A 72,089-nucleotide genomic window follows, 5' to 3' on the forward strand; every position below is an offset into this window, starting at 1 on the left:
GATAAGTAATCCCTCTCACCCCCCTTTAAGATTTAGATGCACTATTGTAAAGTGACTGTTCCACTGGATGTCATAAGGTGAATGCACCAATTTGTAAGTCGCTCTGGATAAAAGCGTCTGCTAAATGACTTAAATGTAATGTAAATGTATAACAAGCAAAGACAATGCACATCATCATGACACTTACACACAGATCATGTAGAGCAGTCCCCTGGGCAAATCAGCATCAACTTTAAAAAAAACAGATATAACATGATTGGTTCTTATGATAATGATGATGATGATGATGTCAGCTCATTACAGATTACATGACAGATGCTGCAGTTTTGGAAAATAAAGATTTGAAAATCATGCATTGAACCACTGTTACAGGCTAAAAAAAAATAGGATATATGTGTTGTCTTAATGTCACACCATGGAAAGCTGTTTCTTCTCCGTGTTGGTTTGGGGCATGATAGTGATGAGGGTGGGTCATCTAGGTGTATTGTATTTCTATGATTGGGGATCATATTTAGGTAGCCATTTTCCCCATTGTTAGTTGTGGGATTTTGTCTACAGTTAGTTGCGTATTGTGCACACCAGTAGCGTCACGTTTCCTTTGTGCTTTTTTGTGTTTGTTTTGATGAGTTTCAATTTATTAAAAATATGTGGAACTCTACACACACTTTGCCTTGGTCCAATCATTACGACGAACGTAGAGCTTGTTAGCACGTAGGACACACCGATTGGTGTCACCTCATTAGTCAGCTTGTCTTACACCTGTGCTGGTTGCCTTCTCGTTAGTTGGAAGGTGTTTCACCTGTGTTGGCCCAGGTGCTATTTTAGAGTGTCTGGCCCAGTGCTCCAGTTGTCTGGACAGACGTGGAGGGTCGACACCTTTAGTTGTATTGATAGATGTGGAGGGTCAACACCTTTAGTTGTATTGATAGATGTGGAGGGTCAACACCTTTAGTTGTATTGATAGATGTGGAGGGTCAACTCCTTTAGTTGTATTGATAGATGTGGAGGGTCAACTCCTTTAGTTGTATTGATAGATGTGGAGGGTCAACTCCTTTAGTTGTATTGATAGATGTGGAGGGTCAATGCCTTTAGTTGTATTGATAGATGTGGAGGGTCAACTCCTTTAGTTGTATTGATAGATGTGGAGGGTCAACTCCTTTAGTTGTATTGATAGATGTGGAGGGTCAACTCCTTTAGTTGTATTGATAGATGTGGAGGGTCAACTCCTTTAGTTGTATTGATAGATGTGGAGGGTCGACACCTTTAATTGTATTGATAGATGTGGAGGGTCGACACCTTTAGTTGTATTAATAGATGTGGAGGGTCAACTCCTTTAGTTGTATTGATAGATGTGGAGGGTCAACTCCTTTAGTTGTATTGATAGATGTGGAGGGTCGACACCTTTAATTGTATTGATAGATGTCAACTCCTTTAGTTGTCTTGATAGATGTGGAGGGTCAACTCCTTTAGTTGTATTGATAGATGTGGAGGGTCGACACCTTTAATTGTATTGATAGATGTCAACTCCTTTAGTTGTCTTGATAGATGTGGAGGGTCAACTCCTTTAGTTGTATTGATAGATGTGGAGGGTCAACTCCTTTAGTTGTATTGATAGATGTGGAGGGTCGACACCTTTAATTGTATTGATAGATGTCAACTCCTTTAGTTGTCTTGATAGATGTGGAGGGTCAACTCCTGTAGTTGTATTGATAGATGTGGAGGGTCAACTCCTTTAGTTGGCTCTCCTTATTTTGATTTCTAGACAAACCATCCTTTATCTAATTTTGTTTTGCTCCGCCTTTTTGGTTTGCTTCCTGTCTTTAAGATTGATGTGGGTTTTTCTTTTTGTTTGCCTCTACTTAGGCATATTTAGTGGCCACTCATGGTGGGTGTCTTAGGTCCCGGTTGTTGTTGCTATGCAACTTTCAGTGGACACACCCATCAGTATCTTTCAGAACCTCTCCTAAAAACCCCACCTGTTTTGCTGGTTGTCAATGACTCTTTGTTAGTTCCCCTTTCTGTTTGACTGACATTTTTGGTGGGTTTTCTTGTTGGGGAACTTAACACCACACAAACACACGGTAGAAGTTACGTACTTACCTTCTATAAAGGTTATCTACTTACTCACCTGTTGTCATGGATACTTTTGATTCTACTGTCAACACCTGTGGGGGGGCAGGTAGATTGTTCAGGACAGCCTTCTATTCTGTCTATAGTTTAAAAAAGGGAAAGCTTTTTCCAATACTGTCTATTCAATTTCTAATTAGTCTGGATACTGATGAAAAGAGAATGTTCTGCCGTCAAGGTGAGCTGGAGGGGGGGGGGCGTGTTCCTTAGCTTTAGGTATTTTTTATAGTTCTGAAGGTGCCGTTACTTCCTGAGTGGACCAGAGGATGAAAATAAGAGCTTTTTCTACCAGATGAAACATAAACTACAGACATTTTTTTCTTAATTGATTAAAAAATGTTAAAAAAACAAGTTTCCATGACAACAAAAACTGTATGTGGAGAAACAATGAATATCCAAATCCGTGCATGCACACATTTTACTGTGTTTATTAATGTCTGAGGCTATACAGCCACATTTTACTGTTCACTCTGCTATTGAAGCAGAAATATTGGATCCCAAAATGTACCTTGACATGCCACATCTCACACCTGTGCATTCCCTTATAAACCTCTCTGTGCCTCTTAACTCCAGTGTGAAAGCAGTGCTGTGCAGAAAATATTGCAATCAGTTAAATGGTTGTTTTTTTTGGGGGGGGGGGGGTCCCTGTTACACGTTCGTGGAAAGGCTCTAGCTAATGGATTTTAGATCTAAAGAGACCTCCCTTCATTAATATAGGATAGGCCTATTATACTGTACTGTAGTGGGGGAAATTGATGTGATTCATGGCTCAGTACAGAGTACCGTAGGAGGAAAGTGTATCACATTGACTTTCTCCCAAATTGCACCCTATTCCCTACATGGGGCCCTGGTCAAAAGCAGTGCACCAGACAATGAATAGGGTACCATTTGGGACATATCCATGGTTCAGTACAGAGAAGAAGGAAAACATAATTTAATTATTCATAGCTATGTTCATAGATAATAACATTTCACTAGAACAAACAGGAGAGAAAGACATTGCCAGGAACGATCAGCACTTCAGGGTTATAATCATGTTTGATTTGCAACAGTCTACACCCCTAGCAGCATGCTGTGACAACACACAAGGCCTTCACATCTATCCAGGGAAAGAAATTAAATGGAGGCAATACAGTCTCTTCTGCAAACTGTGTTTATTAATGTCTGAGGCTATACAGTCTCTTCTGCAAACTGTGTTTATTAATGTCTGAGGCTATACAGTCTCTTGTGGACACTGTGTTTATTAATGTCTGAGGCTATACAGTCTCTTCTGCAAACTGTGTTTACTAATGTCTGAGGCTATACAGCCTCTTCTACAAACTGTGTTTATTAATGTCTGAGGCTATACAGTCTCTTCTGCAAACTGTGTTTATTAATGTCTGAGGCTATACAGTCTCTTGTGGAAACTGTGTTTATTAATGTCTGAGGCTATACAGCCTCTTGTGGACACTGTGTTTATTAATGTCTGAGGCTATACAGCCTCTTGTGGACACTGTGTTTATTAATGTCTGAGGCTATACAGTCTCTTCTGCAAACTGTGTTTATTAATGTCTGAGGCTATACAGTCTCTTCTGGACATTGGTTTATTAGAGTCTGCTCTCTTTTTTCTTTCCCCTTCTCCTATCATCACAATAATCCACGTACCAAATGTCACCCTATTCCCTATGTAGTGCACTACTTTAGACCAGAGCCCTATGGAACCCTATTCCCCATGCAGTGCACTATATAGGGAATACAGTGTCATTTACATATATATTTGCTCTTATCCAGGGAATTGGTGCATTCACCTTATGACATCCAGTGGAACAGCCACTTTACAATAGTGCATTTAAATATTTTAAGGGGGGGAGGGGGGGTGAGAAGGATTACTTTATCCTATCCTAAGTATTCCTTAAAGAGGTGGGGTTTCAGGTATGAATATGACAGGGAAGCATCGTGCCTACAGGGAAGAGTCATGTCTACAGGGAAGCATCATGCTCGGAAGAATGCCCTGCACTGACAGTGCCTGAAGATCTACCCGTCTGATCCGTTTGCAACTTAGTTATAGGATTTAATCATTCTATTCGGGACAATTGATCAGTTTGAGAAACATCAAGATCGGTCCATTTTCATGTATTTATAACATGTTATCTACCTCCTGTACATTAGAAATGAGCTCCATATTTAGTTACTGCAGCGACAGGTCAGTGCACGGTAGTCCATTACTATAATACATATTACAGTCCGATGTTTGCAGTGAATGTGCCCTCTAGTGGAGCCCGCGTGGACGCGGAAATGTCCTTCCTGCCACGTGACGTCACACGAATTCGATCACATGACAACCTCGGAGAAAAAGAAAAACAGGAAATATTTCAGCCTGCGTTTTCACTTTGGTAAGTTTTACACTATAAATTCAGTGTTAATACATTTTGGATTTCACTATTACCAAGATAGTTACTTATGAAATAGTAAAATACACTAACCGCTCATCGTATTTTTGTTGTTTTTTGTCGAAAAATCGCCACTCTTCTAACCAAAGTAGCACCTCTTGTTTAGCTAGAAATGGGCTCCTGCAAGCATCCTGTCGAGGCAGAACAGCAACGCCCTCTTCTAGCTATGCAATTTGAAGAAGTAAACGATTGTAATGATGATTTATGTGTACATTAATAATTAGCGTGCAGTTATATTTTCTCTGTTTTCTTTCGTGTTTACTTCTTGACTTACACGTGAATGGTCCTCTGTAGCTCTGTTGGTAGAGCATTGCCATTGCAACGCGAGGATGGTGGGTTCGGTCCCCGTGATCACTCATACGTTACATGTGCATGCTTGCTAAAAATGCCTATGTCTCACCGATAGCGTGAAGCATTTCGGTACACCATTCATTTCCAATGGCACGCGGCGTTTGTTGGTGGTGCATATCTTGGATTTATCAAACTGTGTGCGTGAACGGCTTGACAGAAATGGTAGCGGAAGGTTAATGTAAAACTGTCGGTGTGATCTAGGTGTACACGCGCAAAACGGTACGCAGCGTCGGCTGGATATGTTTACAACAACAGTTCAACGTTCACCTTCTGCTACCGTTTCTGTCGAGCCGTCTACAGCACACAGTTTGGACGTATTACGTGAGATAAATCCAACGTCCTCACCACACGGAACGCACTGCTGCAAGGAAAACGCAGCGTTTCATTGGAAAGGGATGTACTTCTGGTGGACCAAAAACGCAATGTCTGTGTGATCGAGGAGTAAGGGGCTTTATACATTATTAACCCGATCACACCGTTGTGTGTCATTGTTGCTCTGACAGGGAGAGAAAGATGGGGTCAGCTGTCGAGAGGACGGATGAACATGTCCGAGAATACTTGATATATCGCGGTTTCACCGGCACACTGAAGCACCTCGACTCTGATATGAAAGCAGACAAGGAGAAAGGATTCAGAGTATGTACAAAACAGTGTATTTGAAGTCATTAACCATCCAGGTCTTGCAAAACGCACAACAGCAGTAGCTTGTTCTCAGCGTTGTCAAGACAGCACAAACAGATGTGTGACCAGGCTATAAGCAGTTGCTTATAGCCTTGTTACTCTGACCGATATAGACAGGTGAGAAGTTTGATCTTTGTATGTACACTATATATACAAAAGTATGTGGGACCCCCCCCCCCCCCCATTCAAATTAGTGGATTCGGCTGTTTCAGCCACACCTGTTGCTGACAGGTGTATAAAATCGAGCACACGGCCATGCAATCTCCATAGACAAACATTGACAGTAGAACGGCCTGACTGAAGAGCTCAGTGACTTTCAATGCGGACCGTCTTAGGATGCCACTTTTCCAACAAGTCAGTTCGTCAAATGTCTACCCTGCTAGAGCTGCCCCCCGGTCAATTGTAAGTGCAGTTATTGTGAAGTGGAAACGTCTAGGAGCAACAGCGGCTCAGACGCGAAGTGGTAGGCCACACAAGCTCACAGAACAGGACCGCTGAAAAGTGTTTCAAAATGGTCAGACCTCAGTTGCAACACTCACTACCGAGTTCCAAACTGCCTCTGGAAGCAATGTCAGCACAATAACTGTTCATCTGGAGCTTAATGAAATGGGTTTTCATGGCCGAGCAGCTGCACACAAGCATAAGATCACCATGCGCAATGCCAAGCGTCGGGTGGAGTGGTGTAACGCTCACTGCCATTGGTCTCTGGAGCAGTGGAAACACGTTCTCTGGAGTGTTGAATCACACTTCACCATCTGGCAGTCTGACGGATGAATCTGGGTTTGGCAGATGACAGGAGAACACTACCTGCCCGGATGCTTAGTGCCAACTGTAAAGTTTGGTGGAGGAGGAATAATGGTCTGGGGTTGTTTTTAGTGGTTCGGGCTCCTTAGTTCCAATGAAAGAAAATCTTAACAGTACAGCATAAAATGACATTCTAGGTGATTCTGTACTTCCATTTTTGTGGAAACAGTTTGGGGGAATTCCCTTTCCTGTTTCAGCATGACAATGCCCCCGTGCACAAAGCGAGGTCCATATAGAAATGGTTTTTCAAGATCAGTGTGGAAGATCTTGACTGGCCTGCACAGAGCTCTGACCTCAACCCCATCGAACACCTTTGGGATGAATTGGAACGCAGACTGCGAGCCAGACCTAATCGCCCAACCTCAATGACAGACCTCACTAATTCTTGTGGCTGAATGGAAGCAAGTCCAACATCTAGTGGAAAGTCTTCCCAGAAGAGTGGAGGCTGTTATAGCAGCAATGTTCCTACATCTAGTGGAAAGCCTTCCCAGAAGAATGGAGGCTTTTATAGCAGCAATGTTCCAACATCTAGTGGAAAGCCTTCCCAGAAGAATGGAGGCTTTTATAGCAGCAATGGGAGGACCAACTCCATATTAATGTCCATGATTTTGGAATGAGATGTTTGAAGAGCAAGTATCCACACACTTTTGGCCATGTGGTGTTTATGTAGATACCAGAGGAGGCATCTGAGGGGAGGACGGCCCATTATAATGCCTGGAATGGAGTCAATGGACTGGAGTCTACCACATGGAAACCATGGTAACCATGTGTTTGATGTCTTTGACTCCAGTCCAGCCATTATAATGAGCCGTTCTCAGATGCCTCCTCTGGTAGATACAGTACCAGTCAAAAGTTTGGACACACCTACTCATTCAAGGGTTTTTATTTAGAGTAGAATAATAATGAAGACATCAAAACTATGAAATAACACCTATGGAATCATGTAGTAACCAAAAAAAGTGTTAAACAAATCAAAATATATTTTATATTTGAGATCCTTCAAAGTAGCCATTCTTTGCCTTGATGACAGCTTTGCACACTCTTGGCATTTTCACAACCAGCTTCATGAGGTAGTCACCTGGAATACTTTTCCAACAGTCTTGAAGAAGTTCCCACATATGCTGAGCACTTGTTTGCTGCTTTTCCTTCACTCTGCGGTCCAACTCATCCCAAACCATCTCAATTGGGTTGAGGTCAGGTGACTGTGGAGGACAGGTCATCTGATGCATCACTCTCCTTGGTCAAATATCTCTTACACAGCCTGGAGGTGTGTTTTGGGTCATTGTCCTGTTGACAAACAAAGATAGTCCCACTAAGCGCAAACCAGATGGGATGGCGTATCGCTGCAGAATGCTGTGGTAGCCATGCTGGTTAAGAGTGCCTTGAATTCTAAATAAATCACAGACAGTGTCACCAGCAAAGCACCATCACACCTCCTCCTCCATGCTTCACGGTGGGAAATACACATGTGGAGATCATCTGATGATCATCGCCTACTTTGCGTCTCACACTTCTTTGGTTACTACATGATTCCGTGTGTTATTACATAGTGTTGATGTCTTCACTATTATTCTACAATGTAGACAATAGTCAAACTAAAGAAAAACCCTGGAATGAGTAGGTGTGTCAACTTTTGACTGGTACTGTATATATATATATATATATATACACACACACACACACACACACACACACACACACACACACACACACACACACACACACACACACACACACACACACACACACACACACACACACACACACACACACACACACACACACACGAGGTACTTGTCAAAAACCTTTTTTGTGTGTTTTTATCCCAGGTCAAACTTTAAATTATATCTAATTATATTTCACTTCATAATATTTAAGCTAGAATGCCTGAGGGGGTGTGGTATATGGCCAAGGACTGGTCTTAGGCACGACGCAACGTGGAGTGTCTGGACACAGCCCTTAGCCGTGGTATATTGGCCATATACCACAAACCCCCGAGGTGCCTTATTGCTATTATAATCTGGTTACCAACGTAATTAGAACAGTAAAAAATAAATGTTATGTCATACCCGTGTTCTACTGGCTGATATACCACTGCTTTCAGCCAATCAGCATTCAGGGCTCGAACCACCCGGTTTATAAATAAGGTTTATTGGACTATATATATTTTTGTTCAGGTGGATAAGATCATTGATCAGCTTCAGCTGTTCATCCAGACCTTTGACCTGAATGGCCTGAAGGACTACTGGGGTTACCTGGACCGTAGGCTGTTCTGTAGACTGGAAGACATCTACAGACCCACAGTCTCCAAACTACGGACCAGTCTCTTCAGATACTACGTTGTTTACACTGTACAGGTGCATATAGCCTTCTGTTGTTGTTGTGTTCTTCTCTTGTTACTCAGACATTATGTGTGGATCGCCCAATGGTGTTGACTGATTATTGATATGCATGTGGATCGTCCAATGGTTATTGATAAACAGTATGGCCTCTCCCTACCTAACTCCTTCTCTACCTCTCTCCCTCTCTTCATCCCTCCTCCCTCTCTCCCTCTATCTTCATCCCTCTCTCCCTCTATCCTCATCCCTCCTCCTTCTCTCCTTCTCTCCTCCTTCTCTCACCTCATCCGTCCTCCTTCTCTCTTCATCCCACCCACCCCCCTCCTCTCCCCCCTTCTCTACCTCCCTCCCTCCTCCCTCTCTCCTAATCCTTCCTCCATCGATCCCTCCCTCCCTCCTCTCTCGCCCCACTCCTTCTCTACCTACCTCCCCCTTCCCTCCTTTCTCGCCCCACTCCTTCTCTACCTCCCCCTCCCTCCCTCCCTCCCTCCTCCCTCCTCTCTCGCCCCACTCCTCTACCTCCCTCTCCCCTCTCTCCCTCCTCTCTCCCTCCCTTTCTCTTTCTCCCTCCAGTTAAAGAACATAGAGAAGACACAGGAGTTTTTCCAGCGTCAGGCTCAGGAGCTGCAGGGCCAGCCAGAGTGGCGTGATTGGTTCATCCTGCCGTTTATGCCCGCCCCCGAGCAGAACCCTTTATTCTCGCCGTACTTCTCTCGGCAGTGGTCTGACACCTTCCTGGTCTCACTGCACAACTTCCTCTCTGTGCTGTTCCAGTGCATGCATATCCTTTTGTTCTACTACAGTACTGACACTCTAGACTATAGACATGCATATCCTTTTGTTCTGTGGGCAAGACTACAGACACTCTAGGCTACAGACACTCTAGGCTACAGACACTCTAGGCTACAGACACTCTAGGCTACAGACACTCTAGGCTACAGACACTCTAGGCTACAGACACTCTAGGCTACAGACACTCTAGGCTACAGACACTCTAGGCTACAGACACTCTAGGCTACAGACACTCTAGACTACAGACACTCTAGACTACAGACACTCTAGACTACAGACACTCTAGACTACAGACACTCAAGACTACAGACACACAATGACTACAGTACTGACACTCTAGACTATAGACACTCTAGACTACAGTACTGACTCTAGACTATAGACACTCTAGACTACAGTATAGACACTCTAGACACAGTACAGACACTCTAGACTACAGTACAGACACGCTAGACTACACTACAGACACTCTAGACTGCAGACACTCTAGACTACAGTGCAGACACTCTAGACTACAGTACAGACACTCTAGACTACAGTACAGACACTCTAGACTACAGTACAGACACTCTAGACTACAGTACAGACACTCTAGACTACAGACACTCTAGACTACAGTACAGACACTCTAGACTACAGTACAGACACTCTAGACTACAGACACTCTAGACTACAGTACAGACACTCTAGATTACAGTACAGACACTCTAGATTACAGTACAGACACTCTAGACTACAGTGCAGACTCTCTAGACTACAGTGCAGACACTCTAGACTACAGTACAGACACTCTAGACTACAGTGCAGACACTAGACTACAGTGCAGACACTCTAGACTACAGTGCAGACACTCTAGACTACAGTGCAGACACTCTAGACTACAGTGCAGACACTCTAGACTACAGTGCAGACACTCTAGATTACAGTACAGACACTAGACTACAGCACAGACACTCTAGACTACAGCACAGACACTCTAGATTACAGTACAGACACTCTAGATTACAGTACAGACACTCTAGAGCACAGACACTCTAGATTACAGTACAGACACTCTAGATTACACTACAGACACTCTAGACTACAGACATTCTAGACTACAGTACAGACACTCTAGACTACAGCACAGACACTCTAGATTACAGTACAGACACTCTAGATTACAGTACAGACACTCTAGATTACAGTACAGACACTCTAGATTACAGTACAGACACTCTAGACTACAGTATAGACACTCTAGATTACAGTACAGACACTCTAGATTACAGTACAGACACTCTAGATTACAGTACAGACACTCTAGATTACAGTACCGACACTCTAGACTACAGACACTCTAGGCTACAGACACTCTAGGCTACAGACACTCTAGATTACAGTACAGACACTCTAGATTACAGTACAGACACTCTAGACTACAGACACTCTAGATTACAGTACAGACACTCTAGACTACAGTACAGACACTCTAGATTACAGTACAGACACTCTAGACTACAGTGCAGACACTCTACACTACGGACACTCTACACTACGGACACTCTACACTACGGACACTCTACACTACGGACACTCTACACTACAGACACTCTACACTACAGACACTCTATACCACAGACACTCTATACCACAGACACTCTAGACTACAGACACTCTAGACTACAGTGCAGACACTCTAGACTACAGTGCAGACACTCTAGACTACAGTGCAGACACTCTAGACTACAGTGCAGACACTCTAGACTACAGTGCAGACACTCTAGACTACAGTGCAGACACTCTAGACTACAGTGCAGACACTCTAGATTACAGTACAGACACTCTAGATTACAGTACAGACACTCTAGACTACAGTGCAGACACTCTAGACTACAGTGCAGACACTCTAGACTACAGTGCAGACACTCTACACTACAGACACTCTAGACTACAGACACTCTAGACTACAGTGCAGACACTCTAGACTACAGTGCAGACACTCTAGACTACAGTGCAGACACTCTAGACTACAGTGCAGACACTCTAGACTACAGACACTCTAGACTACAGACACTCTAGACTACAGTGCAGACACTAGACTACAGTACAGACACTCTAGACTACAGACACTCTAGACTACAGTGCAGACACTAGACTACAGTACAGACACTCTAGACTACAGACACACTAGACTACAGTACAGACACTCTAGACCACAGACACTCTAGACTACAGTACAGACACTCTAGACTACAGTACAGACACTCTAGACTACAGTGCAGACACTCTAGACTACAGTGCAGACACTCTAGACTACAGTGCAGACACTCTAGACTACAGTGCAGACACTCTAGACTACAGTGCAGACACTCTAGACTACAGTGCAGACACTCTAGACTACAGTGCAGACACTCTAGACTACAGTGCAGACACTCTAGACTACAGTGCAGACACTCTAGACTACAGTGCAGACACTCTAGAGTACAGTGCAGACACTCTAGACCACAGACACTCTAGACTACAGTGCAGACACTCTAGACTACAGTGCAGACACTCTAGACTACAGTGCAGACACTCTAGACTACAGTGCAGACACTCTAGACCACAGACACTCTAGACTACAGTACAGACACTCTAGACTGCAGTACAGACACTCTAGACTACAGTGCAGACACTCTAGACTACAGTGCAGACACTCTAGACTACAGTGCAGACACTCTAGACTACAGTGCAGACACTCTAGACTACAGCACAGACACTCTAGACTACAGCGCAGACACTCTAGACTACAGTACAGACACTCTAGACTACAGCACAGACACTCTAGACTACAGTGCAGACACACACTCTCAGAGGCTAGTCATCAGGGTAATATCGGTTCACTGTGTTTTGCTTGTCTTGGGAGATGTCACGCTGCATCGGCATCACACCAGGTTGTGTCAACACAATCTCCAGATGTCGTAAAGAGGAAGGTGGAATCGTTTTCAAAACAAGGAAGTAAACGGCAACGTAACAATGTCCATTTCAAACGTCAACAAAACTATACATACTGTCCTTTGAGTAGTTTCTTCCTTGACAGCAAACCACCGCAGCCTGTGCTCCTGAGCTTTGACTCTGAAGTCCAGAGGACCACTTGTCTACAGGAGGAGAATGATCAGCTCAGACACATGGTCTGTTTTCTCATCTAATAACGGGTCATATCCTTGCGAGCCAGTTTGTGCTTAATACCAGAGAAGTTTAAAACCAAGACACTCAACATTGATTTACTCTCTCTCTCTCTCTCTCTCTCTCTCTCTCTCTCTCTCTCTCTCTCTCTCTCTCTCTCTCTCTCTCTCTCTCTCTCTCTCTCTCTCTCTCTCTCTCTCTCTCTCTCTCTCTCTCTCTCTCTCTCTCTCTCTCTCTCTCTCTCTCTCTCTCTCTCTCTCTGTCTCTCTCTGTCTCTCTCTGTCTCTCTCTCTCTCTCTCTGTCTCTCTCTCTCTCTCTGTCTCTGTCTCTGTCTCTCTCTCTCTCTGTCTCTCTCTGTCTCTCTCTCTCTCTGTCTCTCTCTGTCTCTCTCTCTCTCTGTCTCTGTCTCTCTCTCTCTCTGTCTCTCTCTCTCTCTCTCTCTGTCTCTCTCTGTCTCTCTCTCTCTCTCTCTCTCTCTCTCTCTCTTCCCATCTCTCTCTCTGTCTCTGTCTCCCCCCTCTCTCTTTCCATCTTTACCCCCCCCCCCCCTCTCTCTATCTCTCTTCCCATCTTTGCCCCCCCCCTCTCTCTCTCTGTCTCTTCCCTGCCTCCAGCTATTTTCCCTGCAGGGAGAGGCTAAACTCAAGAAGCAGGAAGAGATGGTGCATCACAAACTCCCCCCCTACGTACAAAACATGGACCGCCTCGGAGACACTGAGCTGTGAGGACTAACTTTGAGCTTGGATTGACCCACTTTGGGGTTGAAGGGAGGGGTTTTAGTGAAGGTTTTAATAATTGTATGATATAGTTATTTGGTTTGTATTTTCTCCTCTTTGTACGATACTGTAGATGTATAATTTAACTAATATAATATATATTAAAACTGTTTTAATGTGTTAACGTATGAATAAGGACGATGAATAAACAATTCACCCTGAATTGTTGTTTTTCCACCATGATTAGTTTCAGTTCTGTCTATTTGCTCTATGCTGGGATGCACAGCTCAAGCCTTTGAGGGCCCCAGTGGCTGCTGGGATGCACAGCTCAGGCCCTTGAGGGCCCCAGTGGCTGCTGGGATGCACAGCTCAGGCCCTTGAGGGCCCCAGTGGCTGCTGGGATGCACAGCTCAGGCCCTTAAGGGCCCCAGTGGCTGCTGGGATGCACAGCTCTGGCCCTTGAGGGCCCCAGTGGCTGCTGGGATGCACAGCTCCGGCCCTTGAGGGCCCCAGTGGCTGCTGGGATGCACAGCTCTGGCCCTTGAGGGCCCCAGTGGCTGCTGGGATGCACAGCTCCGGCCCTTGAGGGCCCCAGTGGCTGCTGGGATATCTGGAGCTCTGGGCCTGTATTTATAAAGTGTCTCCTAGTAGAAGTGCTGATGTGCGATCAGCCCCCCCCCCCCTCCATCTTATTAAAACGATTTAAAAGACAAAACTGATCCTAGATCAGCATTCCTACTCTTGAGACGCTTTGAGGACACGGGCCTTGGTATGAAGGGCATTGGTTGACTCCTGTCAGGGTTTGGCTTTGGGAATACAATACCAAACACTATGTAGCAAAGGAACCACAACACAACGCTGTCTGAGGACATTTCCAGCTGGTCTGTAGTTTGGTCTGTAGTTTGTAACGTGTAACATTCTGTTTAACAAAGCAAATGGCTCGCAAGAAGGTAGGAACCACTCATAAAGCTTAAACACACCACTTAGTAAAGAAGTCCAGTGTAAGAGACTCGTTGGAAACTGAATCAAAAAAAGTCTTCAGACAAGAAATGTAGTATCTGTATTTTCTTACGGCACTTTCCATTTTCTTTCAAATAGACCTTGTTTACTCGCTAGGCACACAACAGCACATGGTAACTGACGGTTAATTGAGTTTTACAGTTGTGAGTGGACCTGCACACAGCATCAGCGAAGAATGGGGTTTTAAAAAGCAGCTGAGGTATCTGATATCTCTAAATGTTGAATCAATCTTATTGATGACAACTTTTCAACCACTTTGGTCTTCATCGCCTCTAATACCTCTAGATCTGCTTGATTCACGATTCACATTTGATTCATGTTTGATTCATGTTTGATTCACGTTTGATTCGTCTGTCCTCCACAGGGACCTGGTGACGAGCCAGCGTAACCCCGCCCTCACCACCACCCCTTCCAGGAACTTCTTCTCGACATTCCTGCCCCAGGCCAGACGGGTACCTGGCAAGATGCCTCGAGGACTTCCTGGGTCCTCGCCAACACAGGCCTCGCTGGGACGCAAGGACACCGCAGCCAATCAAGTGAGGCCATATGTTCTTCCGGAAATTAGGCCGTTTTTTGTTTTTTTCTGGGGGGGGGGTCATCCCTTGAGACTGAGACGCTGGACTTATAGACCCTCAGGGATGCGTTTTAAGGGGCTAGATAAAGTTTCTGTGGAAAATCCACTCACTGTTTGTGCCATATTGTTCTTGGATCACTGTTACTCAAGTGGCTTTAAACTTTTACCAATATTTAGCCGTTTACACCATTGATGACATGACTAACGGTATGTATTTACAGTTGGTATCATACTGTAACTATTCACCCCCCTTGGGATTTTTCTTTTCCGCATTTGGTTGAATTTTCAAATTGGGATTGAATTTATTTTTTTTTTTGAGGGGGGGGGGTCATTGATCTACACAAAATACAAAATTATTACAAAAAATGTCAAACTAAAATATAGTCTTTGCATAAGTATTCACCCCCCTTTGTTTAGGCAAGCTTAACTTAGTTCAGGTAAAACATTTTGGCTTAACGAATCACAATACGTTCCATGGACATTGTTTTTGAATGCCTAACCTTTCCTCTGTCCATACATACACCATCTGTCCATACATACACCATCTGTCCATACATACACCATCTGTCCATACATACACCATCTGTCCATACATACACCATCTGTCCATACATACACCATCTGTCCATACATACACCATCTGTCCATACATACACCATCTGTCCATACATACACCATCTGTCCATACATACACCATCTGTATGTATCAGTCAAGTTTTTGAATTTCAAGGACAGTGATTGGTAGATGGGTAACGATAACAAATCAGACATTTTGAATATGTCTTTAAGCGCGTTCAAAGTTAATAACGATGCTGTGGATGACGTATTGAACTCGCCAGACACATCAAAGATACAGTCGTCCTCAGAGATGTCACCAGGAAGACATGAGTGACTTTAAAACAGCTACAGGCTATGATGGGAGAGAACTGAGGATGGATCAACGACGTTGTGACGAGAAATTCAGACATACAGAATACAAATATTCCAAAACATGCATCTTGAATGCAACAAGGAACTAAAGTAATACAAAAAAATATACTATTAGGCCTAAATTCGGAGTTTTATGTTTGGGGTTAAATCCAACAAAACACATCACTGAGTAACTGCCCCCTTATTTTCAAGCATGGTGGTGGCTGCGTCATGTTATGGGTATGCTTGTCATCGGCAAATACTGGGGAGTTTTTCAGGATAAAAACCAACGGGGTGGAGGCAAAATCCTAGAGGAAAACCTTGTTCAGTCTGCTTTCCAACAGACACTGGGAGATGAATTCACCTTTCAGCAGGACAATAACCTAAAACACAAGACCAAATATACACTGGAGTTGCTTACCAAGAAGACAGTGAATGTTCCTCAGTGTCCTAGTTGCAGTTTTGACTTAAATCTGCTTGAAAATCTATGGCAAGACTTGAAAATGTCTGTCTAGCCATGATCCCCATCACCTTGACCGTGCTTGAAGAAATGGGAAAATATTGTGAAGATATTGGGAAAATAATACAGTCTACAGTATTAATGTTTTTTATACAGTATTATTGTTTATTTTTCATTAATTCATTACAGAGTATTTTGTGTAGATTGTTGACAATTTAAAAGAAATACATTTCAATCCCAATTTGTAACACAACAAAATGTGTGTGTGTGTGTGGGGGGGGGGTAAATACTTGATGATGGGGTGTTTTTGATTACAGACTTAACAAACCGCTTTCATGTATCTCATTCTGTGAAGCCCAAGGACCCAGTAGCGGCCTCCAAGGAGCCCAGGCCGGTCTGTAGCGCTGGGGGAACCAGTGATCAGCAGGCTGGGTCTACTTCCCACCCCAGACAGAGACGACACCAGGACCACGAGAAGGAAAGGAAGGAGCTCTTCTCCAAGCCACAAATTCAGGTTTCACCTACTGTATTACTAAGGAAAGGATGTTGCCTAGTGGACATATTTAGAATTTAATTACACTTTCTGTTACCAAGTTCCTGGCGTACATTTACGTGCTTTCCCTGCTTCAATAAGCTATAGAATTCTAATGACGTTCTATTTACATGTTACATTCCAAAGAGGTCAATTGGAATGACCAAAACAATGGAAATGCCATGGCAACGCCATTCAAGTTTTATCGTCACATGCACAGTAGAGTGAAAGGCCTTTGTTGTCCGCTCTAAACCCGACAACAGTAACCAATAACAATGTATTACGAAAAATAACACAAGGTAGAACAAAAACACACGACTGGGAATCGGAGTTGATTCGACGTGGACTGGGAATCGGAGTTGATTCGACGTGGACTGGGAATCGGAGTTGGTTTGACATGACTGGGAATCGGAGTTGGTTTGACATGACTGGAATCGAAGTTGGTTTGACATGACTGGGAATCGGAGTTGATTCGACATGACTGGGAATCGGAGTTGGTTCGACATGACTGGAATCGAAGTTGGTTTGACATGACTGGGAATCGGAGTTGATTCGACATGACTGGGAATCGGAGTTGGTTCGACATGACTGGGAATCGGAGTTGGTTTGACATGACTGGGAATTGGAGTTGATTCGACATGACTGGGAATCGGAGTTGATTCGACATGACTGGGAATCGGAGTTGGTTTGACATGACTGGGAATCGGAGTTGGTTTGACATGACTGGGAATCGGAGTTGGTTTGACATGACTGGGAATCGGAGTTGATTTGACGTGGACTGGGAATCGGAGTTGGTTTGACATGACTGGGAATCGGAGTTGGTTTGACATGACTGGGAATCTGAGTTGGTTCGACACGACTGGGAATCTGAGTTGGTTTGACACGACTGGGAATCGGAGTTGGTTTGACACGACTAGGAATCGGAGTTGGTTTGACATGACTGGGAATCGGAGTTGGTTTGACATGACTGGCAATCGGAGTTGGTTTGACATGACTGGCAATCGGAGTTGGTTTGACATGACTGGCAATCGGAGTTGGTTTGACATGACTGGGAATCGGAGTTGGTTTGACATGACTGGGAATCGGAGTTGGTTTGACATGACTGGGAATCGGAGTTGGTTTGACATGACTGGGAATCGGAGTTGATTTGACGTGGACTGGGAATCGGAGTTGATTTGACGTGGACTGGGAATCGGAGTTGATTTGACGTGGACTGGGAATCGGAGTTGATTCGACATGACTGGGAATCGGAGTTGGTTTGACATGACTGGGAATTGGAGTTGGTTTGACATGACTGGGAATCGGAGTTGGTTTGACATGACTGGGAATCGGAGTTGATTTGACGTGGACTGGGAATCGGAGTTGATTTGACGTGGACTGGGAATCGGAGTTGATTCGACATGACTGGGTTGATTCGACATGACTGGGAATCGGAGTTGGTTTGACATGACTGGGAATCTGAGTTGGTTCGACACGACTGGGAATCTGAGTTGGTTTGACACGACTGGGAATCGGAGTTGGTTTGACATGACTAGGAATCGGAGTTGGTTTGACATGACTGGGAATCGGAGTTGGTTTGACATGACTGGCAATCGGAGTTGGTTTGACATGACTGGCAATCGGAGTTGGTTTGACATGACTGGCAATCGGAGTTGGTTTGACATGACTGGGAATCGGAGTTGGTTTGACATGACTGGGAATCGGAGTTGATTTGACGTGGACTGGGAATCGGAGTTGATTTGACGTGGACTGGGAATCGGAGTTGATTGTACATGTACCATGACGTGGACTGGGAATCGGAGTTGATTTGACGTGGACTGGGAATCGGAGTTGATTCGACATGACTGGGAATCGGAGTTGGTTTGACATGACTGGGAATTGGAGTTGGTTTGACATGACTGGGAATTGGAGTTGGTTTGACATGACTGGGAATCGGAGTTGATTTGACGTGGACTGGGAATCGGAGTTGATTTGACGTGGACTGGGAATCGGAGTTGATTCGACATGACTGGGTTGATTCGACATGACTGGGAATCGGAGTTGGTTTGACATGACTGGGAATCGGAGTTGATTCGACATGACTGGGAATCGGAGTTGGTTTGACATGACTGGGAATCGGAGTTGGTTTGACATGACTGGGAATCGGAGTTGATTCGACATGACTGTGTTTTATCCGTTTCTGTATGAAAACATTTAGCACACTAGATGACAGTAGCTATAGCAAGGAGCTATAGCAGCACACAAGTAGACTCCAAATGCATGCTGGGCCGGCATGCCCTGAGCTCCTGAAGTGAGTGCTACTGGAGAGAAATTGGAGCAGGCGAGAAGACCTCCAGGCTTTGGGGAATCTCGCTCCAGTGAAATCGGGCACGTTCCGCTCCTCGCTCCGCTCACATACTCTGCTGAGAATACAGATATGCATCTGATAGTTACAGATACTTAAAGAAAGGTAGGGACGTGGGATCAGAAAACCAGTCAGTATCTGGTGAGACCACCATTTGCCTCATGCAGCGTGACACATCTCCTTCACACAGAGTTGATCAGGCTGTTGATTGTGGACTGTGGAATGTTGTCCCGCTTCTCTTCAGTGGCTGTGCGAAGTTGCTGGATATTGGCGGGAACTGGAACACGCTGTCATACATGTCGATCCAGAGCATCCCAAACATGTTCAATGTCTGGTGAGCATGCAGGCCATAGAAGAACATGTTCAATGGGTGACATGTCTGGTGAGCATGCAGGCCATAGAAGAACTGGGAAGGAAATGTTCAGCTTCCAGGAATTGTGTACCGATCCTTCCGACATGGGGTTGTGCATTATCATGCTGAAACACGAGTTGATGAATGGCACAACAATGGGGCCCTCTGTTCACAACGTTGACATCAGCAAACCACTCGCCCAAACGACGCCATACACGCAGTCTGCGGTTGTGAGGCCGGTTGGACGTACTGCCAAATTCTCTAAAATGACGTTGAAGGTGACTTATGGTAGAGAAATGAACATTGCATTCTCTGGCAACAGCTTTGGTGCACATTCCTATTGTGATGTCATTATGGGGTATAGTGATGTCATTATGGGGTATAGTGATGTTATTATGGGGTATTGTGATGTCATTATGGGGTATAGTGATGTCATTATGGGGTATTGTGATGTCATTATGGGGTATTGTGATGTCATTATGGGGTATTGTGATGTCATTATGGGGTATTGTGTGTAGATTGACGAGGGGGGGAAACTATTTAATACATTTTAGAATGAGGCTGTGCTTTCCAAATGCACTGTAGCAAAACAACTGATCTAAAAAAAGAAAACTGATTTCCCCGAACAAAAAATACCTCTACCCCGTACAAGTGTTGTACATGTACCATAACCCACATAAGAATTCACACGAGACACGCTGTAACCTGCACGTAGTCTACATAGGCTACTTGATGACCAGTGGACCTGCAGTCTTAAGCTATTGTAACCTACGATCACAGCTTTCAGCTGCCGACTGGCAGACATTTTACATATTATATAGACATTCAAATCCTCCTGTTGCAGGATTATTTTCCCCCTGTGACGAAATGGATCAAATTAAGATCCCACGTCTGTATATGGGGTCTGAAGTGAAGTATAAGAAGTAGGGAAGTATGGGAAGTTGGGAAGTATGGGAGGTAGGGAAGTATGGGAGGTAGGGAAGTATGGGAGGTAGGGAAGTATGGGAGGTAGGGAAGTATGGGAGGTAGGGAAGTATGGGAGGTAGGGAAGTATGGAAAGTTGGGAAGTTGGGAAGTAGGAAAGAAGGGAATTAGGGAAGTAAGGGAAGTAGGGAAGTAAGGGAAGTAGGGAAGTATAGGAAGTAGGGAAGTAGTGAAATATGGGAAGTAGTGAAGTAGTGAAGTATGTGAAGTATGTGAATTAGGGAAGTATGGAAGTATGGGAAGTAGGGAAGTATGGGAAGTATGGAAGTATGGGAAGTATGGAAGTATGGGAAGTAGGGAAGTAGGGAAGTATGGGAAGTAGGGAAGTATGGGAAGTATGGAAGTATGGGAAGTATGGAAGTATGGGAAGTAGGGAAGTATGGGAAGTAGGGAAGTATGGGAGGGATTCCTGGCTGTATTATCAGGAAGCTAAATCCGTCTCGTCTCTTCTTTCAGGTGCCTGAGAAGAGAGGGGAGAGTGGGGACCCAGAGCCTCAACTCGAGGGGGGGACCACCAGCAGTGACCCGATAGACCCTCCTCCCCCCAGCCAGACACAGGTCAGCGGGGAGGGCCAGAGGGGTACAGGGGTGCTGGGGGTGGAACATCCCTTTATCAAGCTCAGTCAGGAAGAGTACGGAGAGCATCACTCCTCGATCATGTACTGCAGGTAGGACATCACCGCGACAACACACCTGTTACAGTCAGCGTCTAGTGGAGTGGAACTCCTGATGAACATTATTGATCTACTACAGGAGCTCTTAAGTAATCAGACATATTGATCATTGGGATATACTGAGTAATCAGACATATTGATCACCGGGATATACTGAGTAATCAGACATATTGATCACTGGGATATACTGAGTAATCAGACATATTGATCACCGGGATATACTGAGTAATCAGACATATTGATCACTGGGATATACTGAGTAATCAGACATATTGATCACTGGGATATACTGAGTAATCAGACATATTGATCACTGGGATATACTGAGTAATCAGACATATTGATCACTGGGATATACTGAGTAATCAGACATATTGATCACCGGGATATACTGAGTAATCAGACATATTGATCACTGGGATATACTGAGTAATCAGACATATTGATCACTGGGATATACTGAGTAATCAGACATATTGATCACTGGGATATACTGAGTACACTTTCCAGTGTTCGATATCTGTTCTCCTTACTGAGCCAAACAGAGCTGTACTGCCCTGGTTACACATCCACCATAGTAACAGAGCTGTACTGTCCTGGTTACACATCCACCATAGTAACAGAGCTGTACTGCCCTGGTTACACATCCACCATAGTAACAGAGCTGTACTGCCCTGGTTACACATCCACCATAGTAACAGAGCTGTACTGCCCTGGTTACACATCCACCATAGTAACAGAGCTGTACTGCCCTGGTTACACATCCACCATAGTAACAGAGCTGTACTGCCCTGGTTACATATCCACCATAGTAACAGAGCTGTACTGCCCTGGTTACACATCCACCATAGTAACAGAGCTGTACTGCCCTGGTTACACATCCACCATAGTAACAGAGCTGTACTGTCCTGGTTACACATCCACCATAGTAACAGAGCTGTACTGCCCTGGTTACACATCCACCATAGTAACAGAGCTGTACTGCCCTGGTTACAGCTGTATCCACCATAGTAACAGAGCTGTACTGCCCTGGTTACACATCCACCATAGTAACAGAGCTGTACTGCCCTGGTTACACATCCACCATAGTAACAGAGCTGTACTGCCCTGGTTACACATCCACCATAGTAACAGAGCTGTACTGCCCTGGTTACACATCCACCATAGTAACAGAGCTGTACTGCCCTGGTTACACATCCACCATAGTAACAGAGCTGTACTGCCCTGGTTACATATCCACCATAGTAACAGAGCTGTACTGCCCTGGTTACATATCCACCATAGTAACAGAGCTGTACTGCCCTGGTTACACATCCACCATAGTAACAGAGCTGTACTGCCCTGGTTACACATCCACCATAGTAACAGAGCTGTACTGCCCTGGTTACACATCCACCATAGTAACAGAGCTGTACTGCCCTGGTTACACATCCACCATAGTAACAGAGCTGTACTGCCCTGGTTACACATCCACCATAGTAACAGAGCTGTACTGCCCTGGTTACATATCCACCATAGTAACAGAGCTGTACTGTCCTGGTTACACATCCACCATAGTAACAGAGCTGTACTGCCCTGGTTACACATCCACCATAGTAACAGAGCTGTACATCCACCATAGTAACCCTGGTTACACATATCCACCATAGTAACAGAGCTGTCTGTACTGCCCTGGTTACATATCCACCATAGTAACAGAGCTGTACTGCCCTGGTTACACATCCACCATAGTAACAGAGCTGTACTGCCCTGGTTACACATTCACCATAGTAACAGAGCTGTACTGCCCTGGTTACACATCCACCATAGTAACAGAGCTGTCTGTACTGCCCTGGTTACATATCCACCATAGTAACAGAGCTGTACTGCCCTGGTTACACATCCACCATAGTAACAGAGCTGTACTGCCCTGGTTACACATCCACCATAGTAACAGAGCTGTACTGCCCTGGTTACACATCCACCATAGTAACAGAGCTGTACTGCCCTGGCCATGGAACCATGCTGGAAAGGACAATGTGAAAATAAAATGTCAGAGTTGGAAGTGGTGTTGGAGGGCCAGTAGGAGACCCTCTTTCCTCTCGTTTAAAAAAAAAATATATATATCCCAATGCCCCAGGGCAGTGATTGGGGACATTGCCCTGTGTAAGGGTGTCTTTCGGATGGGCCATTAAACGGGTGTCCTGACTCTCTGAGGTCTTTAAAGATCCCATGGCACTTATCGTAAGAGTAGGGGTGTTAACCCCGGTGTCCTGGCTAAATTCTAAATCTGGCCCTCAAACCACCACGATCACCTAATCATCCCCAGCTTACAATTGGCTCATTCTTCCTTGTAACTACTCCCTAGGTCTTTGTAGTAAATGAGAATGTGTTCTCGGTCAAATAAGAGACATAACACGGTACGGTTCAATGTTTTTGAAAAGGGTGTTAATGAGGTCCAGTTCCGTTGTGTACGTTCACTGTGTCTCCTGTCTCCGGTCCCAGGGTGGACTGCTCAGGGAGGAGGGTAGCCAGTTTGGACGTGGACGGGGTCATCAAGGTGTGGTCCTTCAACCCCATCATGCAGACCAAGGCCACCATCATGTCCAAGTCCCCTCTGCTGTCCCTGGAGTGGGCCACCAAGCCCGACAGACTGGTATGACCTCTGACCTCAACCTCAATCAAAAAAAAAAAAAAAATGTGTTTTTTTTTAGGGGGCAAGGCCATTTGGCCTTCAAGAGGTAGCCAATCATCTTTCCAGGGCACCAAGGGGCCTCTGCTAGGGCACCAAGTGTATCTGCTAGTAGGACACCAAGGCCTTCTGCTAGGACACCAAGGCCTTCTGCTAGGGCACCTCTATGTCAACTCTATAACACCTCTATGTCACCTCTATAACTTCTCTGCTAGGGTACCTATGCACTAGGACACCAAGGCCTTCTGCTAGGGCACCTCTATGACAACTCTATAACACCTCTATGTCACCTCTATAACACCTCTGTCACCTATACAATACCTCTATAACACCTCTAACACCTCTATGTCACCTCTATAACACCTCTATGTCACCTCTATGTCACCTCTATAACACCTCTATGTCACCTATACAATACCTCTATAACACCTCTAACACCTCTATAACACCTCTATGTCACCTATACAATACCTCTGTAACACTTCTATGTCACCTCTATAACACCTCTATGTCACCTCTATAACACCTCTATATCACCTCTATGTCACCTATACAATACCTCTATAACACCTCTATAACACGGTAACGGTAGCAGAAGGTGAACGTTGAACTGTTGTTGTAAACATATCCAGCTGACGCTGCGTACCGTTTTGCGCAACGACCATGTCGGTGTGATCGAAGCGTAAGGACCCGTGCTTTGGGATGTACCACGATGTGTCTGTCTTCACTAGTAGCCGACTTAAGGACCCGATCATGTGACAGGCATTGGCTAATAAGAATTGAGATATTTGAGAGAGTCATGTGAGTGGGAGGTTCGGAGCATGGCGATTGGCAGCCGGAAGAAAGGAATTGTTATAATTATGTTCAACCCAAGGGTACAACTGCCACTTTGGCCACAAGGCACAAATATTTTTAGGGGGCATTACGGCCACACAAGGGGGCTCTGACATCTGAACTTAACACAGCTTCTCTAACCCTGTGCTCTCTCTGGAGTGGGACACCAAGCCTGACAGACGAGTATGACCTCTGACCTCAAACCAGCACATCAGGGCTATGTTCATTAGGGTACATCCTAAACAAACATTTCTTATTGGACAAGTCCCAGTTGTCCCTTCCTGTTTCAGTCTGTTTTACTTCTCATTGGGTGTCTGACGAACACAATCCGACCAGGTCTATGTTTACATGAGGTAGTAATGGCATCCTCAGTCCTCAGCACCCTGTTCTCTGACTGTTTGCAGGGTGAGGTGGGAAAGTGGAACCCTCTCCCTCCCCATCAGTAATACGGTCTTTGGCCTTGCGTCCCTTTTCTTTATAGCTGTTGCTGGGCAGTGGTGTGGGTACGGTGAGGCTATACGACACTAATGCTAAGAAGAACCTGTATGAGATGACCATAGACGAGACTCATTCACGGTAAGCTAAGTGTCTCTTATCCAGAGTGATTTGACCCAGCAGCCCTGGTTGGAATAATGGATATCTGTAGCAGAAGTCTCCATGTCTCATCAGAGGGTGGATTCCAGACACAGATTAAGCCTAGTCCTGGGCAACAACAACAGCAATTCTATGGAGATTCTCCATCTTAATCTGTCTGGTAAACCAGCCTGAATAGATTTAATAATGGAAGGCATTACTGTACTGATTGATCTGTCTGGTGTCTCCTGAAGAGGTTTAATAATGGAATGCATTACTGTACTGACTGATCTGTCTGGTGTCTCCTGTCCTGTTCCTGAAGAGGTTTAATAATGGAAGGCATTACTGTACTGACTGATCTGTCTGGTGTCTCCTGAAGAGGTTTAATAATGGAAGGTATTAATGTACTGACTGGTCTGTCTGGTGTCTCCTGAAGAGGTTTAATAATGGAAGGCATTACTGTACTGACTGATCTGTCTGGTGTCTCCTGAAGAGGTTTAATAATGGAAGGTATTATTACTGGTCTGTCTGTACTGACTGATCTGGTCTGAAGAGGTTTAATAATGGAAGGCATTACTGTACTGACTGATCTGTCTGGTGTCTCCTGAAGAGGTTTAATAATGGAAGGCATTACGTGTACATTATCCTGGTCTGTCTGGTGTCTCCTGAAGAGGTTTAATAATGGAAGGCATTACTGAAGATCTGTCTGGTGTCCTGAAGAGGTTTAATAATGGAAGGCATTACTGTACTGACTGGTCTGTCTGGTGTCTCCTGTCCTGTCCCAGAAGAGGTTTAATAATGGAAGGCATTACTGTACTGACTGATCTGTCTGGTGTCTCCTGGAGAGGTTTAATAATGGAAGGCATTACTGTACTGACTGATCTGTCTGGTGTCTCCTGTCCTGTTCCTGAAGAGGTTTAATAATGGAAGGCATTACTGTACTGACTGATCTGTCTGGTGTCTCCTGAAGAGGTTTAATAATGGAAGGTATTACTGTACTGACTGGTCTGTCTGGTGTCTCCTGAAGAGGTTTAATAATGGAAGGCATTACTGTCCTGTTCTCCTGAAGAGGTTTAATAATGGAAGGTATTACTGTACTGACTGGTCTGTCTGGTGTCTCCTGAAGAGGTTTAATAATGGAAGGCATTACTGTACTGACTGATCTGTCTGGTGTCTCCTGAAGAGGTTTAATAATGGAAGGCATTACTGTACTGACTGATCTGTCTGGTGTTTCCTGAAGAGGTTTAATAATGGAAGGCATTACTGTACTGACTGGTCTGTCTGGTGTCTCCTGTCCTGTCCCTGAAGAGGTTTAATAATGGAAGGCATTACTGTACTGACTGATCTGTCTGGTGTCTCCTGAAGAGGTTTAATAATGGAAGGCATTACTGTACTGACTGGTCTGTCTGGTGTCTCCTGTCCTGTTCCTGAAGAGGTGTAATAATGGAAGGCATTACTGTACTGACTGATCTGTCTGGTGTCTCCTGGAGAGGTTTAATAATGGAAGGCATTACTGTACTGACTGGTCTGTCTGGTGTCTCCTGGAGAGGTTTAATTATGGAAGGCATTACTGTACTGACTGATCTGTCTGGTGTCTCCTGAAGAGGTTTAATAATGGAAGGCATTACTGTACTGACTGGTCTGTCTGGTGTCTCCTGTCCTGTTCCTGAAGAGGTGTAATAATGGAAGGCATTACTGTACTGACTGATCTGTCTGGTGTCTCCTGGAGAGGTTTAATAATGGAAGGCATTACTGTACTGACTGATCTGTCTGGTGTCTCCTGAAGAGGTTTAATTATGGAAGGCATTACTGTACTGACTGGTCTGTCTGGTGTCTCCTGTCCTGTCCCTGAAGAGGTTTAATAATGGAAGGCATTACTGTACTGACTGGTCTGTCTGGTGTCTCCTGTCCTGTTCCCGAAGAGGTTTAATAATGGAAGGTATTACTGTACTGACTGGTCTGTCTGGTGTCTCCTGTCCTGTTCCCGAAGAGGTTTAATAATGGAAGGCATTACTGTACTGACTGATCTGTCTGGTGTCTCCTGGAGAGGTTTAATTATGGAAGGTATTACTGTACTGACTAATCTGTCTGGTGTCTCCTGGAGAGGTTTAATAATGGAAGGCATTACTGTACTGACTGGTCTGTCTGGTGTCTCCTGGAGAGGTTTAATAATTGAAGGCATTACTGTACTGACTGGTCTGTCTGGTGTCTCCTGGAGAGGTTTAATTATGGAAGGCATTACTGTACTGACTAATCTGTCTGGTGTCTCCTGTCCTGTTCCCGAAGATGTTTAATAATGGAAGGCATTACTGTACTGACTGATCTGTCTGGTGTCTCCTGAAGAGGTTTAATAATGGAAGGCATTACTGTACTGACTAATCTGTCTGGTGTCTCCTGAAGAGGTTTAATAATGGAAGGCATTACTGTACTGACTGATCTGTCTGGTGTCTCCTGGAGAGGTTTAATAATGGAAGGCATTACTGTACTGACTGGTCTGTCTGGTGTCTCCTGGAGAGGTTTAATTATGGAAGGCATTACTGTACTGACTAATCTGTCTGGTGTCTCCTGTCCTGTTCCCGAAGATGTTTAATAATGGAAGGCATTACTGTACTGACTGATCTGTCTGGTGTCTCCTGAAGAGGTTTAATAATGGAAGGCATTACTGTACTGACTAATCTGTCTGGTGTCTCCTGAAGAGGTTTAATAATGGAAGGCATTACTGTACTGACTGATCTGTCTGGTGTCTCCTGGAGAGGTTTAATAATGGAAGGCATTACTGTACTGACTAATCTGTCTGGTGTCTCCTGTCCCTGCGTGGGGTTGTGTAGGATCCTGTCCCTGGCCTGCAGCCCCAGCGGGACATCCTTTGTGTGTTCTGCAGCAGCACACGCTGGGCCTGGGCGCTCTGGGAGTGTGACAGAGACAGTACCACGGCTCCCCAATCACCTCTCTGTCTCTGGACAGCTGCTGCTCTGGGACACCAAGACCGTCAAACAGCAGGTACTGCTGTAGGAAACACGTCACCCAAACACGTGTACTATGTCACCCAAACACGTGTACTATGTCACTCAAACATGTGTACTATGTCACTCAAAACACGTGTACTATGTCACCCACCACGTGTACTATGTCACCCACCACGTGTACTATGTCACTCAAAACACGTGTACTATGCCACCCAAACACGTGTACTATGTCACCCAAACACGTGTACTATGTCACCCACCACGTGTACTATGTCACCCAAACACGTGTACTATGTCACCCACCATGTGTACTATGTCACTCAAACACGTGTACTATGCCACCCAAACACGTGTACTATGTCACCCAAACACGTGTACTATGTCACCCAAACACGTGTACTATGTCACCCACCATGTGTACTATGTCACTCAAACACGTGTACTATGCCACCCAAACACGTGTACTATGTCACCCAAACACGTGTACTATGTCACCCACCACGTGTACTATGTCACCCAAACACGTGTACTATGTCACCCACCACGTGTACTATGTCACTCAAAACACGTGTACTATGTCACCCAAACACGTGTACTATGTCACTCAAAACACGTGTACTATGTCACTCAAAACACGTGTACTATGTCACTCAAACACGTGTACAATGATGGTATTTTTCTCATTCTCCAGTGTTGCTTGCAGTATTAGTTGAAGGGGGCAACTTGGTATTTTTCTGAGATCAGGAACTTTATTTTGCTAAAACATTGTCGAAAATATTATTAGATTATTCATATTATTTAATATTATTAAATATTAAATTATAGATACAATTTATAGATCTGTACTATATATTATCTAAATCTGTTACATGTATACTCTACCCGTCTGAAGTTAAAGCCCTGTAGCCTCGTTCCTGTCTTTCCCCTCACTCCATGTCCTATCCTATCGTCCTCAGCTTCAGTTCTCTCTGGAGCCTGGTCCAGTAGCCATCAACTGTACAGCCTTCAACCACAACGGAAACCTACTGGTTACTGGAGCTGCCGACGGAGTGATTAGACTGTTCGGTAAAGTCCAGTCATTCACTCTCCCCTCATTTTTGTTGATTTTTTTCTCTTCATGGAGATTTGATTTGAGGTGATAGTAGATAGATGTGGGATGAATAGTCTCTTCATAATGCGTTATAACGCTTGACATACTGCAGGCACTAATAACTAGATCTCGGAGTTGACATAGCTGACTGCAATGAGGTCTCTGAGTGAAGAGGAGGCTGTGAATATAGAATTACTAGAATGAAAAATGCCCCTCGTTGACTTCAATGGAGAGTGCTGATCTAATAATTATATTTCTATGCGTGTTAACATGTGCCTCTATTTTCTCTCTGTCCTTCAGACATGCATCGCTATGGCTGTGCTATGAGTGGTTATAACATGTTCTTCTCGCTCCTCTTCACAGACATGCAGCATTAAGACTGCGCTATGAGCTGTTATAATAAGTGCTTATCTCCCTATTCTCTCTAGACATGCAGCGTTATGACTGTGTTATGAGCTGTTATAACAAGTCTCTCTATTTTCCAGACATGCAGGGTTATGACTGTGCTATGAGCTGTTATAACAAGTCTCTCTATTTTCCAGACATGCAGCGTTATGACTGTGCTATGAGCTGTTATAACAAGTCTCTCTATTTTCCAGACATGCAGGGTTATGACTGTGCTATGAGCTGTTATAACAAGTCACTCTATTTTCCAGACATTCAGCATTAAGACTGCGCTATGAGCTGTTATAACATGTGTTTCTCTTTTTCCAGACATGCAGCGTTATGACTGTGCTATGAGCTGTTATAACATGTGTTTCTCTATTCTCCAGACATGCAGCGTTACGACTGCGCTATGAGCTGGAGGGCCCACGATGGGGAGGTGTACAGTGTTGAGTTCAGCTATGATGAGAATACAGTGTTCAGTATCGGAGAGGACGGCAAGGTAACTGAACTCAGGTCGTAAGACTGTAGTAACATGCTACCAACACAGTAGTAACGTGGTAGTAACATGCTACTAACACGGTAGTAACATGCTACTAACACAGTTATTTAAAAATATATATATTTTACTTTTATTTAATGAGACAAGTCAGTTAAGAACAAATTCTTATTTACAACGACGGCCTACACCGGCCAAACCCCAACGGCGCTGGGCCAATTGTGCACCGTCCTATGGGACTCCCGATCACAGGCAGTTGTGATACAACCTGAATTCGAACCAGGGTGTAACATGGTAGTGAGACAGTAGTAACATGGTAGTGAGACAGTAGTAACATGGTAGTGAGACAGTAGTAACATGGTAGTAACATGGTAGTGAGACATTAGTAACATGGTAGTAATATGGTAGTATACTGTAGTAAAATGGTAGTAATATGGTAGTATACTGTAGTAACATGGTAGTAGACCGTAGTAACATGGTAGTAGACCGTAGTAACATGGTAGTAATATGGTAGTAGACTGTAGTAACATGGTAGTAACATGGTAGTGAGACTGTAGTAACATGGTAGTGAGACAGTAGTAACATGGTAGTAGATTGTAGTAACATGGTAGTAATATGGTAGTATACTGTAGTAACATGGTAGTAATATGGTAGTAGATTGTAGTAACATGGTAGCAATATGGTAGTGAGACTGTAGTGACATGGTAGTGAGACAGTAGTAACATGGTAGTATACTGTAGTAACATGGTAGTATACTGTAGTAACATGGTAGTATACTGTAGTAACATGGTAGTATACTGTAGTAACATGGTAGTATACTGTAGTAATATGGTAGTATACTGTAGTAACATGGTAGTAACATGGTAGTAGATTGTAGTAACATGGTAGTAATATGGTAGTATACTGTAGTAACATGGTAGTAATATGGTAGTATACTGTAGTAACATGGTAGTAATATGGTAGTAACATGGTAGTAATATGGTAGTATACTGTAGTAACATGGTAGTACTATGGTAGTAGATTGTAGTAACATGGTAGTAATATGGTAGTATACTGTAGTAACATGGTAGTAATATGGTAGTAGATTGTAGTAACATGGTAGTAATATGGTAGTATACTGTAGTAACATGGTAGTAGATTGTAGTAACATGGTAGTAATATGGTAGTATACTGTAGTAACATGGTAGTGAGACAGTAGTAACATGGTAGTGAGACAGTAGTAACATGGTAGTATACTGTAGTAACATGGTAGTAGACTGTAGTAACATGGTAGTAACATGGTAGTGAGACAGTAGTAACATGGTAGTGAGACAGTAGTAACATGGTAGTAGACTGTAGTAACATGGTAGTAACATGGTAGTAACATGGTAGTAGACTGTAGTAACATGGTAGTCAGACAGTAGGACCATGGTAGTAGACAGTAGTAACATGGTAGTAACATGGTAGTAGACTGTGGTAACATGGTAGTAGACTGTAGTAACATGGTGGTAACACGGTAGTTGACAGTAGTAACATGGTAGTGAGACAGCAATAACATGGTAGTAACATGGTAGTGAGACTGTCGTAACATGGTAGTAACATGGTAGTGAGACTGTAGTAACATGGTAGTAGACTAGTAACATAGTGGCAACATGGTAGTAGACTGTAGTAACATGGTAGTAGGCTGTAGTAACATGGTAGTAGACTGTAGTAACATGGTAGTAGACTATAGTAACATGGTGGTAACATGGTAGTAGACTGTAGTAACATGGTAGTAGACTGTAGTAACATGGTAGTGAGACTGTAGTAACATGGTAGTAACATGGTAGAAGACTGTAGTAACATGGTAGTAACATGGTAGTTGACAGTAGTAACATGGTAGTGAGACAGCAGTCACATGGTAGTAACATGGTAGTGAGACTGTCGTAACATGGTAGTGAGACTGTAGTAACATGGTAGTAGACTAGTAACATAGTGGCAACATGGGAGTAGACTGTAGTAATATGGTAGTAGACTGTAGTAACATGGTAGTAGACTGTAGTAACATGGTAGTAGACTGTAGTAACATGGTAGTAGACTGTAGTAACATGGTAGTAGACTGTAGTAACATGGTAGTGAGACTGTAGTAACATGGTAGTAACATGGTAGTGAGACTATAGTAACATGGTGGTAACATGGTAGTAGACTGTAGTAACATGGTAGTAGACTGTAGTAACATGGTAGTAGACTGTAGTAACATGGTAGTGAGACTGTAGTAACATGGTAGTAACATGGTGGTGAGACTGTAGTAACATAGTAGTAACATGGTAGTAGACTGTAGTAACATGGTAGTGAGACTGTAGTAACATGGTAGTAACATGGTGGTGAGACTGTAGTAACATAGTAGTAACATGGTAGTGAGACTGTAGTAACATAGTAGTAACATGGTAGTGAGACTGTAGTAACATAGTAGTAACATGGTAGTGAGACAGTAGTAACATGGTAGTAGACTGTAGTAACATGGTAGTGAGACTAGTAACATGGTAGTAACATGGTAGTAGACTGTAGTAACATGGTAGTAGACTGTAGTAACATGGTAGTGAGACAGTAGTAACATGGTAGTGAAACTGTAGTAACATGGTAGTGAGACTGTAGTAACATGGTAGTAACATGGTGGTGAGACTGTAGTAACATAGTAGTAACATGGTAGTGAGACTGTAGTAACATAGTAGTAACATGTTAGTGAGACTGTAGTAACATGGTAGTGAGACTGTAGTAACATGGTAGTAACATGGTGGTGAGACTGTAGTAACATAGTAGTAACATGGTAGTGAGACTGTAGTAACATAGTAGTAACATGGTAGTGAGACTGTAGTAACATAGTAGTAACATGGTAGTGAGACTGTAGTAACATAGTAGTAACATGGTAGTGAGACTGTAGTAACATGGTAGTGAGACTGTAGTAACATGGTAGTGAGACTGTAGTAACATGGTAGTGAGACTGTAGTAACATGGTAGTGAGACTGTAGTAACATGGTAGTGAGACTGTAGTAACATAAGTCGCTCTGGATAAGAGCGTCTGCTAAATGACTTAAATGTAAATGTAAATGTAGTGAGACTGTAGTAACATAGTAGTAACATGGTAGTGAGACTGTAGTAACATGGTAGTAACATGGTGGTGAGACTGTAGTAACATAGTAGTAACATGGTAGTGAGACTGTAGTAACATAGTAGTAACATGGTAGTGAGACTGTAGTAACATAGTAGTAACATGGTAGTGAGACTGTAGTAACATGGTAGTAACATGGTAGTGAGACTGTAGTAACATGGTAGTAGACTGTAGTAACATGGGAGTGAGACTGTAGTAACATGGTAGTAACATGGTGGTGAGACTGTAGTAACATAGTAGTAACATGATAGTGAGACTGTAGTAACATGATAGTGAGACTGTAGTAACATAGTAGTAACATGGTAGTGAGACTGTAGTAACATGGTAGTGAGACTGTAGTAACATGGTAGTGAGACTGTAGTAACATGGTAGTGAGACTGTAGTAACATGGTAGTAGACTGTAGTAACATGGTAGTGAGACTGTAGTAACATGGTAGTGAGACTGTAGTAACATGGTAGTGAGACTGTAGTAACATGGTAGTGAGACTGTAGTAACATGGTAGTAGACTGTAGTAACATGGTAGTAACATGGTAGTGAGACTGTAGTAACATGGTAGTGGTACAATAGTAACATGGTAGTAGACTGTAGTAGCATGGTAGTAGACTGTAGTAGCATGGTAGTAGACTGTAGTAGCATGGTAGTAGACTGTAGTAGCATGGTAGTAGACTGTAGTAGCATGGTAGTAGACTGTAGTAGCATGGTAGTAGACTGTAGTAGCATGGTAGTAGACTGTAGTAACATAGTAGCAACATGGTAGTAACATGGTAGTGAGACAGCAGTAACATGGTAGTAACATGGTAGTGAGACTGTAGTAACATGGTAGTGAGACTGTAGTAACATGGTAGTAACATGGTAGTGAGACTGTAGTAACATGGTAGTGGTACAATAGTAACATGGTAGTAGACTGTAGTAGCATGGTAGTAGCATGGTAGTAGACTGTAGTAACATGGTAGTAGACTGTAGTAACATGGTAGTAGACTGTAGTAACATGGTAGTAGACTGTAGTAACATAGTAGCAACATGGTAGTGAGACTGTAGTAACATGGTAGTGAGACTGTAGTAACATGGTAGTGGGACAATAGTAACATGGTAGTAGACTGTAGTAGCATGGTAGTAGACTGTAGTAGCATGGTAGTAGACTGTAGTAACATGGTAGTAGACTGTAGTAACATGGTAGTAGACTGTTGTAACATGGTAGTGAGACAGTAGTAACATGGAAGTGAGACTGTAGTAACATGGTAGTGAGACTGTAGTAACATGGTAGTAATGTGGTAGTAGACTGTAGTAACATGGTATTAACATGGTATTGACATGGTGGTGAGACTGTAGTAACATGGTAGTAGACTGTAGTAACATGGTAGTGGTGCAATAGTAACATGGTAGTAACATGGTAGTGAGACTGTAGTAACATGGTAGTAGACTGTAGTAACATGGTAGTAGACTGTAGTAACATGGTAGTAACATGGTAGTAGACTGTAGTAACATGGTAGTAACATGGTAGTGAGACAGTAGTAACATGGTAGTAGACTGTAGTAACATGGTAGTAACATGGTCGTGAGACAGTAGTAACATGGTAGTAGACTGTAGTAACATGGTAGTGAGACTGTAGTAACATGGTAGTGAGACTGTAGTAACATGGTAGTGAGACTGTAGTAACATGGTAGTGAGACTGTAGTAACATGGTAGTGAGACTAGTAACATGGTAGTGGTGCAATAGTAACATGGTAGTAGACTGTAGTAACATGGTAGTGAGACTGGAGTAACATGGTAGTAACATGGTAGTGAGACTGTAGTAACATGTTAGTAGACTGTAGTAACATGTTAGTAGACTGTAGTAACATGGTAGTTGACTGTAGTAACATGGTAGTTGACTGTAGTAACATGGTAGTAGACTGTAGTAACATGGTAGTAGACTGTAGTAACATGGTAGTACCATGGTAGTGAGACTGTAGTAACATGGTAGTGAGACAGTAGTAACATGGTAGTGAGACAGTAGTAACATGGTAGTAAACTGTAGTAACATGGTAGTAGACTAGTAACATGGTATTTTTTTATTTTACCTTTATTTAACCAGGCAAGTCAGTTAAGAACAAATTCTTATTTTCAATGACGGCCTAGGAACAGTGGGTTAACTGCCCGTTCAGGGGCAGAACGACAGATTTGTACCTCGTCAGCTCTGGGATTTGAACTTGCAACCTTCCGGTTACTAGTCCAACGCTCTAACCACTAGGCTACCCTGTGGTGGTATTAATATGGTAGTAGACTGTAGTAACATGGTAGTAACATGTTAGTAGACTGTAGTAACATGGTAGTGAGACAGTAGTAACATGGTAGTAGACTGTAGTAACATGGTAGTAGACTGTAGTAACATGGTAGTGGACTGTAGTAACATGGTAGTAGACTGTAGTAACATGGTAGTAGACTGTAGTAACATGGTAGTAGACTGTAGTAACATGGTAGTAGACTGTAGTAACATGGTAGTAACATGGTAGTAGACTGTAGTAACATGGTAGTAACATGGTAGTAGCCTATAGTAACATGGTAGTAGCCTATAGTAACATGGTGGTAACATGGTAGTAATATGGTAGTAGCCTGTAGTAACATGGTAGTAGCCTATAGTAACATGGTGGTAACATGGTAGTAACATGGTAGTAGACTGTAGTAACATGGTAGTAACCTGGTATTGTCACACTAGTAATAAAGTCGTAACGTAATAGTGGTACAACTGAAATGTGTCTCCCGCATTTAACCCATAACCCCCTGCTCTGTATCAGTAACATAGTAGTCAGGTGGAAACCCATAACCCCCTGCTCTGTATCAGTAACACAGTAGTCAGGTGGTAACCCATAACCCCCTGCTCTGTATCAGTAACATAGTAGTCGGGTGGTAACCCATAACCCCCTGCTCTGTATCAGTAACATAGTAGTCGGGTGGTAACCCATAACCCCCTGCTCTGTATCAGTAACATAGTAGTCAGGTGGTAACCCATAACCCCCTGCTCTGTATCAGTAACATAGTAGTCAGGTGGTAACCCATAACCCCCTGCTCTGTATCAGTAACATAGTAGTCAGGTGGTAACCCATAACCCCCTGCTCTGTATCAGTAACACAGTAGTCAGGTGGTAACCCATAACCCCCGCTCTGTATCAGTAACATAGTAGTCAGGTGGTAACCCATAACCCCCTGCTCTGTATCAGTAACACAGTAGTCAGGTGGTAATCCCTGTAATTACGTCTGTCTTTAACCCATAACCCCCTGCTCTGTATCAGTAACATAGTAGTCAGGTGGTAATCCCTGTAATTACGTCTGTCTTTAACCCATAACCCCCTGCTCTGTATCAGTAACATAGTAGTCAGGTGGTAACCCATAACCCCCTGCTCTGTATCAGTAACATAGTAGTCAGGTGGTAACCCATAACCCCCTGCTCTGTATCAGTAACATAGTAGTCAGGTGGTAACCCATAACCCCCTGCTCTGTATCAGTAACATAGTAGTCAGGTGGTAACCCATAACCCCCTGCTCTGTATCAGTAACATAGTAGTCAGGTGGTAACCCATAACCCCCTGCTCTGTATCAGTAACATAGTAGTCAGGTGGTAATCCCTGTAATTACGTCTGTCTTTAACCCATAACCCCCTGCTCTGTATCAGTAACATAGTAGTCAGGTGGTAACCCATAACCCCCTGCTCTGTATCAGTAACATAGTAGTCAGGTGGTAACCCATAACCCCCTGCTCTGTATCAGTAACATAGTAGTCAGGTGGTAACCCATAACCCCCTGCTCTGTATCAGTAACACAGTAGTCAGGTGGTAATCCCTGTAATTACGTCTGTATTTAACCCATAACCCCCTGCTCTGTATCAGTAACACAGTAGTCAGGTGGTAACCCATAACCCCCTGCTCTGTATCAGTAACACAGTAGTCAGGTGGTAACCCATAACCCCCTGCTCTGTATCAGTAACACAGTAGTCAGGTGGTAACCCATAACCCCCTGCTCTGTATCAGTAACACAGTAGTCAGGTGGTAACCCATAACCCCCTGCTCTGTATCAGTAACACAGTAGTCAGGTGGTAATCCCTGTAATTACATCTGTTCCAGTTTATCCAGTGGAACATCCACCGATGTGGAGTGAAGCAGTCGGAGGACTCCCTGCCCCAGGATGCCACGGGACCATTCGTCCTGTCCGGCTACAGTGGGTACAAGCAGGTCCAGGTGCCACGCGGACGGCTGTTCGCCTTCGACTCCGAGGGACAACATGTCCTCACTTGCTCCAACAACGGAGGGCTCATCTACAGGGTAAGACCGTTTTCCTAGTTTTAATGTGTCCCAAATGGAACCCTGTTCCCTATATAGTGCACTACTTTTGACCAGAGTCCTATGGAACCCTATTCCCTATATAGTGCACTACTTTTGACCAGAGTCCTATGGAACCCTATTCCCTATATAGTGCACTACTTTTGACCAGAGTCCTATGGAACCCTATTCCCTATATAGTGCACTACTTTTGACCAGAGTCCTATGGAACCCTATTCCCTATATAGTGCACTACTTTAGACCAGAGCCCTATGGAACCCTATTCCCTATATAGTGCACTACTTTTGACCAGAGTCCTATGGAACCCTATTCCCTATATAGTGCACTACTTTTGACCAGAGTTCTATGGAACCCTATTCCCTATATAGTGCACTACTTTTGACCAGAGTCCTATGGAACCCTATTCCCTATATAGTGCACTACTTTTGACCAGGGCCCATAGGTGTAGTAGCGTACTATGTAAGGAATAGGGTGTCATTTAGGACATGTTTAATTAAACCTAAGGTAAGGCTGTTTTAGAGCAGTGGCTCTCAAACCTCCCCAGATGTTTCACAATGTTTTGTTGTAGCCCTGAACTTTACTCATGTTAAAGCCTCAGTGCTAACAGTGGACTTCCTGCTTGGGCAAACCGCCTCAGTGCTAACAGTGGACTTCCTGCTTGGGCAAACCGCCTCAGTGCTAACAGTGGACTTCCTGCTTGGGCAAACCGCCTCAGTGCTAACAGTGGACTTCCTGCTTGGGCAAACCGCCTCAGTGCTAACAGTGGACTTCCTGCTTGGGCAAACCGCCTCAGTGCTAACAGTGGACTTCCTGCTTGGGCAAACCGCCTCAGTGCTAACAGTGGACTTCCTGCTTGGGCAAACCGCCTCAGTGCTAACAGTGGACTTCCTGCTTGGGCAAACCGCCTCAGTGCTAACAGTGGACTTCCTGCTTGGGCAAACCGCCTCAGTGCTAACAGTGGACTTCCTGCTTGGGCAAACCGCCTCAGTGCTAACAGTGGACTTCCTGCTTGGGCAAACCGCCTCAGTGCTAACAGTGGACTTCCTGCTTGGGCAAACCGCCTCAGTGCTAACAGTGGACTTCCTGCTTGGGCAAACCGCCTCAGTGCTAACAGTGGACTTCCTGCTTGGGCAAACCGCCTCAGTGCTAACAGTGGACTTCCTGCTTGGGCAAACCGCCTCAGTGCTAACAGTGGACTTCCTGCTTGGGCAAACCGCCTCAGTGCTAACAGTGGACTTCCTGCTTGGGCAAACCGCCTCAGTGCTAACAGTGGACTTCCTGCTTGGGCAAACCGCCTCAGTGCTAACAGTGGACTTCCTGCTTGGGCAAACCGCCTCAGTGCTAACAGTGGACTTCCTGCTTGGGCAAACCGCCTCAGTGCTAACAGTGGACTTCCTGCTTGGGCAAACCGCCTCAGTGCTAACAGTGGACTTCCTGCTTGGGCAAACCGCCTCAGTGCTAACAGTGGACTTCCTGCTTGGGCAAACCGCCTCAGTGCTAACAGTGGACTTCCTGCTTGGGCAAACCGCCTCAGTGCTAACAGTGGACTTCCTGCTTGGGCAAACCGCCTCAGTGCTAACAGTGTAAGTCAGGTTCGTAGGCACATGATTACTGCACACAATAGCTGTGGGATCAGCAGAGGCATTCAGTGCAGTTAGAGGGACATGCATTAGGTTTCTTACATTGTGTCTTCCTGGGATAATGTACATTTGCTGAAGCATTATGACAACTCCGTGATCCAATGGTGGGGATTATCTGAGCTGGGCTTGGGTCATTAGGAAGTCATTGTCTCAACTCAGCCTTATAATGCTGTGAAAGGATCTAGGAACCCAGATGATTTGGGTTGATTCCATCCTCATAACGCTGTGAAAGGATCTAGGAACCCAGATGATTTGGGTTGATTCCATCCTCCTCATAACGCTGTGAAAGGATCTAGGAACCCAGATGATTTGGGTTGATTCCATCCTCCTCATAACGCTGTGAAAGGATCTAGGAACCCAGATGATTTGGGTTGATTCCATCCTCCTCATAACGCTGTGAAAGGATCTAGGAACCCAGATGATTTGGGTTGATTCCATCCTCATAACGCTGTGAAAGGATCTAGGAACCCAGATGATTTGGGTTGATTCCATCCTCCTCATAACGCTGTGAAAGGATCCAGGAACCCAGATGATTTGGTTTGATTCCATCCTCCTTATAAAACACGTTTTGTTTCCAGAAGGTATCATAATGGTCACTAAACGTTACACCCACAGAACTGTAATAGTCTGGTTGTCTGTTATGGAGGGATAACAGTCTGCTGAACCGTTCAATGCCACGATTTAGGGAGGACAGAGGGACAGATATTATGGGGTGTTTGTTGGTGTCAAGCAAAGACCCAATCAGTTGTTTAAAGTCCATCTTCAGCTGTTCTGTGCTTCCCTTCATAATGTCATTGAATCACACATGAACTATGATCGACTACATTTCCTGATGCAGGTTTATATAATGTCTGGGAGCAGCTTATTGATGTCCTGATGCAGGTTATTGATGTCCTGATGTAGGTTTATAATGTCTGGGAGCAGCTTATTGATGTCCTGATGCAGGTTTATAATGTCTGGGAGCAGCTTATTGATGTCCTGATGCAGGTTTATAATGTCTGGGAGCAGCTTATTGATGTCCTGATGCAGGTTATTGATGTCCTGATGCAGGTTATTGATGTCCTGATGTAGGTTTATAATGTCTGGGAGCAGCTTATTGATGTCCTGGTGCAGGTTTATAATGTCTGGGAGCAGCTTATTGATGTCCTGATGCAGGTTTATAATGTCTGGGAGCAGCTTATTGATGTCCTGGTGCAGGTTTATAATGTCTGGGAGCAGCGTATTGATGTCCTGTACTCGGGCTCCTGTGTAGCACAACGTTTTTGCTCCAGAGACTGAGGCATTTCTCACCATTGAACGGCCGGGGAAGGAGAAGTCCGCCCATTCCTGCCCCTCACACCTTTCATGGGCCCATGAGATGAAGGATAGCATAGGCTGGCAGCGCCCCGTCAGGTCCAGACCTCCCACAGTGGACAGAGCCCCGTCAGGTCCAGACCTCCCACAGTAGACAGAGCCCCGTCAGGTCCAGACCTCCCACAGTAGACAGAGCCCCGTCAGGTCCAGACCTCCCACAGTAGACAGAGCCCCGTCAGGTCCAGACCTCCCACAGTAGTCAGAGCCCCGTCAGATCCAGACCTCCCACAGTAGTCAGAGCCCCGTCAGGTCCAGACCTCCCACAGTAGACAGAGCCCCGTCAGGTCCTGACCTCCCACAGTAGACAGAGCCCCGTCAGGTCCTGACCTCCCACAGTAGACAGAGCCCCGTCAGGTCCAGACCTCCCACAGTAGACAGAGCCCCGTCAGGTCCAGACCTCCCACAGTAGACAGAGCCCCGTCAGGTCCAGACCTCCCACAGTAGTCAGAGCCCCGTCAGATCCAGACCTCCCACAGTAGTCAGAGCCCCGTCAGGTCCAGACCTCCCACAGTAGACAGAGCCCCGTCAGGTCCTGACCTCCCACAGTAGACAGAGCCCCGTCAGGTCCAGACCTCCCACAGTAGACAGAGCCCCGTCAGGTCCAGACCTCCCACAGTAGTCAGAGCCCCGTCAGATCCAGACCTCCCACAGTAGTCAGAGACCCGTCAGGTCCAGACCTCCCACAGTAGAGAGAGCCCCGTCAGGTCCTGACCTCCCACAGTAGACAGAGCCCCGTCAGGTCCAGACCTCCCACAGTAGACAGAGCCCCGTCAGGTCCAGACCTCCCACAGTAGACAGAGCCCCGTCAGCTCCAGACCTCCCACAGTAGACAGAGCCCCGTCAGGTCCAGACCTCCCACAGTAGACAGAGCCCCGTCAGATCCAGACCTCCCACAGCAGGCAGCGCCCCGTCAGGTCCTGACCTCCAACAGTAGACAGAGCCCCGTCAGGTCCTGACCTCCCACAGTAGTCAGAGCCCCGTCAGGTCCTGACCTCCCACAGTAGACAGAGCCCTGTCAGGTCCAGACCTCCCACAGTAGACAGAGCCCCGTCAGGTCCTGACCTCCCACAGTAGACAGAGCCCCGTCAGGTCCAGACCTCCCACAGCAGACAGAGCCCCGTCAGATCCAGACCTCCCACAGTAGACAGAGCCCCGTCAGATCCAGACCTCCCACAGCAGGCAGCGCCCCGTCAGGTCCTGACCTCCAACAGTAGACAGAGCCCCGTCAGGTCCTGACCTCCCACAGTAGTCAGAGCCCCGTCAGGTCCAGACCTCCCACAGTAGACAGAGCCCCGTCAGGTCCTGACCTCCCACAGTAGACAGCGCCCCGTCAGGTCCAGACCTCCCACAGTAGACAGAGCCCCGTCAGGTCCTGACCTCCCACAGTAGACAGAGCCCCGTCAGGTCCTGACCTCCCACAGTAGACAGAGCCCCGTCAGGTCCTGACCTCCCACAGCAGGCAGAGCCCCGTCAGGTCCTGACCTCCAACAGCAGGCAGAGCCCCGTCAGGTCCTGACCTCCCACAGTAGACAGCGCCCCGTCAGGTCCAGACCTCCCACAGTAGACAGAGCCCCGTCAGGTCCAGACCTCCCACAGTAGACAGAGCCCCGTCAGGTCCAGACCTCCCACAGTAGACAGAGCCCCGTCAGGTCCTGACCTCCCACAGCAGGCAGAGCCCCGTCAGGTCCTGACCTCCAACAGTAGACAGAGCCCCGTCAGGTCCTGACCTCCCACAGTAGACAGCGCCCCGTCAGGTCCAGACCTCCCACAGTAGACAGAGCCCCGTCAGGTCCTGACCTCCCACAGTAGACAGAGCCCCGTCAGGTCCTGACCTCCCACAGTAGACAGAGCCCCGTCAGGTCCAGACCTCCCACAGTAGACAGAGCCCCGTCAGGTCCAGACCTCCCACAGTAGACAGAGCCCCGTCAGGTCCAGACCTCCCACAGTAGACAGAGCCCCGTCAGGTCCAGACCTCCCACAGTAGACAGAGCCCTGTCAGGTCCAGACCTCCCACAGTAGACAGAGCCCCGTCAGGTCCAGACCTCCCACAGTAGACAGAGCCCCGTCAGGTCCTGACCTCCCACAGTAGACAGAGCCCCGTCAGGTCCAGACCTCCCACAGTAGGCAGAGCCCCGTCAGGTCCAGACCTCCCACAGTAGGCAGAGCCCCGTCAGGTCCTGACCTCCCACAGTAGACAGAGCCCCGTCAGGTCCAGACCTCCCACAGTAGACAGAGCCCCGTCAGATCCAGACCTCCCCTGACCTGACCCCACAGTAGACAGAGCCCTGTCAGGTCCAGACCTCCCACAGTAGACAGAGCCCCGTCAGGTCCTGACCTCCCACAGTAGACAGAGCCCCGTCAGGTCCAGACCTCCCACAGCAGACAGAGCCCCGTCAGATCCAGACCTCCCACAGTAGACAGAGCCCCGTCAGGTCCTGACCTCCCACAGTAGACAGCGCCCCGTCAGGTCCAGACCTCCCACAGTAGACAGAGCCCCGTCAGGTCCTGACCTCCCACAGTAGACAGAGCCCCGTCAGGTCCTGACCTCCCACAGCAGGCAGAGCCCCGTCAGGTCCTGACCTCCAACAGTAGACAGAGCCCCGTCAGGTCCTGACCTCCCACAGTAGACAGCGCCCCGTCAGGTCCAGACCTCCCACAGTAGACAGAGCCCCGTCAGGTCCAGACCTCCCACAGTAGACAGAGCCCCGTCAGGTCCAGACCTCCCACAGTAGACAGAGCCCCGTCAGGTCCAGACCTCCCACAGCAGGCAGAGCCCCGTCAGGTCCTGACCTCCAACAGTAGACAGAGCCCCGTCAGGTCCTGACCTCCCACAGTAGACAGCGCCCCGTCAGGTCCAGACCTCCCACAGTAGACAGAGCCCCGTCAGGTCCTGACCTCCCACAGTAGACAGAGCCCCGTCAGGTCCAGACCTCCCACAGTAGACAGAGCCCCGTCAGGTCCAGACCTCCCACAGTAGACAGAGCCCCGTCAGGTCCAGACCTCCCACAGTAGACAGAGCCCCGTCAGGTCCAGACCTCCCACAGTAGACAGAGCCCCGTCAGGTCCAGACCTCCCACAGTAGACAGAGCCCCGTCAGGTCCAGACCTCCCACAGTAGACAGAGCCCCGTCAGATCCAGACCTCCCACAGTAGACAGAGCCCCGTCAGATCCAGACCTCCCACAGTAGACAGAGCCCCGTCAGATCCAGACCTCCCACAGCAGACAGAGCCCCGTCAGATCCAGACCTCCCACAGTAGACAGAGCCCCGTCAGGTCCAGACCTCCCACAGTAGACAGAGCCCCGTCAGATCCAGACCTCCCACAGCAGACAGAGCCCCGTCAGGTCCAGACCTCCCACAGTAGACAGAGCCCCGTCAGGTCCAGACCTCCCACAGTAGACAGAGCCCCGTCAGGTCCAGACCTCCCACAGTAGACAGAGCCCCGTCAGGTCCAGACCTCCCACAGTAGACAGAGCCCTGTCGGGTCCAGACCTCCCACAGTAGACAGAGCCCCGTCGGGTCCAGACCTCCCACAGTAGACAGAGCCCCGTCGGGTCCAGACCTCCCACAGTAGACAGAGCCCCGTCAGGTCCAGACCTCCCACAGTAGACAGAGCCCCGTCAGGTCCAGACCTCCCACAGTAGACAGAGCCCCGTCAGATCCAGACCTCCCACAGTAGACAGAGCCCCGTCAGGTCCAGACCTCCCACAGTAGACAGAGCCCCGTCAGGTCCAGACCTCCCACAGTAGACAGAGCCCCGTCAGGTCCTGACCTCCCACAGTAGACAGAGCCCCGTCAGATCCAGAGAGAGGGAAAGGAGCCGAACTCGACGACGAAGCCGCTGCTAGAGTCAGCTCAGCAGTGAAGGCGCATGTAGATCCCAAGCTAACAGGCGAGCCAAAAACAAGCAAATATCGGTGCAGTACAACTCATCCTCGTCACGGATTGGCTATTTGCAGCAGACGACCACACCGGGGCTCCTATCAGCTAACAAGAACGAGAGGCTCCAGTGGGCATCACCAACACTGGACCATTGAGGAGAGGAAAAAACATGGCCTGGTCCGACAAATCCCAGTTCCTGTTGTGTGTTGCTGATGGCAGAGTCAGGATTTGGCATCCATGGCCTCATCCTGACTGGTGTCAACAGTACAGGCTGATGGCGGTGGTGTGATGGTGTGGGGAATGTTTTCCTTGCATGCATTCGGTCCCTTGATACCAAATTGAGCAACGTTTCCATTCCCCAAAGAATGCAAGCTGTTCTGGAGGCAAATGTGTGGTCCGACCTGGTACTAGATGGGTGTACCTAATAAATATTTCTACTATGAGTTTGGAATAATAATATGAAATAGTTTTTTAAAATTACCATAATGCTCTTTTAGTGTAAGGGCTGTTTGAAAAGAGTTTTGGTAAAAAGGGTCCTAGCAAATTTCTTGCTTTGAGAAATTTCTCTTTGCTAAGAAGCATTGTAATTAACAGTAAGGTACTTAATTGTTACCTAGAAATGATTTGATATTGAGATTTTTTTTAAACAGCTAGGCGAGATTTTATAAATGATTTACTTGAGTGAGATGTTATTCCTTAACATCCAATGACCTTATATGTTATGTTTAGAGGGAGACTGGCACGGACAAGCCAAAACAGCCATCAAAACGTCAGTCGATTCTCAATGTACGATATGATTATAGAAACATAAAACCTTTTCACTTCCATATCACATCAAAATAATTTCACAAATGCAAAAAAATATATATATAAACTTACTGTATGTACAGTTTTAACCAGGTTTATTTTTCTGTTACAACATTTTTCTGATGTCTGCTGCAGGCGTTCGGAGCATATGCTAGATCAGTGGTATCCAATTTTCGAGCCTTGGGTCGCAGAGCTTCATGGGAGTTTTGAGTATCACTCGGTAGGAAGTCAGCAACTCGATTCGCTTAGTTTGGAGGGCTGAAAAGGCACTACTACGCCTCATTCAAAGTTGAATTAGGACAACACTCCCACTTACATACAGCTCGCAGGATCGCTCACAATGGAGGCTAAGTGGAAGGCTATTGTGTGTGTGTGTGTGTGTGTGTGTGTGTGTGTGTGTGTGTGTGTGTGTGTGTGTGTGTGTGTGTGTGTGTGTGTGTGTGTGTGTGTGTGTGTGTGTGTGTGTGTGTCTGTGTCTGTGTCTGTGTCTGTGTCTGTGTGTCTGTGTGTGTGGCTGTTCACCCATCACTAATACGAAAATATCCTGCATTGAGAATGAAACCTATTATTTGTCGACTACCACATGAATTTAACACCACGAGTAATGGAACGGAACATCAGCTGCTCCTGAGGCTGTGACCCGTTTTATGTATATATATATATATATATATATATATATATATATTATAGTCTCTGCTGAGAAGTGAACAGATCTCATTAAGACTGGATGTCATGCAGGAGATGTGTTTTAGTGACGGGCCAGTGGAGCCTCTCCCACTCACACAATAAGCAGAATATCTGTGTGTAGTAAGTATAGCACCAACACAACATGTACAAAAGTCATTTTAGCAGAACACTCTTATCCAGAGCGACTTAGTCCATCTTAAAGCTGGAATACAGAGTGGTGAAACGGCCATGTTTTTGAAACAACAAGCTTGTTTTCCCTCTGACATCATCACTGAGTCTTTGACCTTAGAGGCTCCTCCTCCTTTCAGGAACAAAACAATAACAAATGTTCCCGGGTTTACCATGGGGATTCCATCTTAAAGACGTAGTCATAGTAAATGCATTTTTCCTCGATTTTAAAAGTAGCTATTGACAAGTGTGAGTACGAACAAGGCAAGGGAGTTGTTTTTTTTGTTGCTGTTGCCCTGACTAAGTGTGTGTGTGTGTGTCTCTTGTCTTCACCAGCTAAACAGCTCCAGTGATAGTGGCCTGGAGAAGGTTCTACCGTTGGGGGGCCACAAGGCCCCTGTGGTCACAGTGGACTGGTGCTCTGCCATGGACTGTGGCACCTGCCTCACCGCATCCATGGACGGAAAGATCAAACTCAGCACTTTACTGGCGCAGAAATCCTGATTGGTCGAAATTTAAAGGCCTCGAGGGAAAGGTTCCTCATTGGAGGGAAGCATTTTAATGCAGCATCACACTATTGAAGCCGATGTGTTCTACAGTAGCGTTCGCCTTAAATAATTGTAATACTTTGTATTGACCTAAGGCAGCCAACAACATATCATGGATGAAACAGGGCTTTGGAAAATCATAATAGGATATTAACAATTAGAATAAAATCCAACTCATTCCTTACCGGCACGTGGTGTTCAGTCAATGTGAGAGACCATGTTATATTTGATGTAGTAGAGAAGTTGTGGCTTTAAAATCTGAACTGGTTGTTGTGAGAATTTGAAACTTTTGAGAGGCCAATGCATCTGTCCCGAGGCCGACACCATGCAGAAGTGGAACCTTCTCTTGCTTTTCTCCGTACCACAACTCCTGATCAAGGGCTGTTTGTTTAATCATGTATGTGTGTATAATCGCTTGTGGATTGTGACAATAAATAATTTGTAGATAGTCCTGGATCAGTGTGTTTTCTCCTGTCGTTATGGATCTTTTTAGTGTCGGGGGATAAAAAAATCAACTGGATTCTAAATACAACAACCAATGGAATACGAGTTATACCTCACTAGACCCAAATATGGGCAATAGATCTCAGAACATTGGAATCATCCAAACTTACAGCATTATGGAAGCCAACGCAGAGAAGTTAGCTACATACGTAGCTGGGGTGAGTAATGACGTGTCAGAGTATCCCGGTGTGATCTTCTACATGCATTTCCTCTCACATTATTAGGCTGACCACTGGAGAAGTCTGAACAGACTCACCTCAGAGTAGGAGTGCTGATCTGGGATCAGCTGGGACCTGATGTTTTGTGGGTACTGGCCCAGATCTTTTTACTTTAATGAGTTACCTGGACACACAAGTCTGGTAAACACACTGCATAACAAATCATGTTCCGCTCGCCATGAAACTAGTCTTTAGAATTAACTTCACTCGATGCAAATTAAATGATGGTCCTTCTGTAGCTCAGTTGGTAGAGCATGGCGCTTGTAACGCCAGGGTAGTGGGTTCGATTCCCGGGACCACCCATACGTAGAATGTATGCACACATGACTAAGTCGCTTTGGATAAAAGCGTCTGCTAAATGGCATATATTATTATTATTATATATATATTCATCAGACAAATCGGTTTCCGACCGTTGTGGATTCTCTAAAAGTCACTATATAAAAACAGACAACTAAACAAGCATGTTGTTGTGAACGTTCATTTTATTAAAAACAGGTTTCTGTGAGATCTTACTGCCTTTATAAGGCGTTACTGAATTCACAAGATGTTATGTGCACTTGAGATATAAAATATAAACTGTTATATACACAATACAAACATTAGGCTATTAAGAGTAGTTAAATGTCAGACTATTATTGTGCTGTTGGAATAATAAATAAATAATAATGTTTGAATAATCAAGACACTGAAATTACCCCTGTCATTGAGATTTCACTGGTTTGGCCCCTCCATGTTCAGTGTCCAAATCAAGACCGAGACATTCTGCTTTGCAGACCATCTTCACGTAACCAACACACCGATGCAAGTCCTCTTTTAGGAAGATATGGCCGGTCTTCTACGAGTATTTCCCTTCCTGTGATGTGGCCTTCCCGCCAGCTGAGTCTTCAACTAGACTCTTCAATCTCCCAAGGTGATGCAAGGCCCTGAAACAAATCAAGATCGTTATTTAATCGATTTTATGTGACAAGACTATCATGGGTCTTTTAAAATAAAATATAAATTTAGTCTACTGTCTTATTCCAAATGTATCTATTTGTGTAAGTATTGTACCTCTTTAATGATTGTCCACCGAGTGCAGTGTCATAGTCATCGGACCTCTGTAATTCAGACAATGGTGTCACTGCTCTGGTTCACATCAGTTATGTCAGGAAAAATAGATTCCTAACTAGAAACCAAATTAGTTGAAGTCTACACATCATTCATCTCATTCTCAGTACCATTATCATCTGTGGTTGTGTGCCGTCCTCCAACGTTGGTGTTGAACCATTCTCCGGGGTTACTTCCTTTTCTGTTCCATTCTCCGGGGTTACTTCCTTTTCTGTTCCATTCTCCGGGGTTACTTCCTTTTCATTCTCCAGACTGACTTGTTGCTCCACAGCTTGAAGGCTAAACAGCATTTGTTTGAGGGCCTCCACCGGACCAGGGTGTTTCCTGCTGCTGTAGCCCGACGAACATGAGCCTGAGGCAGCCTGCACAAGCACAACATGTAAGATGGGGGGGAGTTAGGATTCAAGTTCATGGCTCTGAGGTACAACATATCCATCTCTCAAATCAGAATTCTTAGTTAAAACTTTACATGGACTAAGGAATCATCTCAGCAAGGAGCATTTTGTACAGACCTCGTCTTTCCTGTCTCTCAAAATCTCTGTGGTAATCAGTGTGTCTTCTGCTCCCTCTACAGGTACTGGAGATTTACTGCAGAGGGAGAGAAGCAGATAATTTAGCAAAACCTTCTGTGAAATTATAGCTCAATAATAGTTGAGTTTTCTAAAAGTACATTAAAAAAAAACATATCCTACTTAAGTTGGTAGAGCATGGCGCTTGTAACGCCAGGGTAGTGGGTTCGATCCCCGGGACCACCCATACGTAGAATGTATGCACACATGACTGTAAGTCGCTTTGGATAAAAGCGTCTGCTAAATGGCATATATATTATTATTATTATTATATATTATTATTCGTTTTGTATTCGTACGTGTCACCACTTTTGACTAGCACTCACAATGTGATGGCAGGGTTGTCCCAAGAGCGATCAGCCTCTAGGACATCCTCTGAGCCACCAGGGCTGTGTCCCGTGTCCTTCTGCAGCTGGCTGGTCAGGCCTAGTGAAGGTGAGTTAAGGACCTTCTCTGCTTTCAAGATCAAACTCTCAATCTTATCACCTGTGAAGAAACACAGTGGCTCTTATGCAACTTTTACAATACACGTGAAAATACCAGTGTAACTGTAAACTGAGGACTAAGTCTGGACAAATGAATACAAACCCTGGGTGTTGTTTAGACACGCAGAATGTTTAATTTTTACCTCTGAAGAGCTCGTCGAAATCAGTGCTCCGTTCTCCCTCTGCAGCTAAAGCTAGCCGCTCTGCAAACCGTAGTCTAAACTCCCTCAGTGTCCTGTGATCAGCCTCTCCTCTGAGAAGTTGTTGCCTGTCATCATCAGAACCAGAGACATCCTCAAGATGTCCGCCGTTACTATCCTGCTGTCCTTCCTGTAGCTCCTCATAGGAAGCCTCCAGCTCGCCCAGCCAGGAGGGAGGTCTAGGGGAGGGAGGCACGGTCTGGGTCGGGCCCCAGCCCCTATGCTGTGTCTTCTTACGAGACTCTGAGAAGTCTATATTAGTGGTGGGAATGTCTTTGGGAACATTGTCACACTCCTGGAGCCAGGCGGGGTACTTCAGGTCAGGAACGCTGGTGACCCCAGAGAAATCCATCTCTGACTTTTGGCTGGTCAGCCAGCGAGGGTAATCGTGGTGGGAGGAGAAAGGACCAGGGGAGTCTGTGGTCTGGTGGTAGAGACCATGCTGGGGCCGTAGGCTCCCCTTCACTCTGGGGCCTGGGAAGGGATCTTTCTTTTGGGTTTCCTCTGCTTGAGTTCTAGCTCTGGACTGGTACAGCTTGTGAGGAGTGTTGTGAGGGGCAGAGTAGTGCAGGCAGCGTTTAATATGAGAGCTGCTGTTAGGCCTAGGCCTCCTAGAGGACCAGGAGTTAGAGTAGGAGCTCTGCCCCGGGGGGTAGTCCCCAGACTGGGTGAGGAAGGCAGAGGTGCGAGTCACGGGTAGGGAGCCATCACAGGGGAGCACCAACAGATCGTCGGTGGTCAGGCTGATGCAGTCTGAGGTTCCACGGTGACCAGAACCCACGGGAAGATTCAGGAAGTCCAGCTCCCGGTCTGTTAGTCTCTCTCTAAGAACTGGGAACCATGGACAAGACTATTATATGATATACAATCAAAGTGGTTAATTATTGTACATTAATTAAGATCCAAGTACCACTTGATAAAAGTATTATGTTTTATCACCATATTCAAACAGCTTGGACAAATAAAAGTGAAGCATTTCATAATCGATGACAAAAACCTAAATCTTTACCATCTTTATTCCTGAACTCGGTTCTGGGCAGAGCAGAACTTATCAGGTTTTTCTGGAGCTGCAGACTCCCGGAAGAAGTTTCAGAAGTGTGCAGGCTTCTGTCAAAGTCTGCAATGTAGGCTTCCAGGGCCTCAGTAGCCGATTCATAGTCCCGGTCCCGGTATCTGATGCCGGTGAGAGACGGATCGTTGTCCCTTAAGGTGCCTCTCAGGTGTCCGGAGCTAGCCAACAAGGAGGTGATGGTTGACTCCGGAGAAAAGATAAGGTCATCTTGTCCGGAAGTCATTCTGTCAAACAAACTAACATGTTGTAAAGTTAGAAGCTGAATCAAATAAATAAATAAAAACAACATGCCAAAAAAAGTTTGTACTCGCTGACTGTAAAACAAAAAAAACGTTTAACGTCATCTTTTTGTTGTTTTGTCGTACTCTTGTCGGTTTTACCTGCTTGTAAACGATTAAGTAAATCATTTAAACATTAGGAAACGTGTTATAAACTTACCGGTAACGCCTTTATAGTTGATTCGTAGATAACAAGCTCCAACACAGTCTGTCACTAGTTACCAGTCATAGACCCCGCTCATTTCTCACATTTCTCATCTTAAAATGTGATTTTTAAACCTAAACATAAAGCTAAACCACACTGCTAACGTTAAGCCTAACATTAAATAAGTATTAAACAAATATATATATATTTTTTGAAACGATATATCCACTAGTGGAAACCCTCCCCAGCACAGCGGCTAATGTGTTGGCCAACAGGAAATATTCCATGCGTTTTTCACGTCACAGCGGCTCGACGCACCGAGGTATAAAACAAGACTGTCTGCAGGTCTTCCACTGTGACGAGTTGTTCATTCACATCGTTATGCATAGAAGAGAGCCAACCTCTTCCCCGTCACTGTTCAATCTCAAATGGCATCCATGTTCAAAATTACAGCGGTACAGTTTGGAATATATTGCAGTGAATTGTCAATATATTTTGATTTAATGGTTGATCATTATTACGTTATTTCAAATCAAACTTTATTAAGTCACGTGCGCCGAATACAACAGTGAAATGCTTACTTTACAAGCCCCTAATTTACATTTACATTTAAGTCATTTAGCAGACGCTCTTATCCAGAGCGACTTACAAATTGGTGCATTCACCTAATCAACGATGCAGTTAAAAAAATACAAGAATAAGAAATAAAATTAACAAGTAGTTAAAAAGCAACAGTAAAATAGCAATAGCTAGACTATATACAGGAGGGTTACTGGTACAGAATCAATGTGCAGAGGGCACCGGTTAGTTAAGGTCATTGCGGTAAATCTTTTTCTTAATGGGTGTTTTAATTAAGCAATAAGGCCGGGGGGGGGGGGTAGCCATACGATTAGATGTTCAGGAGTCTTATGGCTTGTTGTTTAGAAGCCTCTTGGACCTAGACTAGACACTCCGGTACCGCTTGTCATGCGAATGATTGAATTTTCCATTGATTGATTGAGTTTATTTGCCAGTTTTAAAAACAAACACATATGCACACAGTATATACATTTGAAAAACATGATGGGGATATCACAAACAAGATATTCTTATTTCCACTGTGGTCCCTAAATGACATAGATACATTACATAGATACATTACATACATACATTACATAGATACAGATACATTACATAGCTACATTACATACATACATTACATAGATACAGATACATTACATAGATACAGATACATTACATAGATACAGATACATTACATAGATACATTACATAGATACAGATACATTACATAGATACAGATACATTACATAGATACAGATACATTACATAGATACATTACATAGATACAGATACATTACATAGATACAGATACATTACATAGGTACAGATACATTACATAGATACAGATACATTACATAGATACAGATACATTACATAGATACATTACATAGATACAGATACATTACATAGATACAGATACATTACATACATACATTACATAGATACATTACATAGATACAGATACATTACATACATACATTACATAGATACAGATACATTACATAGATACATTACATAGATACATTACATAGATACAGATACATTACATAGATACAGATACATTACATACATACATTACATAGATACAGATACATTACATAGATACATTACATACATACATTACATAGATACAGATACATTAAATAGATACAGATACATTACATAGATACAGATACATTACATAGATACAGATACATTACATAGATACAGATACATTACATAGATACATTACATAGATACAGATACATTACATAGATACAGATACATTACATAGATACATTACATAGATACAGATACATTACATAGATACAGATACATTACATAGATACATTACATAGATACAGATACATTACATAGATACAGATACATTAAATAGATACAGATACATTACATACATACATTACATAGATACAGATACATTACATAGATACATTACATAGATACATTACATAGATACATTACATAGATACAGATACATTACATAGATACAGATACATTACATAGATACAGATACATTACATAGATACATTACATAGATACAGATACATTACATAGATACAGATACATTACATACATACATTACATAGATACAGATACATTACATAGATACAGATACATTACATAGATACAGATACATTACATAGATACAGATACATTACATAGATACATTACATAGATACAGATACATTACATAGATACATTACATAGATACATTACATAGATACATTACATTGATACAGATACATTACATAGATACAGATACATTACATAGATACATTACATAGATACATTACATAGATACAGATACATTAAATAGATACAGATACATTACATAGATACAGATACATTACATAGATACAGATACATTACATAGATACATTACATAGATACAGATACATTACATAGATATAGATACATTACATAGATACATTACATAGATATAGATACATTACATAGATACAGATACATAGATACAGATACATTACATAGATACAGATACATTAAATAGATACATTACATAGATACAGATACATTACATAGATACAGATACATTACATAGATACAGATACATTACATAGATACAGATACATTACATAGATACAGATACATTACATAGATACATTACATAGATACAGATACATTACATAGATACAGCTACATTACATAGATACAGATACATTACATAGATACAGCTACATTACATAGAGACATTACATAGATACAGATACATTACATAGATATAGATACATTACATAGATACATTACATAGATATAGATACATTACATAGATACATTACATAGATATAGATACATTACATAGATACATTACATTACATTACTATGATTAAAGGTCAGGAATTGTGATAAACTGAGGTTAAATGCATTTGGCTAAGGTGTATGTAAACTTCCGACTTCAACTGTAGATACAGACACATTACATAGATACAAAACATGCTAAATTGTTATATTGCTCGATCATCGGGGCGGCAGGGTAGCCTAGTGGTTAGAGTGTAGAGGTGACAGGTAGCCTTGTGGTTAGAGTGTAGAGGTGGCAGGGTAGCCTAGTGGTTAGAGCGTTGGACTAGTAACCGGAAGGTTGCAAGTTCAAACCCCCGAGCTGACAAGGTACAAATCTGTCGTTCTGCCCCTGAACAGGAAGTTAACCCGCTGTTTCCAGGCTGTCATTAAAAATAAGAATTTGTTCTTAACTGACTTGCCTGGTTAAATAAAGAAAAAAATTTGCCAGCTTTTGAAATTATTTTTAATTCAAGTTATGGTCGGCATGGCTTTGAGATGTTGTGGCAGTTTGTTCCAGCCAAAAGTGCCGGTATGTCAAAAAGTGTTCTTCCCAGATACACTCTTGAATTTAAAACAGACAATATCAGAATCTCTGGCTCTGCTGCAGTATTGGGTGACATCTCTAATATCAGTAAAATAATGTGATTGGTGGCTGAGTCAGAAATAAATATGTGGACCAGCCCAGGTTGAATTAATATTACCCAGAAAGCCTAGCTGATTAAAATGCTTGGCACCCCAGATGAAAGTGGGAGCTCTGCCCCAGAGGATAGTCCCCAGACTGGGTGAGGAAGGCAGAGGTTTGGGGTCACAGGTAGGGAGCCAGACTGGGTGAGGAAGGCAGAGGGGTCACGGGTAGGGAGCCAGACTGGGTGAGGAAGGCAGAGGTGCGGGGTCATGGGTAGGGAGCCCAGACTGGGTGAGGAAGGCAGAGGGGTCATGGGTAGGGAGCCAGACTGGGTGAGGAAGGCAGAGGGGTCAGGGGTAGGGAGCCCAGACTGGGTGAGGAAGGCAGAGGGGTCACGGGAAGGGAGCCATCACAGGGGAGCCCCAGCAGGTCGTCGGTGGTCTCCACAGTGACCAGAACCATATTCCAAACTGTACCGCTGTGAACCATGGTGTGCACCCATAATCAAGGTCTTTAGTGTGACACTGTCAAGATATTTTTAAGTCTGAGCAAGGAATTTTATGTTTTGGTTAAAACCTTCAGGGCCATAGTCTCACTGGTCAGGTATCTATCCAATTCACACCCAAGGACTGATGTTTTTGGTTTGACCTCTGAGATGTCCACGTTGACACTTAAACCAGGGGTCCTTGCAAGATTTACTCTGGAACCAAATAAGTTTTTTCAAGATGCATATAAAGTTTGTTATCTGCATCTTGAGGCATTGTTCTTATGGGACACCAGTAGAGCAGTCATTTGCATACAAAATCAATTCACAAGAGCATGCTGATTTTATATCATGAATGTACAGTAGGAAGTGAAGTGGGCCAAGAATGCTCCCTTGCGGGACCCCACAGCTAATTCTCTTTTCACTAGAAAATGTTCCATTAACATCCACCATTTGGTCTCGACCTGTTAAATAGGATTTAACCCAGTCAATGACCCTGCTGTTAAAAACCTTGTCTTGTAGGGCATAATATTATGATCAAGTGTGTCAAATGCCTTCTGCAGATCAAACATTACCATTCCACAGAACTTTTCCCAAGTCAAGTTCTTTCCGGATAAAGTCAGTCAAAAACAACAGTGGAGTGAGACTTTCTAAAACCAGACCGTAGGTCATATAAAATATTATTCTTGCTAGTATATTCCTTTATCTGTTTCTTAAATTACTTAAGACCGCACACTCAAAATAGATGCAGGTATATAGAGTAGTTGCCCTTGTCTGTTTGGCTGCCCTTCTTGTGGAGAGGGATCACTCTAGCATGTTTCGTATCTGTGGGACACAGGGGACAATAAGTTCAGCACCATCTCTCAGGGGTATTGTCGAGGCCGATAGCTTCAGGGCGGTTTAGTCCAGACAGTCCCTTGACAACTTCAGCCTGAAACACCGCTGTGAAGGATAAGGCATCAGTGCTGGAGGACACCCGTAATAAGCACCTCCTTTTCTAACACGGTGAGAAACCTGAAACACTAGTGCTTCACTGTTATGAAGATAGATCAATGATTTTAGGCTTTTTAGGTCATCGAGTACCATATGGGATACACAGAGAAGCTACAAAAAAGAAGTCTGATTAAAAAATGATCTGCGCGTGCAGAGAGGCTCCTCTGTATTCTGCCTGGTTCTGTCTGGTTCTGCCTGGTTCTGTCTGGTTCTGCCTGGTTCTGTCTGGTTCTGTCTGGTTCTGCCTGGTTCTGCCTGGTTCTCTCTGGTTCTGTCTGGTTCTGCATGGTTCTGTCTGGTTCTGCCTGGTTCTGTCTGGTTCTGTCTGGTTCTGCCTGGTTCTGCCTGGTTCTGTCTGGTTCTCTCTGGTTCTGTCTGGTTCTGTCTGGTTCTGTCTGGTTCTGCCTGGTCCTGTCTGGTCCTGTCTGGTTCTGTCTCTCTCTCTATTCGATATAGGCCGTGATGTTTTATTCCCTCAGCCCCGCTCAGCAGGATGAACAATGCAAGATGAAGGTGCTCCCTGTTGTCTCTTCGTCAGGCCTTTTTTTTTTTTGGCCGCTTAGAGAATAAAAGCAATGGTCATTTGGGCTGCCCTTGTTGCCCCTATGAAGGGCTGTAAAAGGAAGGAGGAAGGGAGGGAAGACAAGAGGGGTGTGGGGGGGGGGCTATGATGATGTCATTTAGACAGCTTTTAAAAATATTTTTTTTAGCAGAATAAACAAATACGGTTTATACTGTAGATTTTATTTACATCGGAAATAACTTCATATCAACCACCATCACACATCCCCTCTTGTTAGTCAGACGCATACAGAGACAGTCCAGACTGGCCCAACATCATGCTCCACAAGGGCCTTCATGGATCAGGGGTGTGTGAGTGAGAGAGAGAGGGACCTCGGTAACAGTGGCTCTGAATATGATGAATCGTATAATATCTGTACACCCCTATCTAGAACCTAAAAGTTTTTTAAAGACAAGATGGGGGACATGAACATTTTAGAAACAGCACAGTTAAAAATATATGTCAAGTAGAAATCAAACTGGAAGGACATCAGAAGTAGATGGGAGAGGTTGAGGGTAGAGGAAGGACATCAGTAATAGATGGGAGAGGGTAGAGGAAGGACATCAGTAATAGATAGTTGAGGGTAGAGGAAGGACATCAGTAATAGATGGTAGAGGAAGGACATCAGTAATAGATGGTTGAGTGTAGAGGAAGGACATCAGTAATAGATGGTTGAGGGTAGAGGAAGGACATCAGTAATAGATGGTTGAGGGTAGAGGAAGGACATCAGTAATAGATGGTTGAGGGTAGAGGAAGGACATCAGTAATAGATGGTTGAGGGTAGAGGAAGGACATCAGTAATAGATGGTTGAGGGTAGAGGAAGGACATCAGTAATAGATGGTTGAGGGTAGAGGAAGGACATCAGTAATAGATGGTTGAGGGTAGAGGATGGACATCAGTAATAGATGGGAGAGGGTAGAGGAAGGACATCAGTAATAGATGGTTGAGGGTAGAGGAAGGACATCAGTAATAGATGGTTGAGGGTAGAGGATGGACATCAGTAATAGATGGGAGAGGTTGAGGGTAGAGGAAGGACATCAGTAATAGATGGTTGAGGGTAGAGGATGGACATCAGTAATAGATGGTTGAGGGTAGAGGAAGGACATCAGTAATAGATGGTTGAGGGTAGAGGATGGACATCAGTAATAGATGGGAGAGGTTGAGGGTAGAGGAAGGACATCAGTAATAGATGGTTGAGTGTAGAGGAAGGACATCAGTAATAGATGGTTGAGGGTAGAGGAAGGACATCAGTAATAGATGGTTGAGGGTAGAGGAAGGACACCAGCAATAGATGGTTGAGGGTAGAGGAAGGACATCAGTAATAGATGGTTGAGGGTAGAGGAAGGACATCAGTAATAGATGGTTGAGGGTAGAGGAAGGACATCAGTAATAGATGGTTGAGGGTAGAGGAAGAACATCAGTAATAGATGGTTGAGGGTAGAGGAAGGACATCAGAAGTAGATGGGAGAGGTTGAGGGTAGAGGATGGACATCAGTAATAGATGGTTGAGGGTAGAGGAAGGACATCAGTAATAGATGGTTGAGGGTAGAGGAAGGACATCAGTAATAGATGGTTGGGGGTAGAGGAAGGACATCAGTAATAGATGGGAGAGGTTGAGGGTAGAGGAAGAACATCAGTAATAGATGGTTGAGGGTAGAGGAAGGACATCAGTAATAGATGGGAGAGGTTGAGGGTAGAGGAAGGACATCAGTAATAGATGGTTGAGGGTAGAGGATGGACATCAGTAATAGATGGTTGAGGGTAGAGGAAGGACATCAGTAATAGATGGTTGAGGGTAGAGGAAGGACATCAGTAATAGATGGTTGAGGGTAGAGGATGGACATCAGTAATAGATGGTTGAGGGTAGAGGAAGGACATCAGTAATAGATGGTTGAGGGTAGAGGAAGGACATCAGTAATAGATGGGAGAGGTTGAGGGTAGAGGAAGGACATCAGTAATAGATGGGAGAGGTTGAGGGTAGAGGAAGGACATCAGTAATAGATGGTTGAGGGTAGAGGAAGGACATCAGTAATAGATGGTTGAGGGTAGAGGAAGGACATCAGAAGTAGATGGGAGAGGTTGAGGGTAGAGGATGGACATCAGTAATAGATGGGAGAGGTTGAGGGTAGAGGAAGGACATCAGTAATAGATGGTTGAGGGTAGAGGAAGGACAACAGTAATAGATGGTTGAGGGTAGAGGAAGGACATCAGTAATCGATGGTTGAGGGTAGAGGAAGAACATCAGTAATAGATGGGAGAGGGTAGAGGAAGGACATCAGTAATAGATGGTTGAGGGTAGAGGAAGGACATCAGTAATAGATGGTTGAGGGTAGAGGAAGGACAACAGTAATAGATGGTTGAGGGTAGAGGAAGGACATCAGTAATCGATGGTTGAGGGTAGAGGAAGAACATCAGTAATAGATGGGAGAGGGTAGTGGAAGGACATCAGTAATAGATGGTTGAGGGTAGAGGAAGGACATCAGTAATAGATGGTTGAGGGTAGAGGAAGGACATCAGTAATAGATGGTTGAGGGTAGAGGAAGGACATCAGTAATAGATGGTTGAGGGTAGAGGAAGGACATCAGTAATAGATGGTTGAGGGTAGAGGAAGGACATCAGTAATAGATGGTTGAGGGTAGAGGAAGGACATCAGTAATAGATGGTTGAGGGTAGAGGAAGGACATCAGTAATAGATGGTTGAGGGTAGAGGAAGGACATCAGTTATAGATGGGAGAGGGTAGAGGATGGACATCAGTAATAGATGGGAGAGGTTGAGGGTAGAAGAAGGACATCAGTAATAGATGGTTGAGGGTAGAGGAAGGACATCAGTAATAGATGGTTGAGGGTAGAGGAAGGACATCAGTAATAGATGGTTGAGGGTAGAGGAAGGACATCAGTAATAGATGGTTGAGGGTAGAGGAAGGACATCAGTAATAGATGGTTGAGGGTAGAGGAAGGACATCAGTAATAGATGGTTGAGGGTAGAGGAAGGACATCAGTAATAGATGGTTGAGGGTAGAGGAAGGACATCAGTAATAGATGGTTGAGGGTAGAGGAAGGACATCAGTAATAGATGGTTGAGGGTAGAGGATGGACATCAGTAATAGATGGTTGAGGGTAGAGGAAGGACATCAGTAATAGATGGTTGAGGGTAGAGGAAGGACATCAGTAATAGATGGTTGAGGGTAGAGGAAGGACATCAGTAATAGATGGGAGAGGGTAGAGGAAGGACATCAGTAATAGATGGGAGAGGGTAGAGGATGGACATCAGTAATAGATGGGAGAGGGTAGAGGATGGACATCAGTAATAGATGGGAGAGGTTGAGGGTAGAAGAAGGACAGGACTAAAAACAAACTAAATATAAGAATAATAGTGAAGACATCAAAACTATGAAATAACACATATAGAATCATGTATTAACTAAAAAAAAGTGTTCAGCAAATCAAAATATATTTTATATTTGAGATTCTTCAAAGTAGACACCCTTTGCCTTGATGACAGCTTTGCACTCTTGGCATTTGCTCAACCAGCTTCATGAGGTAGTCACATGGAATGCAATTCAATTAACAGGTGTGCCTTGTTAAAGGTCAATTTGTGGAATGTATTTCCTTCTTAATGCGTTTGAGACAACCAGTTGTGTTGTGACAAGGTAGGGGTGGAATACAGAAGATGGTCTTTTACCAAGTTCATTTGTGGGGTGTTAATTTCCTTCTTAATGTGTTTGTGCCAATCAATTGTGTTGTGACATGGTAGGGGTGGTATACAGAAGATGGCCCTATAAGTTCATATCAGGGCAAGAACAGCTCAAATCAGCAAAGAGAAATGACAGTCCATCAATAATTTAAGACATGAAGGTCACACTGTTCCCCTCAATCAAACACGTCACTTCCTGTTGAACGTGGAACGAGGAAGAGCTCGGCTTTGTTGTTTTGAAAAGTTTGTTGTTTTGAAAGCTCTTAGTAGCTAGCTAACTTTTTAGTTTGGTTCCCGTGATGCAGTTGGCATCAATTGCAGGGACTGCTAATCGCTGTCCGGTGATCTTGCCGACCAAGGATGGGTCTGAGGAGCTATTTGGCGTTGCAGCTAGCTTAGCTGCTAGCTAGCCGCATATCAAGCTAGAGGGGTTTTCTTGAGGCCGCAACGTGGTTAGCCATTGAAGCTGAGATTGCTTATTGGCCCGGGTTTGTGGTTGTATTCCTGCTGTTTGTTGTATTCAATCTTCCCTGTGACCTGCCCTGTCTGTAACTGTGAGGAGTAACAGTGCAACCTACGTTGCTAGCTACCATGCGCATGTTTACGGACATATTAAATCTCTCCCTATCTCATTCTGCTGTCCCCACATGCTTCAGGATGACCACCATTGTTTCTGTACACAAGAAGCCAGAGTAGTCAAAGGTAACTGAACTAACTGAACTAAATGACTTTCGCCCCGTAGCACTCACTTCTGTCATCATGAAGTGCTTTGAGAGACTAGTCAAGGATCATATCACCTCCGCCCTACCTGACACCCTAGACCCACTCCAATTTGCTTACCGCCCCAACAGGTCCACAGACGATGCAATTGCTGTCACACTCCACATTGCCCTTTCCCATCCGGACAAGAGGAATACCTATGTAAGAATGCTGTTCATTGACTACAGCTCAGCATTCAAGACCATAATACCCTCCAAGCTCATCATTAAGCTCGAGGCCCTGGGTCTCAACCCCGCCCTGTACAACTGGGTCCTGGACTTTCTGACAGGTCGCCCCCAGATGGAGAAGGTAGGAAACAACATCTCCACTTCGCTGATTCTCAACACTGGGGCCCCACAAGGGTGCGTGCTCAGCCCCCTCCTGTACTCCCTGTTCACCCCATGACTGTGTGGCCATGCACGGCTCCAACTCAATCATCAAGTTTGCAGATGACACTACAGTAGTGGGCTTGATTACCAACAACGATGTGACGGCCTACAGGGAGGAGGTGAGGGCACTCGAAGTGTGGTGTCAGGATAACAACCTCTCGTCAACAACGTCAACAAAACAAAGGAGATAATCGTGGACTTCAGGAAACATCAAAGGGAGCAGCCCCCTATCTACATTGATGGGACAGTAGTGGAGAGGGTGGAGAGTTTTAAGTTCCTTGGCGTACACATCATTGACAAACTGAAATGGCCCACCCGCACAGACAGTGTGGTGAAAAAGGCGCAATAATGCCTCTTCAACCTCAGGAGGCTGAAGAACATTGGCTTCTCATCTAAAACCCTCAAAACCTTTACAGATGCTGTCGGGCTGAATCACCGCCTGGTACGGCAATTGCACCACCCTCAACCGCAAGGCTCTTCAGAGGGTGGTGCGGTCTGCACAACGCATCACCGGGGGCAAACTACCTGCCCTCCAGAACACCTACAGCACCTGATGTTACAGGAAGGCCAAAAAGATCATCAAGGACAACAACCACCCGGCTTAAGCAGGGGGACACGTCTGGCACTGCAGGATTTGAGTCCCTGGCAGCGTAGTGTGTTACGGATTGTAGCCTTTGTTACTTTGGTCCCAGCTCTCTGCAGGTCATTCACTAGGTCCCCCTGTGTGGTTCTGGGATTTTTGCTCACCGTTCTTGTGATCATTTTGACTCCACGGGGTGAGATCTTGCGTGGAGCCCCTGATCGAGGGAGATTATCAGTGGTCTTGTATGTCTTCCATTTCCTAATAATTGCTCCCACACTTGATTACTTCAAATCAAGCTGCTTACCTATTGTAGATTCAGTCTTCCCAACCTGGTGCAGGTGTACAATTGGGTTTCTGGTGTCCTTTGACAGCTCTTTGGTCTTGGCCATAGTGGAGTTTGGAGTGTGACTGTTCGAGGTTGTGGACAGGTGTCTTTTATAATGATAACAAGTTCAAACAGGTGCCATTAATACAGGTAACGAGTGGACGACAGAGGAGCCTCTTAAAGAAGAAGTTACAGAAATCTTGCTTGTTTGTAGGTGACCAAATACTTATTTTCCACCATAATTTGCAAATAAATTCATTAAAAATCCTACAATATCATTTTCTGGATTTTTTTTCTCATTTTGTCTGTCATAGTTGAAGTGTACCTATGATGAAAATTACAGGCCTCTCTCATCTTTTTAAGTGGGAGAACTTGCACAATTGGTGGCTGACTAAATACTTTTTTGCCCCACTGTATGTGACCAATAACATCTGCTAACCGTGTTTATGTGAACAATAACATCTGCTAACCATGTGTATGTGACCAATAACATCTGCTAACCGTGTTTATGTGAACAATAACATCTGCTAACCATGTGTATGTGACCAATAACATCTGCTAACCATGTGTATGTGACCAATAACGTCTGCTAACCATGTGTATGTGACCAATAACATCTAACCATGTGTATGTGACCAATGACATCTGCTAACCGTGTGTATGTGACCAATAACATCTGCTAACCATGTGTATGTGACCAATAACATCTGCTAACCATGTGTATGTGACCAATAACGTCTGCTAACTATGTGTATGTGACCAATAACATCTGCTAACCGTGTGACCAATAACATCTGCTAACCATGTGTATGTGACCAATAACATCTGCTAACCGTGTGAGCAATAACATCTGCTAACCGTGTGACCAATAACATCTGCTAACCATGTGTATGTGACCAATAACATCTGCTAACCGTGTGACCAATAACATCTGCTAACCGTGTGTATGTGACCAATAACATCTCCTAACCATGTGTATGTGACCAATAACATCTGCTAACAGTGTGAGCAATAACATCTGCTAACCGTGTGACCAATAACATCTGCTAACCATGTGTATGTGACCAATAACATCTGCTAACCGTGTGACCAATAACATCTGCTAACCGTGTGTATGTGACCAATAACATCTCCTAACCATGTGTATGTGACCAATAACATCTGCTAACAGTGTGTATGTGACCAATAACATCTCCTAACCATGTGTATGTGACCAATAACATCTGCTAACAGTGTGAGCAATAACATCTGCTAACCGTGTGACCAATAACATCTGCTAACCATGTGTATGTGACCAATAACATCTGCTAACCGTGTGACCAATAACATCTGCTAACCGTGTGTATGTGACCAATAACATCTGCTAACCGTGTGTATGTGACCAATAACATCTGCTAACCGTGTGACCAACAACATCTACTAACCATGTGTATATGACCAATAACATCTGCTCACCATGTGTATGTGACCAATAACATCTGTTAACCGTGTGACCAACAACATCTGCTAACCATGTGTATATGACCAATAACATCTGCTAACCATGTGTATGTGACCAATAACATCTGCTAACCATGTGTATGTGACCAATAACATCTGCTAACCGTGTGTATGTGACCAATAACATCTGCTAACCATGTGTATGTGACCAATAACATCTGCTAACCGTGTGTATGTGACCAATAACATCTGCTAACCATGTGTATGTGACCAATAACATCTGCTAACCGTGTGTATGTGACCAATAACATCTGCTAACCATGTGTATGTGACCAATAACATCTGCTAACCGTGTGTATGTAACCAATAACATCTGCTAACCATGTGTATGTGACCAATAACATCTGCTAACCGTGTGACCAATAACATCTGCTAACCATGTGACCAATAACATCTGCTAACCGTGTTACCAATAACATCTGCTAACCGTGTGACCAATAACATCTGCTAACCGTGTGACCAATAATATCTGCTAACCGTGTGTATGTGACCAATAACATCTGCTAACCGTGTGACCAATAACATCTGCTAACCGTGTGACCAATAACATCTGCTAACCGTGTGACCAATAACATCTGCTAACCGTGTGACCAATAACATCTGCTAACCGTGTGACCAATAACATCTGCTAACCATGTGTATGTGACCAATAACATCTGCTAACCGTGTGTATGTGACCAATAACATCTGCTAACCATGTGTATGTGACCAATAACATCTGCTAACCGTGTGACCAATAACATCTGCTAACCGTGTGACCAATAACATCTGCTAACCATGTGTATGTGACCAATAACATCTGCTAACCGTGTGACCAATAACATCTGCTAACCGTGTGACCAATAACATCTGCTAACCATGTGTATGTGACCAATAACATCTGCTAACTGTGTGACCAATAACATCTGCTAACCATGTGTATGTGACCAATAACATCTGCTAACCGTGTGTATGTGACCAATAACATCTGCTAACCATGTGTATGTGACCAATAACATCTGCTAACCGTGTGTATGTGACCAATAACATCTGCTAACATTTTGTATGTGACCAATAACATCTGCTAACCGTGTGTATGTGACCAATAACATCTGCTAACCGTGTGTATGTGACCAATAACATCTGCTAACCGTGTGTATGTGACCAATAACATCTGCTAACCGTGTGTATGTGACCAATAACATCTGCTAACCGTGTGTATGTGACCAATAACATCTGCTAACCGTGTGTATGTGACCAATAACATCTGCTAACCGTGTGTATGTGACCAATAACATCTGCTAACCGTGTGTATGTGACCAATAACATCTGCTAACCGTGTGTATGTGACCAATAACATCTGCTAACCGTGTGTATGTGACCAATAACATCTGCTAACCGTGTGTATGTGACTAATAACATCTGCTAACCGTGTGTATGTGACCAATAACATCTGCTAACCGTGTGTATGTGACCAATAACATCTGCTAACCGTGTTTATGTGACCAATAACATCTGCTAACCGTGTGTATGTGACCAATAACATCTTCTAACCATGTGTATGTGACCAATAACATCTGCTAACCGTGTGTATGTGACCAATAACATCTGCTAACCGTGTGTATGTGACCAGTAACATCTGCTAACCGTGTTTATGTGACCAATAACATCTGCTAACCGTGTGTATGTGACCAATAACATCTGCTAACCGTGTGTATGTGACCAATAACATCTGCTAACCGTGTGTATGTGACCAATAACATCTGCTAACCGTGTGTATGTGACCAATAACATCTGCTAACCGTGTGTATGAAGACCAAAGCGGGCGGAAGTTGAGGACAGTGGTATCTTTCTATCACAAGTGATATTTTATTTTATTTTAAACAAACAAAAAGTGTGTCTCCGGAAGGTGGTGATTGACTCCGCTGTCCTGGCGTTGTGAGGGAGTTTGTTCCACCATTGGGGGGCCAGAGCAGCGAACAGTTTTGACTGGGCTGAGCGGGAGCTGTACTTCCTCAGTGGTAGGGAGGCGAGCAGGCCAGAGGTGGATGAACGCAGTGCCCTTGTTTGGGTGTAGGGCCTGATCAGAGCCTGGAGGTACTGAGGTGCCGTTCCCCTCACAGCTCCGTAGGCAAGCACCATGGTCTTGTAGCGGATGCGAGCTTCAACTGGATAAATGATAAGGATGTTAAGCTTGAAAGGGCTGGTAACTGTGACAGCATGGAATTCAAAGGAGGCGATAGACAGATGGGTAAGGGGAGAAAGAGAGAATGACCACTTGGGAGAGATGAGGATCCCGGTGCCACCACCCCGCTGACCAGAAGCTCTCGGGGTGTGCGAGAACACGTGGGCGGACGAAGAGGGAGCAGTAGGAGTAGCAGTGTTGTCTGTGGTGATCCATGTTTCCGTCAGTGCCAAGAAGTCGAGGGACTGGAGGGAGGCATAGGCTGAGATGAACTCTGCCTTGTTGGCCGCAGATCGGCAGTTCCAGAGGCTACCGGAGACCTGGAACTCCACGTGGGTCGTGCGTGCAATTCGGGGGCTAGCTGGCTAGCTAGTAGTGTTGTTTACGTTACGTTGCGTTAAAAGAACGACAATAGCTGGCTAGCGAACCTAGAAAATCGCTCTAGGCTACACAATTATCTTTGATACAAAGACGGCTATGTAGCTAGCTACGATCAAACAAATCAAACCGTTGTACTGTAATGAAATGAAATGAAAATGTGATACTACCTGTGAATGCGACCGGGTTGTTGAGTTCTATTCAGAAGACGTTGGCTAGCGTTGGCTAGCTGTTGGCTAGCTAGCAGAGTCTCCTACGTTAAGGACGACAAATAGCTGGCTAGCTAACCTCGGTAAATTAAGATAATCACTCTAAGACTACACACTCTAAACCTAAACAACACAATTATCTTGGAACGAAGATACGAAGACAGCAAAGACAGCTATGTAGCTAGCTAACACTACACTGATCGAGTCGTTCAGTTGAGTGTAATAGTTTTCCCAGTGCAGCTAATCAGTGGACGTTAGCTAGCTGGCTAGTGAAGACTACGTTAGGACGGCGAAATACGATAATTACGCAATTATCTTTGATACAAAGACGGCTATGTAGCTAGCTGAGAAGAAATTGCTAAGATTAGACAAATCAAACCGTTGTGCTATAATGAAATATAATGAAATGAAATGTAAAAAGTTATACTACCTGCGGGAGCAAGCGCCGATGCGACCACTCGCTCCAAACCGGAACCGGAAAATACTGGTGAATCCACCAAATACTGGTGGATTCAGCCTTAGAAATAATAAGGTTCGTAAAAATCAATAACTTGCTAACATCAGATAACATTAATCTATTAACCATTTCTGAGATTAACTTAGATCATTCATTTGACGATACAGCAGTAGCAATACAGGGATATAACATCTGTAGAAGAGACAGACATGCTTGTGGGGGAGGAGTTGCTGTTTATATTCAGAGCCATATTCCTGTAATGCTTAGAGAAGATCTTCTGTCAAGTGTTATTGAAGTGTTGTGGTTGCAGGTTCGCACATCTAACGCCTTTTCTTTTAGGGTGTTGCTATAGGCCACCAAGTGCGAACAGTCAGTATCAAAATTATATGTGTGAAATGCTTGATAGTTTTTCATGTGAACAGAGAGGTCTACTTTCTTGGGGACCTGAATATTGACTGGTTTTCATCAAGCTGTCAGCTCAAGAGGAAGCTTCTTACTGTAACCAGTGCCTGTAATCAATCAAATTTCAATCAAAATAATTTATAAAGCCCTTCTTACATCAGCTGATGTCACAAAGTGCTGTACATAAATCCAGCCTAAACCCCCAAACAGTAAGCAATGCAAGTGTAGAAGCAAGGTGGTTATGAAAAACTCCCTAGAAAGTCCAGAACCAAGGAAGAAACCTAGAGAGGAACCAGGCTATGTGGGGTGGCCAGTCCTCTTCTGGCTGTGCCGGGTGGAGATTATAACAGAACATGGCCAAGATGTTCAAATGTTCATAGATGACCAGCAGGGTCAGATAATAATAATCACAGTGGTTGTAGAGGGTGCAACAGGTCAGCACCTCAGCAGTAAATGTCAGTTGGCTTTTCATAGCCGAGGTGGACTGGGGACAGCAAGGAGTCATCATGCCAGGTAATCCTGAGGCATGGTCCTAGGGCTCAGGTCCTCCAAGAGAGAGAGAAAGAGAGAGAGAGAGAGAGAGAGAGAGAGAGAGAGAGAGAGAGAGAGAGAGAGAGAGAGAGAGAGAGAGAGAGAGAGAGAGAGAAAAAAGAGAGAATTAGAGATCATGCTTAAATTCACACAGGACACTGGATAAGGCAGGAGACGTACTCCAGATATAACAGACTGACCCTAGCCCCCCAACACATAAACTGTTGCAGCATAAGACAGGAGGGGTCGGGTTGACACTGTGGCCCCATGCGACGATACCCCCAGACAGTTTCAAACAGGCAGGATATAACCCCACCCACTTTGCCAAAGCACAGCCCCCACATCACTAGAGGGATATCTTCAACCACCAACCTGCTATCCTGAGACAAGGCCGAGTATAACCCACAAAGATCTCCCCCACGGCATGAACCCTTAGGGGGGCGCCAACCCGGACAGGAAGATCACGTCAGTGACTCAACCCACTCAAGTGACCCCCCCCCTCCTAGGGACGGCATGGAAGAGCACCAGTAAGCCAGTGACTCAGCCCCTGTAATAGGGTTAGAGGCAGAGAATCCCAGTGGAGAATCCCAAGGGTGGTTCGTTGCTCCAGTGCCTTTCCGTTCACCTTCACACTCCTGGGCCAGACTACACTCAATCATAGGACCTACTGAAGAGATGAGTCTTCAATAAAGACTTAAAGGTTGAGACCGAGTCTGCGTCTCTCACATGGTGTCAGGATTTGGCCAGGGTTGTTCCGGTTTTTGGTCACTAGATGCCCCCATTGTGCCTTTTGACCTTTTGTTTTCCCTTGATCCCCATTATTATTTGCACCTGTGCCTCGTTTTCCCTGATTGTATTTAAACCCTTTGTTTTCCTCAGTTCTTTGCTCTGTGTTTGTATGTTAGCACCCAGCCCTAGTACTCTGTGAACTCTTGTTGATCCCGGTGGACTCTCTTGTGGAATTCTGTTTTTTGTTCTTGTTTGTTTGTTTTTTGAGTATCTTTTGAGGCTTTTTGTGCTTTACCTTCCACCTTGTGGATTTACCTTTTTTGTCTTGGAGGATTACCTTTGTTCTTGTGGAATTCCTTTTGAGGTTGTGGAGTTACATGTTTTCCTGAAGAACTTCACTTTTTACTTCATTAAATTCACCGTCTCAAGTACTGCTGTGTCTGCCTCATCTTCTGGGTTCTGCCGACTATTCGTGGCTCAGTTGGTTAAGTGACTGTTTCTCTCTCCGGAGACCTGGGTTCGTAACCGGGTCCTGACACATGGATAGGCAGACCATTCCATAAAAATGGAGCTCTATAGAAGAAAGCCCTGCCTCCAGCGGTTTGCATAGAAATTCTAGGGACAGTAAAGAGGCCTGTGTCTTGTGACCTTAGCGTACGTGTAGGTATGTACGGCAGTACCAATCAGAGAGATAGGTAGGAGCAAGCCCATGTAATGGTTTGTTAAAACCTTGAAATCAGCCCGAGCCTTAACAGGAAGTCCGTGTAGAGAGGCTAGCACTGGAATGATATGATCACATTTTTTGGTTCTAGTCAAGATTCAAACAGTCGTGTTTGGCACTAACTCAAGCTTATTTAGTGCGTTATCCGGCTTGCCGGAAAGTAGAGCATTGCAGTAGTCTAACCTAGAAGTGACAAAAGCATGGATACATTTTTTTGCGTAACTTTTGGACAGAAAGTTTCAGATTTTCTGCAATGTTACAAAGATGGAAAAAAAGGTTGTCCTTGAAATATTCTTGATATGTTCGTCAAAAGAGAGATCAGGGTCCAGAGTAACGCCGAGGTCCTTCACAGTTTTATTTGAGACCACTGTACAACCATCAAGATTAATTCTCAGATTCAACAGAAGATATCTTTGTTTCTTGGGACCTAGAACAATCATCTCTGTTTTGTCTGACTTTAAAAGTAGAACATTGGCCACCATCCACTTCCTTATGTCTGAAACTCAGGCTTCTAGCGAGGGCAATTTTGGGGCTTCACCATGTTTCATCAAAATGTACAGCTGTGTGTCATCCGCATAGCAGTGAAAGTTAACATTTACATTACATTTAAGTCATTTAGCAGACGCTCTTATCCAGAGCGACTTAACATTATGTTTCCGAATGACATCCCCAAGAGGTCAAATATATAGTGAAAACAATAGTGGTCCTTAAACGGAACCTTGAGGAAGATGGAGGACAAACCATCAGAGGACAAACCATCTACAGAGACAAACTGATATCTTTCCGACAGATAAGACCAATTTGGGTTTCTAATCTTTACAAAATAATGTGGTGATCGATGGTATCAAAAGCAGCACTAAGGTCTAGGAGCACGAGGACAGATGCAGAGCCTCAGTCTGACGTCATTAAAAGGTCATTTGCCACCGTCTCAGTGCTATGATGGGGTCTAAAACCAGACTGAAGCGTTTCGTATACATTGTTTGTCTTCGGGTAGGCAGTGAGTTGCTGCGCAACAGCTTTTTCAATTTATTTTGAGAGGAGATACGATATAGGCTGAAAGTTTTTATATTTTCTGGGTCAAGGTTTGGCTTTTCAAGAGAGGCTTTATTACTGCCACTTTTAGTGAGTTTGGTACACATCCAGTGGATAGGGAGCCATTTATTATGTTCAACATAGGAGGGCCAAGCACAGGAAGCAGCTCTTTCAGTAGTTTAGTTGGAATAGGGTCCAGTACACAGCTTGACGGTTTAGAGGCCATGACTATTTTCATCATGGTGTCAAGATATATAGGATTAAAAAACTTGAGTGTCTCCCTTGATCCCAGGTCCTGGCAGTGTTGTGCAGACTCAGGACAACTGAGCTTTGGAGGAATATGCAGATTTAAAGAGGAGTCTGTTATTTGCTTTCCAATGATCATGATCTTTTCATCGAAGAAGTTCATGAATTTATCACTGCTGAAGTGAAAGCCATTCATCTCTTGGGGAATGCTGCTTTTTAGTTAGCTTTGCGACAGTATCAAACATTTTTTGGGGGGGGATTGTTCTTATTTTCTTCGGTTAAGTTGGAAAAATAGGATGATAGGATGATCTGGTTCAGTGTGTTTACAAACACTACAGGAACAAAATCATCCACATGCATCGATCACATTTTTACCAACGCTGTAGATGTCACGGATCCCTCCGGAACTTTCATTACGCACACCTGGTCCCTATTCCCACTGAATGTATTTGAATATATGTGTCCCCTTTGGTTTCTATTGGGTCTGTGATTATTGTTTCCATTTCCAGTTGTTGTGCTGCGTGCTATATATATATATATATTGTGTATTACGGGTATCGGCCCGTGGCGTTCAACGAGGTTTACCCTCACTCCTTTGCTTGGGTATAGCCCGGTGTTTTTGTTTGTTTTGGGTGTATTAGAAAGCCCTATTGTATATTTGGCAGATAGCCTAGTGGTTAGAGTGTTGAACTAGTAACCGAAAGGTTGCAAGATCTAATCCCCGAGCCGACAAGGTCTTCTGCCTCTGAACAAGGCAGTTAACCCACTGTTCCTAGGCCGTCATTGAAAATACGAATGAGTTCTTAACTGACATGACACGCCTAGTTAAATAAAGGTAGAAATAAATTCCTGTGCCTGTCTCAAATCCTTTATACCAGCGTGACAGTAGAACATTGTTCTAGAGCTGTATCTGTACCCATTGGGATGCAGTGATCACTATAGTGACAAATAGTGACTGTCACGTTCTGACCATCGTTCTTGTGTGTTTTCCTTGTTTTAGTGTTGGTTAGGACGTGAGCTTGGTGGGCAGTCTATGTTGTCTGTCTGATTTGTCTATTTCTATGTTTGGCCTGATATGGTTCTCAATCAGA

At 44.5% G+C, this 72,089-nt stretch overlaps 2 protein-coding genes and 1 long non-coding RNA gene across 6 annotated transcripts; 1 reads left to right on the plus strand and 2 right to left on the minus strand.

Annotated features, from left to right (window-relative positions):
• Nucleotides 1-4,050: 4,050 nt before the first annotated feature.
• Nucleotides 4,051-5,186, minus strand: LOC123999443. The gene is made up of 3 exons (XR_006832453.1): nucleotides 4,831-5,186; nucleotides 4,590-4,720; nucleotides 4,051-4,449 (listed from the first exon to the last, which is right to left on the minus strand). It is a non-coding gene; the product is annotated as an uncharacterized LOC123999443 (long non-coding RNA).
• wdr91 (WD repeat domain 91) lies at nucleotides 4,355-47,222 on the plus strand. Of its 2 annotated transcripts, XM_046305228.1 has the most exons (16): nucleotides 4,355-4,499; nucleotides 5,411-5,543; nucleotides 8,570-8,749; nucleotides 9,305-9,512; nucleotides 12,593-12,675; nucleotides 13,286-13,392; nucleotides 14,772-14,943; nucleotides 16,706-16,864; nucleotides 21,019-21,230; nucleotides 23,721-23,871; nucleotides 25,223-25,317; nucleotides 28,143-28,314; nucleotides 29,237-29,345; nucleotides 30,144-30,256; nucleotides 37,476-37,673; nucleotides 46,563-47,222. In XM_046305228.1, exons 1-16 carry the CDS (start codon nucleotides 4,402-4,404, stop codon nucleotides 46,728-46,730), a joined length of 2,358 nt encoding a protein of 785 aa, XP_046161184.1. In that variant the 5' UTR covers nucleotides 4,355-4,401; the 3' UTR covers nucleotides 46,731-47,222. The 2 variants fall into 2 exon arrangements, with proteins under 2 accessions (XP_046161184.1, XP_046161186.1); XM_046305230.1 differs by lacking the exon at nucleotides 5,411-5,543 and having other exon boundaries at nucleotides 4,448-4,499.
• On the minus strand, nucleotides 41,890-51,639 carry lg16h18orf54 (linkage group 16 C18orf54 homolog). Of its 3 annotated transcripts, XM_046305247.1 has the most exons (8): nucleotides 51,371-51,639; nucleotides 50,870-51,168; nucleotides 49,804-50,691; nucleotides 49,502-49,661; nucleotides 49,119-49,194; nucleotides 48,717-48,968; nucleotides 48,550-48,596; nucleotides 47,969-48,422 (listed from the first exon to the last, which is right to left on the minus strand). In XM_046305247.1, the coding sequence occupies exons 2-8, from the start codon at nucleotides 51,153-51,155 to the stop codon at nucleotides 48,335-48,337; spliced, it is 1,797 nt and encodes a 598-aa protein (XP_046161203.1). In that variant the 5' UTR covers nucleotides 51,156-51,168; nucleotides 51,371-51,639; the 3' UTR covers nucleotides 47,969-48,334. The 3 variants fall into 3 exon arrangements, 1 of the variants encoding a protein (XP_046161203.1); XR_006832452.1 differs by lacking the exons at nucleotides 47,969-48,422; nucleotides 48,550-48,596; nucleotides 48,717-48,968 and adding an exon at nucleotides 41,890-41,986 and having other exon boundaries at nucleotides 49,034-49,194; XR_006832451.1 differs by lacking the exons at nucleotides 47,969-48,422; nucleotides 48,550-48,596; nucleotides 48,717-48,968 and adding an exon at nucleotides 44,321-44,449 and having other exon boundaries at nucleotides 49,034-49,194.
• Nucleotides 51,640-72,089: the final 20,450 nt, after the last annotated feature.

Source organism: Oncorhynchus gorbuscha, linkage group LG16 (assembly GCF_021184085.1).
Source record: "Oncorhynchus gorbuscha isolate QuinsamMale2020 ecotype Even-year linkage group LG16, OgorEven_v1.0, whole genome shotgun sequence".
Classification (NCBI taxonomy): Eukaryota; Metazoa; Chordata; class Actinopteri; order Salmoniformes; family Salmonidae; genus Oncorhynchus; species Oncorhynchus gorbuscha.

What these genes read in the sequence shown, in the direction of transcription:
- wdr91 (XM_046305228.1), top strand. Translation starts at nt 4,402, where the DNA reads ATGTCCTTCCTGCCACGTGACGTCACACGAATTCGATCACATGACAAC. An exon ending in ACAAGGAGAAAGGATTCAGA is followed by an intron (nt 5,544 to 8,569) that starts GTATGTACAAAA and finishes ATTTTTGTTCAG; the next exon opens with GTGGATAAGATCATTGATCA. An exon ending in TGTGCTGTTCCAGTGCATGC is followed by an intron (nt 9,513 to 12,592) that starts ATATCCTTTTGT and finishes ACAGCAAACCAC; the next exon opens with CGCAGCCTGTGCTCCTGAGC.
- lg16h18orf54 (XM_046305247.1), bottom strand. Translation starts at nt 51,155, where the DNA reads ATGACTTCCGGACAAGATGACCTTATCTTTTCTCCGGAGTCAACCATC. An exon ending in TGAGAGACAGGAAAGACGAG is followed by an intron (nt 48,969 to 49,118) that starts GTCTGTACAAAA and finishes GTGCTTGTGCAG; the next exon opens with GCTGCCTCAGGCTCATGTTC. An exon ending in GGTGGACAATCATTAAAGAG is followed by an intron (nt 48,423 to 48,549) that starts GTACAATACTTA and finishes GATTTGTTTCAG; the next exon opens with GGCCTTGCATCACCTTGGGA.